This window comes from Nymphaea colorata, chromosome 1 (genome assembly GCF_008831285.2).
Source record: "Nymphaea colorata isolate Beijing-Zhang1983 chromosome 1, ASM883128v2, whole genome shotgun sequence".
In the NCBI taxonomy this organism is placed as follows: domain Eukaryota; kingdom Viridiplantae; phylum Streptophyta; class Magnoliopsida; order Nymphaeales; family Nymphaeaceae; genus Nymphaea; species Nymphaea colorata.
Window position 1 is genome coordinate 8189953 of NC_045138.2, and position 71811 is coordinate 8261763.

The 71811-nt window shown below is 38.7% G+C and overlaps 5 protein-coding genes across 7 annotated transcripts; 2 read left to right on the top strand and 3 right to left on the bottom strand.

Annotated features, from left to right (window-relative positions):
- The first annotated feature begins 14698 nt into the window (after positions 1-14698).
- LOC116265924 (methyl-CpG-binding domain-containing protein 11-like) lies at positions 14699-20207 on the top strand. 2 transcript variants are annotated; one of them, XM_031646938.2, is made up of 4 exons: positions 14699-14844; positions 14988-15315; positions 18549-18699; positions 18842-20207. In XM_031646938.2, the coding sequence occupies exons 2-4, from the start codon at positions 15199-15201 to the stop codon at positions 19810-19812; spliced, it is 1239 nt and encodes a 412-aa protein (XP_031502798.1). In that variant the 5' UTR covers positions 14699-14844; positions 14988-15198; the 3' UTR covers positions 19813-20207. The 2 variants fall into 2 exon arrangements, with proteins under 2 accessions (XP_031502798.1, XP_031502789.1); XM_031646929.2 differs by having other exon boundaries at positions 14733-15315.
- Positions 20208-20932: 725 nt separating this feature from the next.
- On the bottom strand, positions 20933-22570 carry LOC116265890 (uncharacterized protein At3g28850-like). The gene has a single exon (XM_031646873.2). It carries the CDS (start codon positions 22254-22256, stop codon positions 21111-21113), a length of 1146 nt encoding a protein of 381 aa, XP_031502733.1. The 5' UTR covers positions 22257-22570; the 3' UTR covers positions 20933-21110.
- A 1428-nt stretch (positions 22571-23998) lies between these two features.
- Positions 23999-27845, bottom strand: LOC116265893 (uncharacterized). The gene is made up of 4 exons (XM_031646888.2): positions 27573-27845; positions 27156-27257; positions 24432-24589; positions 23999-24318 (listed from the first exon to the last, which is right to left on the bottom strand). Exons 1-4 carry the CDS (start codon positions 27673-27675, stop codon positions 24211-24213), a joined length of 471 nt encoding a protein of 156 aa, XP_031502748.1. The 5' UTR covers positions 27676-27845; the 3' UTR covers positions 23999-24210.
- A 2403-nt stretch (positions 27846-30248) lies between these two features.
- On the bottom strand, positions 30249-40780 carry LOC116258976 (copper-transporting ATPase HMA4-like). 2 transcript variants are annotated; one of them, XM_031636547.2, is made up of 9 exons: positions 40467-40780; positions 36763-37047; positions 35885-36630; positions 34594-35065; positions 34340-34507; positions 33761-34015; positions 33462-33584; positions 32182-32667; positions 30249-30784 (listed from the first exon to the last, which is right to left on the bottom strand). In XM_031636547.2, the coding sequence occupies exons 2-9, from the start codon at positions 37015-37017 to the stop codon at positions 30362-30364; spliced, it is 2928 nt and encodes a 975-aa protein (XP_031492407.1). In that variant the 5' UTR covers positions 37018-37047; positions 40467-40780; the 3' UTR covers positions 30249-30361. The 2 variants fall into 2 exon arrangements, with proteins under 2 accessions (XP_031492407.1, XP_031492398.1); XM_031636538.2 differs by having other exon boundaries at positions 36763-37044; positions 40467-40779.
- Positions 40781-67757: 26977 nt separating this feature from the next.
- LOC116245665 (cucumber peeling cupredoxin-like) lies at positions 67758-68864 on the top strand. Its single transcript, XM_050075312.1, has 2 exons — positions 67758-68186; positions 68289-68864. Exons 1-2 carry the CDS (start codon positions 68015-68017, stop codon positions 68666-68668), a joined length of 552 nt encoding a protein of 183 aa, XP_049931269.1. The 5' UTR covers positions 67758-68014; the 3' UTR covers positions 68669-68864.
- Positions 68865-71811: the final 2947 nt, after the last annotated feature.

Genomic DNA, 71811 nt, shown 5'->3' on the forward strand with positions numbered 1-71811 from the left:
TTATATTTGCATCAAATAATTGGGAATGCACTTCTAAAAACTAGGTATGGAGGTATTATATATCTTCCTTTTTTTTTTATCTTGGTTCAAGGTCATTGACTCAGCTACTACATCCAGTAACTCATGAGATGCCTCATAATTTTATGAAAAATTAGAAACCAAAATCCACTTATAGGCATTGGAGGCATACCTAAACGTAACGATATAAATGACCTAAATATGAAATGCTAAAGATAAATAAAATCAAATAGAAGTTGTAGAATATCTTGATGTGCATGTGGGAAAATTACTTCAATAGTGATAGCAAGTAAAAGGGATAACAACAATCAATAATTAAAGAATAATTTTGTTGGAAGGTAGCAGTTTCTCTGTCCTACACTTTATGTTGTCATATATATATATATTTTTTCCTTAAGAGAAGATATTTTAATGTCCTACAAATTGGACATAAAATGGTTTTTTTTTTTGTATTCTCCTACTCTAGAGTGCATGCTTGTTATTTTCTTGTCCATGTCAAGTAAGATTGAATATATACAAGTTGCTTAGGAATTAAATTAAGATTTCTAATTTCAATTTCCTGCCAATTGAACTCTGAAGTTTCCAACATCAGTCTAGCATAAAAAAAAAAGATGAAGAAATGTTAGCATTCACTATTTCTGCCTTCATAAGGCATCTTACATTTCTATGATCTATAGGATACTTTTAAAGCATAGATAGGTCAGGACCTAGCTAGGTCTGTATACCAGGTCTGCATAAAAGAACATAATAGGGATCTATGCAAATAAAACTGCAACACAAATAAAGACTTCACATACTATTGAAGAATCAACACATATAATAAGCATAATTTTACATATAAAATGGAAACTATTTATGAGAAATCCCATAAACTATTTTTGACAATGATTAATAACCTGGTAAGAGCCATTTAATTTCTATACTCACTTCATTATAACTTTCATCTAACAACCAAACCTATTATAATAAACAAATGACACTAAAAGTGATTGATGCTCATTAACATAAAAATGTAAGACTATCATTTAAATTATATGTTTTCTCAACCAATTGTGACTTGAAGCTCATACATAGGAAAAGGTCATACCATATTGTTCTCTTAATCTATTATGGTGAAGCCAACAACTAAAATGACTTGTACATGTTAAAATAGTTGTAAATTTGTAAGATGTTGAAGTGATTTCCTTAGCTATAAAACAAAGCAATTGATTTAGAACTAATATCATACATTAGTCATATATGATGTTCTCAATTATGTAGTTGCCTAGTCATTTATTTTTATGCTAACATAATTATTTCTATGTAGATTATTCAAGTTTGTTTTCATACTATCTAAGTATAAAAAATGAAATGATTGTACATATGAGCAAAGAAGCCCTCAATAATAGAACTTTTTGTAGGATTTTTAGTTCACATGTAAGATGTGAGATTTTAATCTAAAAGGATATGTATCAACAAAAAAAATGACTACAAATAGTACCAGCAATAATATTAATTAATAACAAATATTATAAAATCCTAATAACCTCCAATAAAATACACTCATAAATAATGTACAAAATCTACTAATATTGCTTCTCTTCCAAGTGAATAGGTAAATATACTATAATGTGAAGGTCAATTGAATTTTTTTTATGGCACAATATAATAATGATTTGTTGTTCTAGTTTAATTAAATCATTTTCATGAAAAACTCTTGTATACAACTATTTGAAGAAACTACGTGACTATAATTAAAGAAATTAATGTATTAACCTATGACAATCATGACGTTTAAGAAGTTTATATTTTTTATGAACATATATAAAAAATTATTCACAGTTTGACTATATAAACTTTCATATTTTTGAGTACTCGACAAAAGATATCATTATTTAATAAAAATTTTAAAAACATGCTAAAGACAAATGAACTCTGTCGAAGCATTCAATCGGTATTAGGTGGAGTGAATGTCTTACAAACATATCATGCAAACCAAGTGGAACAATACTATATCTTTCAATTTTCCTGTTATATTCAAGAACATCTTAATTAGGTTGTCAAACTCATTTTTTTCTAAGTGCTTAACATTCAAGGTCTTGTGTAATATGTTATTTCATCAATAAGGTAATTGATGGAATACACTTTTTTCTCCAATCTTACGATAAGTATTGAGTAAGAATTTGCTCAAATTTAATATTGATATTTTGAACTTCAGATAATGTTAAACAAATATAGGGTAAACTTAATTCAATAGTTCTATGAACACAACATGCACATCATTGATATCTATGGTTTAGTGATGACCACATATAGTGTGCCTAACACTATTTATTAGAACCAGACAAGATATAATGGCATCTATCCTTGTGGAATGGATAAACCAATCGATCTTTATTGTTTGACCATGACAAATTTGTACATTTAAAAAAAAACCATTAATTATCCACAATCTCAGTACATGTAGTTGAAATTTTATATGTTATGATATATCTTATACCTTCAATTCAGCCTTTTGTAATTTTTTCTCTTTTATAAGTATATGCATGGACAAATCAACATCTTATCCTTTATACTAGAAGCAAGCAGTAAAAATATGAAGTAAAATTGTTTCATATATATCCGATAAGACAATTTGCGTCGAAATTAGCACAAATGATAATCTTCCATAAATTTTACATGTTTCTGTACAGGGATAAAAAACATTGCTTGCTAAATATATCATGAACATTAGAGGCAAAACAAACATTTGGTTCATTAAAAGTTTTTCATGCTAATGTTATTGTTTATGCATATTTTATCGTGTCATTTCATGTAAGATGGTGGGCAAAATAAAACAAAAAGCCCCTAGAGTCTTGATATTAAAGGAAAATGACACAACACATTAGTAGGAAGATTGTCAACTTTCATTTTTGTTTGTGACTTGACTAACTAATCCATTTATTACTTTCTATGTTGATGCACTTCAAAAATAATGTGCTCCTTTAACTTCATATATTCTCAATACAATATACAATGTCTTAACATGCATTAATTTTCACGTAAATAAGGCCCATGTCTCTAGCAACTTTTTTGTCTCAAACTATTTGTAGTTTTCTTTTGAAAATATTACTTTTAGTAGGAATCCTGTCGACTTTCTTTTTTGTTTATGACTTGACTAACTAATTCCTTTATTACTTTATATGTTGATGCACTTCAAAAAATAACATGATCCTTTAACTTCATATATTTTCAATACAATATACAATGTCTTAACATGCATCAATTTTTACATAAACAAGGCCCAAGTCGCTAGTAACTTTTTTGTTTCAAAATATTTGAAGTTTTCTTTTGAAAATATTACTTTTAGTAATTTAAGTATATAAAAATAATTTATTTCTCCATTCACCTAAGCCTTTTATGCAAAATAATCAATTCAGGAAGACAGTCTAGTAAACTATATAAAATCTAGGTATAATTGATCTTACGTTACATCATCTAACATTTTATTAAATGACGTAAATTCCACAATAGAAATATTCACATAATCATGTTATTGTTCCTAACTGAATATTCGAGCACGATTGTTTAAATGTATCATGCAACACTTTGTACACTTATATTCATTTGATTTACGAGTTATAATATCAATATTAGTTGTCGATAAAGTGAAAGGTTCTGTAAGATAATACATCTATTATAGCCTAACAAATTTTATCACATACTATATGATCAAAGATCATACGTGGAGATCAATACAAAATCTGTTGCATATTAGGCAGATATAATGTATCTATTAATTCTTAGACTATTTACCAACACAAGTTTCATGAATTCTTTTGTTCTAATCACGCATCTGTTTGATCAAATACAGTAAACATTCCTTACATTATGAAGGCATTTACATATCAAATATTAGATGTTTATGGTCATTATGAAGTCTTCAATAATACTAGACAACAATTACATAACACCTCCCTTTGTTAATCCAACTTTTATTTCCTATTAAATTCAAAAGCTTAAAGAAGTTATCTCCTTTCTCCTTAGCAAAATATTTCAAACTAAATGATTGATAGACACATGCTTCTTACATCTAGATCATCATAATGTTCAACAATAATTAGGTGGTGGGACCTTGTTGTTAATAACTTACCTTAATTATACGTACACTTATTAAAAGGTTGATGAATGAAAAAAGTTCATTTGTTTAGTAGTTACATATGAACATTATTTTAGTTTTACAACTAGACTAGTTAAATGAATTGAACAAAGAGAGTAATTTGCAGTCATAATGGGCTTTAGTATACGACAATCTACATACATTAGATAGATCCTCATACCTTAAAAACCATACCTTATTATGTCATTTAATATGCACAAATCCATCAACAGAAAATTAACCTAATTCCACCAAATATGTGTAGTGCAAACCCTCTATTTGATACAACAATTACCATTGATGTTTATCTTTACCTCTAGATAATAAAGAATGATTTGAACCTCCAAATACATCCATCTTTGCACAAGAAACCTATCTACAGAGCATTAGCTTGGCAACCTCCTTAATTGTCACGAAATTTGGATGGACCATATGATAAACATGCATGTTCTCAAACAACATTCTTACATATATAGGACAAAACAGACCAAACTATTACTTGGCATACCATACACCACAAATAGACCTTTTTATTAAGGAATTTATAAGTGACCTAATGAGACAAACAAGTTTTTTTATATCAACCTCTCCATTGTTTTGGAAACATGCATAAAAATATTAGTTAATTCCTCCCAAAAGTGTAACACTCTTTTACAACCAAGTGAATAACCATAGGACTTTATGGCCAAGAATCATAAAATAGGGAGCCAAAATATTTTTTAGTGTGCAACCATGTGATCAATATCTTGAGTATGATAACATAAGGGCTATATGAATCATTATTTAGATGCGATAAACTTGAATTGGTAGTTTATAATGTATAAAGTCATCTTTCAAAGTCAAAAAATAATTGTATTTCAATTTTGTGATTCTTGAACTATGAGAGAGTACCCATAATGCAGAGCATACAAAAAGCAAAGGCACTAGGGAATTGGAGCTTATGCCTTTTGTACAGTGTAATTTATTCTGTTATTCCAAATAAATTTTAATAAAAATTGGGGCCCTCTCTGGTAAGGCTGCATCAAAATAATAATAATAATAATATTAACAACAACAACAATAATGGTGCATCCATTTTATAATAATTATTATTATTTTGGGGTTGAACAAGATTAGCTAAGAAACTATTCTGACACCATAATTTTTAATATTTGTGACATCTATTTGGGCTTCTTGTATAAGCATCAAACTAAGCAACCAGAGATGAAATATAAGCAAATAGAGGTAAGATATGATTAGGTAGTGATTTGACATTTTGAATGCAACATAAGAAATTGGTAATCCATATGAAGTATTAAACCTTTGTCAGCCACATGTTTTGTACCCATGGCAAGTGTGTAGATAGGAGACTTAGCATTTTGAAAATATTCACGAATAGTGCTAGACCATTTCTTCATGGATTATAATTATTCCTTTAACTATAGAACTTGAGATCGAGATTGGACTGCCTAAGTTTATTTCAAATTGTTGCTGTAACGTTATTCTTTTTTAGCAGGATGGATTTGGATCGGGATCCAGGTGTCGGCTCGGGTCTGAATCCACTCCAACTCAGTCTGAGTCCACTGGGCGTGAGTGGCTAGGTCCGTCAACTGGGCTCGGTCTGGGTTTGACTGGACCTAGCTCGGTCAATTCCGTGGGTGGACCCACCTCGGTCCGGGTCGGTTGGCTGTGTCTGGTGGCTGAGCTCGAATACTCTTCTTCGCATCAACGCTGGTAAGGTCTGGGCTGGGCTCGGTCAACTCTGACTCACTGCATCGGATAACCTCCCTAAGAAAAATAACGACTACGCTGGAAAGGCCTCCTCGCGCGTTAGCCTGATGCTTATGTGATTAATTTTGTTTAAAAATTTCTATGCAATTGCATGTACATGCTAGATTGATAACTGCTTAGGACAGATGAGGTGGGGTATCGAGTCGAGTGTCTCTTCGACCCCAATTGTGCATTAGAAAACATCTTAGAATGATAACTGCCTAGGACAACTACGAGCCAATCACGGATCGAGACTACTTTCCAGGATTTGGTTCAGTTTTGAAAGATGTGTTTGATAAGATGTGAGTTTTTATGAATGTGAATGTTGTGATTTGTTGCATATGTATTGCTGTGGGCAATGATGCAAATGAATGAATTAGAGGGTAGTTGTTCCCGTATTGTATGAGGGCTAGCTAAGAATGTTAATGATATGTGTGGCCCTCGTGTGGAGGCAATTGGAGGTGTGGGCGTACTCGTGAAGTGAACCAACCTTATGAGCTAGCCAGTCTTTTTGCCAATGTACTTTCATAATGATAATAATGAAAGAATAAGAGATGAGAGGCCAGTGGGATGTGGCTATGTGTTTGGGAGTTGTCCCGCCTTCGCCACTGGTCTCGCCTGTTCGGAGCGCAGGTGGTGCAAGACTCCAAGGTACTGTTGTGTGATGTGCTTGGAGTGTTGGGCTCCCACCTTCCCAACCTGGGTGTCCTAGGGAAGGCTGAATATCTTTTCTTGGAATTCACACACCCATGGATGAGTGCTCTACCGCTGCAGCGGGAATGAATCTATACTATTATGGGCCACCACGGGGGTTGTCTCTCGGTTGTAGGCCGCCCGTGGTGTGCACGTGTCTGTGTTTGCACCCACAGGAACTGTCAATTCACTAAAGCTAATGAAAATGAAAGTATGTGAATGAAATGAATGAGAATGATATGTTTATGCATGTCTTGCATGTGAATTGAAATTGTGTTATCGTGGCCATTGAGTGGCCTTTACATGTCGTGGTCTATGTGAGGGGCCTTCTTGGCAAATGATGTGATTATGCCCCACCACGACATGATGATGATTTGCTTTTATTATTGTGATTATCTCATATTTGAGCCCTACCTAAGAGGGTTAGAAGTTTTCCTTCCTTGTTGCCATACTACGAAGGCTAAGCCTTCAGTTGTTTCCTTTTTGAGGTTTTGGAGGACCAAAGGCAGCAGGTTGACCAGATGGCTTCACTCACATCCTACTGGGAAGGTTTTGAGTCCTTTGTAGTGCCAGTGCTTCTTTTTCTTTTATTTTATTGATGTCTTGTTTTTGTTATGCATCCATTATGTGGTTTGGGGCTTTTTTGTCATACACAAATGTGATTTTGCATGAATTGAAATTGTTATATAAATGAAAGTTGCCCCATTGTTTCGACATAACTCCCTCATTTTTGAATTGTTCTGTAGTCGCACCTCAATGCTTTATGTTTAGAAAAAAAAATTTGTTTGAGGGTCAAAAGGTTGGGGTGTGACAGTTGCAGACTTCATAGCAATTTGGGAGTGCAAGGGGTTGAATAAGAAAACTAATGATTCGGCCCAACAACAGTGGTCATGCCATATACACAAGCATGCTTTCTTAAGATTTACCATCACCTGATTTCTTAAAGCTGGATATGACATTGAGCCATCCATTAGCCTATATACATTGTATGCCATGAGAATGGGATTAAATTGAGATTCCCACAATGAACAGTAATTGGACGATGGCTTTACATTGAGAAAATGTTGAAGGCTGAATAAAAAATATCATATATTTTGAGAACTTATCTGTTGCAAGGAAGATCCTTCCGACAGCATGAAGTTGAAGTCTTCACTCCTAGGAATAGAAGTAAACTTAACGATGAGAGATAACAAATAATGACTCTTATATCATATTAAAATGAAAGCAAACAAAAAATAAGAGAGGAGACCACAAGATTAATATGGTTCAACAGACTTATGCCTATGCAGCGAAAGGATTTTATATTTACATTCAACCATAGTCACAAGGGAAGGATTTTACTCTTTTTTATTATATGTTGTTAGATACAAGTTGACCCTTTCTTTATCAAAATAGGGTGGATAAGATTGCTTTGCAAAACTATTGCTTGACTTGCTTGAGATATTTTCTTCTTAGAGTGGCATGAGATTATAGAATGTTGATTTATCTTGATCTTTTTGGTAGGTTCAAACCTATCATTGACAATTTGAAAGCTTTTCCTATGGTCACTAGATCCATATTCCTTACAAAGCTTAGAATTAGATCCAACTTTGGATATAATAGCATTATATATTATAAAGTCCCTTCTCAAATGTAGGGGTCGAGGAAGAACCCGAAACTTGGTTCGAAAATGTTCAAATCTATCAATAGGAAATAGTACCACTAGCTGTGATGAGGAGATATGTCAAACTTGACATTGGCAATTCTATCATGAGTGAAATGGACATCAATCCCAACATGTTTGGTGCATTGGTAAAAGATTGGATCAGCAAATGAGAAAACTGCATTGCTATTTTCACATAACAATGTAGGAGATGTCTTGAACGGAATGTGCAACTCATGAATAAAATATTGTGACCAAATAAGTTCAGAAGGAGAATTGGCAATGGCTCGATATTCAGCTTTGAAACTTGATCTTGAAATCATATTTTCTTTCTTAGGCTTGATAAATATAGCATAGCCACCTATAAATATCCTATCATTCAAATTTCCATCCTAATCAGTATCACTGCAGGCTTGCAACAAAGATTGAAGGATGACCAAATAAGGAGCCCATAGTAGAAAGTATGTCTTCTTAAGATATTGGAAAATGCATTTGATAGCAATCTTCCATGGTAGGCTTTTGCATGAGTTGATTGCAATTGGGAACAATGAATAAATCATGTCAAGTAATTCTTGCATACAGCAACGATCCAACAATTTGTCTATATAGAGTGGCATCATGGAAAGAGTTGCCCATGGATGCCCAAAGAGAAATAGAGCCCAACATTGGTGTTGCAATAGGTTTGTCCCTAGTCATTCTTTCTTTGTTATGAATGTCCTCAAGTATTTATGTTGTGGCAGTAGAATTCTATCTAAGGTGATAGATACTCTTAGAAAATAATGAAGATTGCCAAGGCCCTTAAGAGCAAACTTGAGATGGAGCCTTTAATCACTTGTTTCACTACAATAGAAGAGCCGATTTTAATACTATGATCAAGATAAACTAAATGTATCCATGATGTAGAATAATTAGTAGTAGAACCCTTGAAGTTGAGCTTATGAAAGATGCTCAATTTCTTATACCAAGATTGTAATAGCCCATATAGGGCCTTATGCAAGTGAGACATAATCAAGATATTTTTTGCTCTCATGTCTTTAATCCAGAGTCATGCACACAGTCTCTTGAAGATTGCCATGTGAGAAGGCATTGGTAGCATCTTGTTTCTAGAGCTCTCAATCATGGGTGGCCCTTGATGCAAACCTAAGAACAATTTTTCCTTACCCTTCCCTTGCATTTGTTTTTCTCCACTTTCCCTTTGCTTTCTCTCTTGAAAACATGTTGATAGTCTTATCTCCAAAATTATACCGAGGCTCTCTATCATGCCATGAGGATCGACATCCATTTACCTTTGCCACATTTTTTGTGACGCTCCAATGTCATACACAACTAAACACAAAAAGGAAATAAAAACAAAGATTTTTTTATAAGGTCATTATGACTAAGTAGAAGCGGGACAAATCACACACCTACATAGTTAGTGTTGGCCCATTATTTTTATTGTGTACAGATAACTTGCCTGTGTAATTAGCACACGACATGATCTGTCATAGTAGGTAGTGTTTTTAATAAAAAACACTTATTTATGAAATAATGCTTCATAAATATGTCGAAGAGTTATGCTCTCAAGTGGTAGTTTGAAGCAACTGAAGAGGGTATACCAACAAACCCTCGCATACACAAAGTTTAAAGTTCAAGGGATTGTATATGACATTAGATAAGCTTTTATTAGCAATCCCCCATCCTTTCAGCCATCTAATCATCAAGCATCATCTGGTGGTGATAACCTAAGGAAAGATAGAAATTCATGACATCAGCACAACTGTTGAGTACAATGAAAATCATGATAAGATTTCCAATGTTTCATTACATGAGTGTAAAGCATGTGCATTTTACGGACTGTCAACAATGGTAGTGAGAGAGTATCATCACTAGATGCAAGTTTACTCCAACACCGGTGATAATACATGTATCATAATTCAAAAATTCTATGAAGTTCAGACTGGTCGTTTGTTCGGCATTCCAATGAACCAAACTCACTCTGAGTCACACAAGTAACCGATCAGATCAGTAATAGCAGTAAATGCAAGTAAACAAATGAATAAATAAATAAACAGATAGGATTCATGGTTGCATGAATTCTAATGATGCATATGCATGCACCCGCCTGAGTAAAATCATATGATGTCACCCAACTCGCTGGTGTATTTAGGACAAACTGTTGCGCTGCTTACGGTCCTAAACAATGAGTCATCGGGAACATTGGCATAGTTTGGGGTAACCACTGCCATGACTCATATTTCATTGAGCTCAACAATGTTACTGTAGTAACTGCATCCCACACTTGCTACCTCATGCCGGGGATGGATCCTCTAAGTAGTGTGGAGAAGAAGCACTTTATACATGAATCCCTACATTTAGGGAAGGACCCAACCATATGGGTCTCCAAACCCCTACGCCACCCAACCTGGCTGGCTGTTTTTAAGTTTTATAGTTGGGTTTGACTCTTTGTAGTCATCACATGCGCAGATCTCAGACTTTTTATTTCCAGTTATACTAGGCCTTACTTGGACTTTCTTTATACCATCAACCCATATACCGATCTCAGACTTTTTCATATTCGGTATGTTGAGCTGTATTCGGATTTTCCCTTATATCTATACCGTCAACTCGAAAATATGAAACTGTCCCCAGGCCGTTGCCCACATCAAAATGTTCATTTAGGCCATGAACAAACACCGTGTGAAATAAATAAACAATCATCATGCTCAATCAATCCAATGCATGAGCATACTTTTATATCTATAAGCATTACCCGGGTTTCTTTATCAACTATGCTCATCTTAGAGCTTAAGCTTGGGTTTATTATAAAACAGCACCACTCTTAGAACATAATTACAAGCTTGTATCCTCAACATAGCTCAAGCTCCCTATCTCATTGTTGCATAATTTTTCAAAATCAAATACAACTAAATAACATGCATGTATGCATGAACATGTACTCAAAGAACTTAATTAGCTTAAGTCATTTGCTTAAACTTGTGACTTTGTTCAAACCACTAAACATCAATTATATTGATTTAAGCAATAAGTAGATCACAAGAATAATCCAATTATGGATTATGAACCACAATTCTTCAATAATACTCTATGCAATCAATCGCCTGTAGGGCTTAAGATCGACCATAAGTGTGACCAAGGTTGTCTAATCAAAGCTAGATCATACCCAACCAAGATCTAATAATAGTCATGTCTGACTAAGGCTAACTGGGTCCCATGGCCTAGCTTGGCCTATTGTCAAGGTTCGCGATGCAGGGAATTGGTGTGTGATTTGATGTGGTTTTGACACAGCCTAGACGATTAAGCTACGCAAACACTATTAGTGCAATCCATTGGTTGCTCACATGCACTATGGGTCTTTTAAAATTCTAAATACAAATCTGATAGAATCTCATGTTCCAGTCCATTTTTCATGATTCTAATCCATAGGAATTGTAGAAAATAGCTGCAGAGCACAGCCTATGAGAAGAAACTAGGATTTCTACGGTCAGAAATCTAAAATTTCACATTTAATTAGAGAAACTCCAATAGCTTCTATGTACCTTAGATTTTTGCAAAATTTCTACTCTATGTAATTACGGCACATGCAAGAAAGGATTTGGCAAGTTGCACCGTCAATGGAATTACCTACTAAAAAGGACAGGAACTCCTATTTATAGTATGTTAATATATTCTATTTTAAGGAAGTTGTGAAAATTAATTAAATAATAAAAAAGGTGAAATTTTGATTTTATATTATGAAGAGGTTAGCATAGTTAATTGCATTTAAATTGATTAATTTCAATTATGAATTAGTTAATGATTAATCCTAGCTTAAGAGCTCTAATTCAATATTAATTGGGTGTTCAAGCTCTTAAATGGTCATTAATTAAACTTAACCATGAATTTAAACTTGATTATTTCAATTACTAGTCTACCCTTAGTCATGGTTGGTAATTACAAATTTACCATTGACTAATGCCTAGAATACCCAAGTCTCACTGGGTTTGGGACTATTTTAGTCTCCCAGCTTGACTGTGAGTTTCATAAACATCGAACATCCATTTTCTGTCTGGTTCCAAATGCGAACGAGGCTAAGTTGTGTACTTTTTATATGTATTATTAGTTTCAAGTTATGATGTAATGTCTTAACAATATTCACATGGAAACACAATAGGTTTCAAGAACTTCTAAAGCTAAAACTGTAATTCATTTTTTGATTTCAATGCTAAAGATCTAGATGTTACATTTTCTTTGGCTTAGTAGTTGTTAATTGAGTTATGATAATTATTGTTCCTTCAAAATCCTGAATTTTTACTATTTTTCCCTTTGCTCCTACTCTTTGTTTGCCTCAAACTCTATTCTTTCACCACTGAATTATTTAATTTGTTTTTTCTTTAATTTTTTTATTCATTAATTTGGCAAGGCCTAAGAGAAATCCTGCTATTCATTGCTCAACAAGACATGATTAACATATACCCTAGAGACCAAAAGGTCGTCAAATATAAAACCTTCTTGATGGTTTTCTGCAGTTTCCTTAAAGGGTAGCATAGCTATTCACGCCAGCCCCAAGTACCTCTATTGTTAATTTGTTCCCTTTTTAGGTGGTGGGATGAAACACTCCTTCCACTCGCCAAATAGTCTCCGTAAATTGAAAAACCATAATTTGGATAGAACAAATGCCACTTTGAGGCAAGCTACATATCAATTGACCAATGTTAATTCCACAACATCTGAACAAGCCTCTACATGCTTGATTCCAATAGTGGCCTTTCTTGTGCAGTTGTCATTTATCTCTAGGCTACTGCTACTTGGCAAGGGACAAGCTCTTACACACAAGTCAACAAGTTAAGATCCAATCTCTATTCAGATTTGAGCCTTTCAATGAATCTTACCTTAGATAAACATTGAAGTACAATAACTAACTTCATTCAATATGGCAAGTGCATGCATTATTTAGCAGCTGTGTACAAACTTACTTGGGTTTGCATTAAATGCAACCTTCTAAAAGTGCCGGTAGTGTTGGCAGAGAGAGAGAAAGAAAATTATTTTCACAAGAAAAAGTGAGTGAACAAAACGAAAGAGGCATCACAGGATCTACCCCTTCGAAAGAAAACCAATATAATGATTAAAAATTCCTTAAAGCACAATTACTTTTCTTCCTGTCTACACAAGACTGCACTGGAAACACTGCGACTTCCAATTTTATCGGATGTGTCCAAACAGACAGGAAACACTGAGACTTAGTCATGCTCTTAAAACATAAAATCTTACTATATATACTCGTCCCGAGGCCTGAACATAAGACTCATAAGAATTATTGCTCATCTGTAAAACCATGCATTATACTGTTTTGTCTTTCAACATGGAAGAAGTTTTCCTACAGTTATAATTGGTGCATCCTGTCATACTAGTTGAACACTTGGAACCGATCAATCGCTTTTGATATTATGGGATGTGTTTCTTCTATAGTACGAAAACCTGCTGCAATCCAAGATACCAAAGCCCTAACTATAGCAAACATATCAATATGATCTGATGCATGACATAGAACAATGAGATATTCAAAGCTTAAATATCTTGGTTTGCCTTTGTTAAAAAAATTAAAAGATCCTTTTTTTCTTTCAGCATTATCACACAGAGTCACGAACGAAAAGTACAATGAAATTCCCATTTTTATGAGGGTAGACCACATGCTTTAGGCTATGAGTCACTATCTCAAGACAATCAACATCAATGCAGAAAGCCTATTCTAATATGTGAACCTCCTTGTGGAAGAAGCATGACATAAAAACATCAGCTTTATAAACTATTATTTGCTTTTTAAGTTGTCTACCCCAGAAAGCCCAACCTGACAATGTGACTACTATTTGATTATTTTCTCATGTGACTTAACTTCACACGGTCTGGAAATTCATCCTTCTTTCAAACATGCCCAGCTAAAAAAACAGCTTCTTCATGCAAATAATCAAAGTTTCACAATCTTTGCTCACATTATGGTGAGGATGTCAACTGCTTTAGGGATGTCAATATATCTGATTTCGATTAACCATCTAACTAAACCGTTTCAAAAAATTGGATGCGAAAAAAAATTTAACATTTGATTAAGAAATTGGATAGGATTCAGATTTAAGAAATGATTTCCTGGCTTCCCATTTGGATTGGAGAAAGAAATGAAAGAGACGAATCGAACTACCTATTCAGATCGGAGTTGGATTTAGACCAGATTTAAAATCTCACTTTAAAACTAGTCTCAACATTGACTAAGAACAATGATGTTTAAACCCTCCAAGTTCCAAAAGTTTAGAAGCATTTAAAGATAGTTAAGGATTCATATTGTTTCAATCAAGTTAGTAATCAGCTCTGCTTTTCTCTGTTTCCTTGACTGCGAATTTATAGGTTCTAGTAAAATGGGTGGCGAAAAGAGGAGAGAAGGTATAACTGCCGGGGCGCCTCGTGGTCTTCGAGAAGCAGTCATGGCAAGTGGGACACTTGTGGCCCTGGGAGTCTAGGACACGCCCTTAACGGAACGAAAAAGGTCCGAATTTTAGGGAGGAACGCCCGACTCCACCGTTATCCAATCTCCACGGGAAGGAGCAGCAGAGGGAAACGACTCTCTTCTATGTGTTCGGTCGGTGGGAGTTGACGGGTAAGCGAGGGACTCTGGCGTCCCAACATCTATCTGTGTCGTCCACAAGGCTGTTCCCCTGGCCTTCACTGGTTTCTGGGTTCCGCTCTTTTTGTCTGTTCGTTCTGTCACGTGTTCGTTCCCGCTCTTCTCCCTTTTCGTAGATTGTTCAGCATTCGTTGGATATCTGGTTCTCTCTGCGGCTTGCTGGCGCTCCTGCCCACCTCTGTGGCCCCTACCCAGAAGCCAGAGGGAGCAAAGGAGAGAGAAGAAGCTAAGAGGAGAGAGTGGGACCGTGAGAGAGAAGGTTTGGAGCACTTGGAAGAGGAAAAGAAGGAGCTTGGTGGAGCTTCTGAGGCTCACGAAAGAGGAAGAATGAGTAGTTCACCGGATAAGGGAGAAGCTATCGAGTCTGTGGAGCAAATTCCGTCCGCTAAGGACGCGGATGTTGTCTCTGTCGAGCTGCCTGCCCCCAATGGATGGTTCAAAAAGGTCCGTTTTTTGAACAAAAACTGTTTGAGAAGAACCGGTGCTTCTTCGTCATTCTTTCGCCCAATTCTTCCTCGTCATTCTTTCCCCCAATTCTTCCTCTCCTTTGGTTGTTCCCTTTACTTTGTCCTACTTACGTTGTAAACGCTTTTGTTTTCTTCAATTCCCGCTGATAACTTGTTGGTCGGAACTTTGTTGTTGCTTTCTCGGTCCAGTTGTTTTAATTTAGGGTTCCTTTCTCCTTTGGGAAGGCTAACTCTGTTAATGAGTGTGTGACGAATAGTACCGTAGCAATATGTGTCTGCTCTCTCTCTTCCCTTTTTCTTTCTTTGTTTGGGAACTTAACCATCTCGGTGCTATTAATTTTGTATTCTTTGTTAGAAACGTTTTGGTTAACTATTTTTTTGTTCTTTCCATTTGGAGCTTGTGAACCTTGACAGTGTGCACCATGTTTTTCTGTGTAGACTACGTCAGCTAACTGCAACGGTTCTGGTGTTGGGTGGAAGCAGTTTTTTGAGCTCAGTTTCATAATGATCGTATAATCGCATGAATATTAGCTTTTCTTTGATTGGCAATTTCGGGTTAAGTAGACGCTATTAGATCCTTCCAAGATGTGGATTCTGGGGTGTTGAACATTTGACGTCCTTTGAACTTGAAAGTCTTAGGCGGAGGCTGGATTTATTGACTTTGTGCAGGTTACTTGGAGCTGAATAGTCACAACTTTTCAGGCTTCGTGGTTCTCCTACTTCTAGCTTTTGATCGGTGCATGTGCATCCTCGTCGTTTTTAGATTTTTCTTCTTTTCTCTTCCTTCTATTTCCTCTTTTTCAAATGTCTGCTGCACAAATGTTGAGCTGCACAGTTAGAATAGTAGCTTGGTTTACACTGCTGGGGAGGCCGCATGTATGTTGAACCAGAACTCCTACCTAAGAGTTGGTTTATATGTATTACCACTTTGTATCATTAGAATTGCATCGTGTCATGTACTCGCTGACAAGTGACATGCCCTTCAACTGCTTTGACTTTTGAAACTAATACATCTTGTGATAGGTTTTATTGTCCATCAATCGTACATATCTCCTCCCTGTGCATATTCATTTCACTGAGAGGCCTTATCCAGTACATATCTCCTTCCTGTACTGATTCATACTTGCCTCGCTGTCCCTAATGAGCATATGTGTTCTATGTTCTGGCTTTTCCTGCCGAATCTTCCTCCTTTCTTGTTGTTTATTCTGCAATCTGTACGTTGATTCCTCGTGCAGAAGGAACCAAGAGTAGCTTGGTTGTCATCTTATTTGAAAAAAACACTTATAATACGTGAAAAATAAGTCAGCCGTATAAAACATGAAAAAACGCATCTTTTTTAAAAAAACACCAGAAAATAAAAAACGGAAAAAAAATGTGTATTATACGTGCTTTTTTCGTATTTTTTATGATTTTTATTTTTTTATAATTTTCAGAACTTATTAATTGTTTTAATTTTAAAAAAATTTGCCGAGATTTTCTAAAGATATTCCTGAGATATACAACTTTGCCATATTATACTTGAAAAATTTCTCGCCGTATAATACCCGTACACGATATATGTGACAATGGTCTGGACTCTGGACTAAATTAAGTACAAGGTAGTTGCTAAGCAATCTTCGTTTTAAGTGTTACCTTCTTGTTTTATACTCATTTGATTGAATATGTAGGTCTACCATCATTTTTTAACTCTTTAATGATCGGCATTCAGTACTAAGTTCATCATAATTTCTTTTAAGATATTTTGGTGCATCCAATCAAAAGTGTCATGACATTTTTAGCAATAATATTGGATGAGGACCTCCACCCAGCAAGCTTTGTACCAGTTTTAATTACCAAACAGAAGGAAATATCATTCGGAAATTTATAGCATTTCTTATCCTGCGTTTTTTAAAAATTTTGAGAATTTATACTGGTGGTGCACATTTGTGAACCAACACGCTATTTGAAACTGGTTGGGGCTATGAATCTGCTGCTTATAGGTGAGTGAAACCAAATGAATGGAAGGTACTAAAACTCAATTTATGGATGAGCCCAAACAAGCTTGGGACATGGAGAACCTTTGCTAAATGAGGTCACTTCAAGTTTGTTGTTTTTTCAAAAAATAAATGGTGGTATTGCTGTGCACTACTGTGAGCTGAGTTGTGCTAACAGCCCCTTTATGTAATCCCAAATGCTTGTAGTATGTTCATCAGCTTAGTTCAAAGTTTGATTAAAGTTTTTACAAGCTGAATCAAGCTGAGCTATGTGCATCTAATCTTACTGCCTAGGCTAAGTCCATGTTGCTGCGATTCATTTGTATTTTGTAGTGTTCAGTTCACCAGAAAGCGCAGGTTGGCATCTCCCGTACTGAATACTTCCTCAATTCTACATAAGCCCTTTCCTTTTTGGAAGTTAGCCATCAAACTTACTCTATTATTAACCACTTTATGGTATATAAGTTCAGGGTAACTTGGATTTCTCTTGTCCATGGTGTTAGCTGATATGCGGAAAATCAGCACCTCACTGAAATGAGGCATGTGATTTATGTATATATTTTTTTCTATATCTGTCCTTTTGAGTATAAAAGAAGACAGACCAAATTCAGTGTGCTAAATAAAGGCCAGTTCTTCACTTCTTGTCCCTTGTTGCAAAACATAGTCGACCTCTGTTACCAATAACGACAGCATTTGGTTTGTCAAACTACTACTGTGTGCCAGGTCCACGGAAGGGAACTAAAGCTCATTGATATACCTGTCAGGACGATAGCATAAAATTGAACAGCTCTTGAAGAAGGTGTTCCCAGAAGTAGAATTGTTGTGCATGTGGTCTCTCTCTTTCTCTCTCTCGGTGAATTTAAGAGAACTTCTTGAGAAAGATGGACATAGCAGTAGAAATTTTGTGCATGTGGATGTCCCTGGACCTCAATAATGTTTCTATTTCTTGTTCTTTTTAGAAGCACTCTTGCAAATGATGAGCATAGAAGTAGAAGTCTTGTGCTTGTGGAAAATGTCTGTTTCCTTGTTCTCTTTTACTGTTACACTTATCTGCTGTTTTACGACATCTTAGAAATCCACTTGTACAGAACCTTCTTACCATATTGAACTTTTGCAAAAGCTGATCTGATAACATCAATGAATTTTGGATTTCTATTCTTTTCTATATTGTAAAATGTTATTATGAGGTCTGGTTTATACTGTTTGTTTATTTTTGTTGTTATTCTGCTATCTGTAGTTTATTCCGAAGAAGGGAGGAACACCAAGGAGAAGTGAGATTGTTTTTATCTCACCAACTGGTGAGGAAATCAGGAGCAAGAAGCAGCTGGACAAATACCTCAAAGAACACCCTGGGAGCCCTTCTTCTACAGAATTTGATTGGGGGACTGGTCTCTCTCTCTCTCTCTCTCTCTCTCTGTGTGTGTGTGTGTGTGTGTATGTGTGTGTAACATATTAAATATTTGTTATATGTGGGTTGTGGGTGTATACATTCCTGCTTGTCAATAACCTGTCATTTTATCTGGGAAGCAGGTGATACACCTAGACGGTCTGCTAGAATCAGTGAAAAGCTCAAGGCAGCAGAAACACCTGAACATGAGCCTCCTAAAAAGCGTGCAAGGAGCTCATCAAGCTCAAAGAAGGTTGGCAAGAAGAAAGGCAATGAAGAAGCAGAAGGCCCAAATGAGGAGGAAGATGCAGTTGTTGAAACAGAAAATGGAGCTAGCAAGGATGTGGAAATGTCAGATGCTTTCAAAAGTGATGATGAAGCTGAGAAACATGCTGGAGAAGATGCAACAGATAAGGATGACATTAAGCAGGGTGGCAAGAAGCCACTTGAAGATGGGAAAATAGATTTAAAAGACAAGGAAGAAGATGACACGGAGAAGCCTATCGAAGTTGGTGAGGTAGATCTCAAGAAAGAAGAAGATAAGGACAAGCCAGTTGAGGACGATAAGGTAAACCTTGAAGAGAAGGAAGAAGATAACAATGAGAAACTAGTTGCAGATGGTAAGGTAGATATCGGGGAGAAGGAAGAAGATAACAAACAGCCAGTTGAATACAGTGAGAAAGGTATCGTGCAGAAGGACGAAGATGACGAGGAGAAGTCCATTAAACACAGTGAGGAAGATCTCCAGGATAAGAAAGAAGATGACAAGGAGAAGCCAGTTCAAGGCTGTAATGAAGAACTTAAAGAGAAGTTGCTTCCCCAGCCGGAGAGTCTGACTGATGAAAAGGTAGAGGAAAGGACAGCTAATAGTGAAGTCAGTAAGGAAGTTCAACCGTTAGCAACTGACTTGAATATGGAGCAGTCGTCGGAGAAAGATAATAAGGGTGCTGACCCTTCATTTCCATCAAAGGACGCCTCCACGGAGGCGACAGAAATTGCTCCACTTGAAAATGATGAGAAGACAGATGAGAGCTCGGAGGAGGTCCAAGAAAAACATTCCTTGAGCAATGAAGACGGCCAGCAAGCCCCCACAACATCAACAACCAACTGCTGAAATCATCCAAGGAAACGTTCTTGTTCTTCTTTCTAGTTTCTGTGTCTGTACTGTGTTCTCTTTACAATTGTCCCAGAACTCTAGTCGATAGCATGACCCAGGCACTCACAGCTTTTCCTACCCCTGAACTACGATTCCATTTCTATCAGACGGAAGGCCTATATTGTAGGTTACAACATGTACTGTTATTTAGGAACCTGGAAATTCCTCATCTCTAACCTTCAAATGGATATTTAACATTCAATATTTTTGGTTCTTTTATTGCATAACCTAAAGCCTGTTGGATGGCAGCAATTGCTAATGCTTGTGGCTAACTGAGATCAGTATCATCTGGATTTGTATCCATATTGCCTGGAATACAGTTCTTTGTTGAAATAATCGCATAATTTACTCAACCTGCTGAAACTCCGGAATTCCACTTCATTTTTTACTGTCATGATCAACTAATTGGCTACATCCATTCTTGCCTTATTTTGGTTTAGATGTCAAGTCAACTCAGAGCATTGTTCAGAGTTCTATAATGTCTCAATTGACAGCTGGCAATTTTTTATTTTTTTTATTCCTTCGCTTGACAAAGAGTAAGTTAAGTGACTAAGTTCTGTTCACCACCCTAATATCACACGAGCACATGAGATATTCGGAACATGCATCTTATAGCATATGAGATAAAGAAACAAACGGGATTAAATAGAGTGTCGTATAGCGTTTGAGCTAACGAAAGGGGTAGCACCGAATAACGTGTAAAGGGGTACGAGATAATGAAAGGGATGCTTGAGATAACAAAAGGGTATGAGATAATGAAAGGGATGAGACTAAATAACCAGTGCCATAGCGTTTGAGACAACAGGTCTTATAGTATATGAGATAACGAAACAAGTCCTATAGTGTTTGAGATAATAAAAGGAATTTGAGATAATGATGGGGGTATGAAATAGCAATAGGAGCATGAGCTAACGAAGGGAGCATAACAAAAAAGAAAAAAGAAAAAAGGAAGATGCTTCTTTAGCTGCCGATCTCCATTCCGTTGGCGAATCATAAAACTTCCGATCACCAAAGTGGCAGCATCACAGGCCGTCACCAGGACTTATAAAACCCGTTTCGCACTTGACAAGGGTGACAATTACAATATGAATGATGACTTTTAATGAATCCAACTGCTCGGCATTGATAACAAATATGAACACCACCAATGCCGACCAAATAGTAATACACAGAGGGAGTTGAGATGAACTCTACATACTATCAATTTTGAAAGAAAACGAACAACCAATTACTAAATTAACGAAATAGCCTCAAGTTCAAAGACAAATCGGGCATCGAATTAGTCCATTTTCATTACAGTGTGGGCACCTTTTCTTCATGTCTGGCGTCTCCAAGCTGGCGAGTTTGCAGCTGCCGCTGCATTCAAAGCAGAGAACAAAGCGGACACCAGCACATCCATCACAGATTCTGGCAGGCCTACTAATGACCGCCATGCCTCGCAACAGGCCTACCAGCTTCCCCTGTTCATGCAGTCCCAGCACCTCCTGCGCTCCGCCAATGAACCTGCCCTTGATGAACAGCCTCGGCGGCACAACGGCAGCGGTTGTTCTCATCAGGCTTTTCAGCTCCTCCTTGAATGGAGTATGCATGGAGATATCCCTCTCATCTAACAAGATCCGCAGGCTGCTAAGCACGTGTCTCACTGCACTACATTCCTCAAACGTCTTCCTGATTGCTCTTAGCGTCGTCGTATAGAGCACCACCGAGTCCTGTCCCCCCGGCGGGCATCTCTCTTCGAATTCTGACCATGGGTCGTTGGCATCCCTTCGGTGGTCTTGCTCTGCTGCCGCTGTCTTGGCCCATGCCTCCTTTTCCGCCTCATGACTAAGAATATGATTCATGACTGCCTTCTCAAAAGCCGCAAGAAGATCAGGATCGAATAGGCTGCCGGAACCTGGACGCGTTCGTCGAACCGGCGGAAAGGCATTCAACTCTGAAAGGGCGCCTTCTCCGAGCTTCCTGTCCAACCGGCCATTTTGAGTAGCAGGAGCAGGACAATTCTCCAAGTTCACCATGTTCGAACCATTGAATTCCTTCTCACCGAACAGCCACTGCCTGGTGGGTGCGGGTCTGATGTTTTCTTTATCATCAGACGAATCAAAAGCCATTAACTTCTCGCCAACTTCTGCTTCTACTTCCTCTTCGAGGTCCCTCATGAGCTCGGAAATGTCTATGATCTCTGGCGCCGTTTCAGCTTCCGAGAGTTCGGCGCAGCAGCTGCTGGCTTTCTGAATCCTTTCACCTTCGCCCTCGTAAACCAACGGATTCTTTGCGGCATGAGCGGAATCCGTGGAAAGGTCGAAGGCGTCTTCAGCTTTCACCTGCAACACCCGATCTTGCCTGATAACGAGGGGTCTTATGGTCTTGAGTCTTTTGAGAAACCTTCCCTTCACTCCCCTCATCTGCTTCAGCCCTCTGTTTGTGCCAATCGCGGGTCAGGTGAGAGTGGTCGGATTCCGTCCAAGAACCGTCACCAACAGAGCCTCCCTTTGTTTTTTCTCCCTTTTTTGACAACGTCCACCAGGGCCGCGGCTCCGATTTTGGTGTACTCCAGAGAATCACAACGGCTACATAGCGAAGCGTGTTTTAAATTTTAAATCGCTAGGGACCAAAATTCCTTGGCAGCGGCAGCCGAGCAGAGCTTGCCTGGTCCCGCATCCGGCCGAAAGAACAACGGTCATAATTCATATTTTTTCTTTAATCATAATTCAGATTTTTGGGTGGTAGCAATCATAGGCAATATGCGTCGAGCAGCAGCTTAAGCTTTTTTGTATAGATGCAAATATTTAAAAGTTATGTTCCCAGCCACTGAAACATTTTCCCAACTTAAAGAGGATAAGGGCTAGCTGGTAAAGGCAACGGGGATTTTTCATTTTACTCTTTACTGTGTCAAATCTATGCTATCTAATATCTGACACAGGAAAAAAATTTAATTCATCTGCAACAAGTACATCCAGCTATACTTCTATGATTTCTTTTCTCCTTTTTTTTTGTTCAGAAGTCACAAACTTTCTTTTTGCAGAGTTCCTCCACACTTATAGAGATGATGAACTAATTTGCCGGATTTAAATCACACACACACAGGGAGAGAGAGAGAGAGAGAGAGAGAGAGAGAGAGAGAAGGAGCAGCTTCTAGAATCCAAATTTTACGGCAAAAAGCTCTGGATTTTTCATGTTGGAGCTCTCGCCTGTAAGGAATACTCCACCTTTCCTCGAATATCCCTTCAACTCCGTGCATGTGTAAATAGAAGACGGTAGGTAACCTTTCTTCCAAGTTGTATCTGATGACTTGGATCGTATTTGTCTAAAGACTAGACCATCTGGGTTTCTGCAATTGCTTTCAGGACCACATGTAGTAAAAATCAAATTTTTCGTCCGACCACTTGGTAACATCCAAGATGGTCAACCGGAGGAAAAAAGAAGAAAAATCCAGCATGATCAGGTGTTTCAGGTTGAATCCCGCCAGCATCGATTGCACCATTTTTACCTGGTTGCTGCAACTGGCGCAGACGAAGCACCTGGGAGGTAGATCATGAATCTGAAAAACACAACGACTACAATCTTCATGATTGGAGTCCTTATAAGCAGTAGAATGTGAAGTCAACCAAGACATATATGTGGTCTTCACCATATGTTCAGGTCACCTGCATGGGCGAACTGTCTAACAATTTGAATGTGCATTTAGTAAAGGTACTATAGTTGAATCATTGTTACAGAAAGATGCGAAATGTACGGAAGAACTAATTATGTTTCAAGAAAATGTCAATAAATCAAGTTAAAATTCTTTTTGTAACAAACCTCCAAAAAAATTCATTTGCTTACTGAAGACAGCTCGAACCAGCCAATTCCACTGGAACATAAGCCATTGTAAAAGTGGGACGAGTTCATGCCCTACCGTGTTTCGATGAGGAGCCGATATGATGCATTTTACACTTACTATCGACAACATTCCCAAGCATACTGTAACCCAGTAATCTTTGGAAATATTAATTTGAATGGTTGCTTTGCCACCAACCATTGGCTGGGACTCCGACAGTATGTTAGTTTACCAAGCTTATGCGAATGGAATGGCATTCAAACTAGATCCATTGGATTTGATGTTCCAAACAAAAGCTCTTCAAAGTTACAGATTCGTGACCTCGAATACTAAGGAACATAGACTAGAATAAACATTATTTAAGGTAAGATTATAACATAACATCGTATTCATGTAAAGGTGGTCCATGAGCCATATGCCAGGCCCTTTCGCTTCCTTCAAAAGAAACGGCAGTATGTCAAGCATCTAAAAGACAGTCTGTATACAAATATGAACAGAGGGAGAACAGCTTCACGGATGGGACTGTAGGTTCCATGCAATCAATCAGCAGCAACCGATGATGCAAAACCGATGCTAAAACCAAAGTTGATACAGGTCAGCTGTTTGCCCTGGGGGCTGATCATCTTCATGGTCAGCCAGTAATTTCCCTGCAAATAAAGCACACATGAAAATTAGATTTACTTAATGCAGAAAGTAAACCAAATTGGAACTAGTGAATATAATTCTTTGGCCAACGAAAATAAGTTTATGTAAAACTTACAGGAGGAGTGAACCCCGGCAAACTCTGGGAATGCTCAAGCACAAAGTCACCCGATGCTGGGCAGGTTGTCTCGGTGCAGAGATCATGGGTTTCAGAATGAATATGTATACCAAAGTAGGAGACTTCAATAAGCAGCTTACCACCGGTGATGGGTTCCTCTGGTTAGGAAGGAAGTGGATAAATTAAACTCAGTAAAAGCAAGAGTTTGCAATATTTAGCATGCATGAACCATATTTGCAAACTGAAAAATGCACTGATGGCAGATAACTTTTAGGATAATCCCAGTGAGGCAATGAGAGTCTATTAGAGACAAATCCAGTAAGAAAGAGGACGATAAGCAAAACAGACACTACCAAACAAATGATATACTGAGAGTTCACATATCTCCCACCATCACATGCATGCTAGTAGCACTTGTACATGGCAACGTGATTGTTGAAAGGATTAAGATGAAAAATACACATGGGACTGTAAGACATAAATCAACATGACAATCAAGTAAAACAGGTGATATCAAAATTGATCACATGCATGGATCTAGAGCCTAGGCAGAAAAACATAGGTGCCATGGCTAACAGCATCAAATTACTTGGTGTTTCTTGGGACATGATTCTCCTGGCAGGCTTGTCAGTGTAAACACGATGGTAGAGCGAGTGACATGATGGTAGACTGAGTGACCAAACCTGTAATCTCACTAACAATGGCACACCAGCATCTCAAAGTGCATCCATGCTATAGCTACTATTAAATAACAAATGCAAGACAACCAACTTATGGGGATCGTGTATAACCTGCAGTAATATCACTACATATAGCCAGACAAGATCCTATTCTACCAAGGAATGGATCTGATTATATCAAAGAACTAGAGCTAAAATATGATATATTTGACACCAGCATTGTAAGTATAGTACCATAACATACTATATGCTACAAACTCCAACTGTTGTGCACAGTTGGCCAACGCAGGAATCTACCTTGCGAATCACTCTAGTCAAAACGGACGGGGGGGGGGGGGGGGGGGGGGTGGGGGTTGTGTGGTTACCAAAACCCTTCTCTCTTTCTCTGTCTCTCTCGCTTGTCCATGAGTTTACCATTGAGTACCATCGGGGACCAAGGTTTCCCCTCTCTCCCCCTTTTGGGGTCGACAAAAATCTCTCTCTCTCTCCACTCCACCCCACCCCAGCAGTCCCAAGTCCCTGACAGCTGTTGTCAAGGACCAGGGTTTTCCCCTCTCAGAAGATCCCGAAGCCCCTCTTTTGGCGCTCGGTGGAACTCTCTCTCTCCCTCAATAGTAAATTAAATTCATTTTTAATGGAGGATGATCCTTTAGTCCATCAGTCATTAATATGTTTTTTAATCTTTTCATGTTGGAAACTTCCGATTTTCTCTGGTTAGAAATATCACATTACTTTTATCTGACGCAGCCAAGTGCTGAGTCAACTGGCAGACCTGGCAACCCAATTGTTAGCTGATCTGAGCCTGATTCACAGGTTTGCTAATGATGCACTTAGAACTGAATTGTCACACCTTTGAAGCTAGTTCCAAGGGTGAAATTATGCTGTGTCATGCATATGTTATGTTATGGTACAATACAAGAGTGTACTTCACCTTACACCTTCGAAACAGGAAAAAAAAAGCAACCAAATTTCCATTTTTTTAGTTTGACATTACACAAGTTCCTAAGAGTGTACTTCACCTTACACCTTCGAAACAGGAAAAAAAAAAAAAGCAACCAAATGTCCATTTTTTTAGTTTGACATTACACAAGTTCCTTAAGACTGAACATCAATTGTATCAACTATCAAGACAGGCATTTTTACACATTTAAAATGGAAAAATAAAATTTAGGGCTGATTTCATACACCAAGATTAGGGGTTTGTGCTTTCCTTGCATGGAAGTATGTAGATACGTTTCTCTATGGCTGATAGTGTTTATATATATATATATATATATACCCAAGCCCTAATACTTGCCCTCGTGCATGTATAATACAACGATATCTGTATCAACATCATGTGCTTCTATACTCATCCCCACGTTAGTACTTTTCGTAAACTTGTAACACATGTTACCCAAGACCAAGAGCATAGAACTCCAAAAGGAAGACAGAGTATGACTATAAGTGCTTTCGCATAGAAAAGGCTGTGCAGGTTATGAAATTAACAGTAAATAAGAGAAAAAGAATTGACCATGAGGGAGGGGAAAAAAATTATTCTAACCTAACGAATCGATTTTAATACGGGTCACGGGAGCATCACAAATGCGCCAATCGCAGCATAAGAAGAAACAGAGTATAGGATAATTTCAAACAGGTGCATGTTAGGAGGAGTGGTGACACTTTCTGGATGCACTAGCACTGCCAAAATACTAACAAAGACCGTCTCAAATCTCAAGATAAAAGGGCAAGCAAGAAGACCAAACACCCATAGACATAGAAAAAGATGCACTTGACCTAAACAACCCATATCGGAAGATTGAGAAGGTAATTGGAACTTGGGAGTCCGTAGGAACACAAGAACATTTTCGTCTGTCGATGTTCTGTATCAGAAATGGCTCGTGTAATCGGATCCCAAAAAAAGATAAAAAGGTCCGCGATAACCTTAAACGAAGAAGCATCAGCTCCAACGGGAAACCATTTAGAAAGAAGACAACGAGTAATCCAGAAAATATTCACAGAGAAAATTAACCTAAAGAAAAGGCCTAGGGAGAGAACTCAATACCTGTGGTGGCCGAGATGCTGAAAGTGGCAGGTTTCCCCCTCTCGACTGGATCTGGGTTGATGTCCAGTCCCTTCACCTTAACCGCATAATTATCTCTACCACCTGCAACCACCATCCCGAAAACGAATCACCCAAATAAGAAAAGGAGGAAACAAGCCATTAGCCATCGTCCCAACTACCCCCGAGAAATTTCTTGGATCTTTTTGCATTTACAGAAGAAGATAATCTAACCGAAATCCAGTCAAAGGCTTTATCAAGCCCTGTAAAATCTCATATTACAAAAGAAGTGATGCAACAACAAGAAGATCACGATTTACTACGACGGAAAGGAAATCGTGAGGATTAAAAAGGGACGTAACCCATGAATTGATATTTTTCTTCTCCTTTTCTTATGATTCAGAACAAACAGGTACTCACTGCAATAGGCGACATCTTTTGCGAAGATGGGGCTTGCCAGCAGGAGGACAACTGCTGCCGCGATTAAGAGTCTGGGAAGAGATTTGATGAGAATGGAATCCATGACTGTGCCCAGAGGAAGAAGATGAAGACGATTATATGGAATCGAATAAAAGAAGGGAAGGAAGGGTCGGTAAGAAACTTGCAGAAGGGAGGGGAGATGTTAGGTGGGGAGAGGGAGAGAGCGCGAGAAGTAAGACGTGTGCTTTTAATACTTTGCGTGATGGAAGGGTGCAGACTCCAGAGAGAAACAAAAAGATCTTCGGAATTTTCTCGTAGTTATCCACCAAGACCATCACTTCTTGTTAATGCTCGTATCGGTATTTTGCCCGCTTGACGAGACAACGTCGGGCTGGTACGGGCTTCCAGAAGATTAGTTCTTTGTTTTAAATTATTGTAAAATAATTTTTCAGTTGCTTTTTAAATAAAAATGAGAAATAAGCCAAAATATGTTCGTGGCCACCAACAGAAACCCGAGACAATGAGTGCTGCTGATACTGACGATGTTTGACTCGCGATCAGCTTTAAGACGACCATGTTGATTGGTTTGCATTGGAAACATAACCTCAAGAGTTGAAGAACAAAAACATAAGCGATGAGATAATGCCATACAAATTAAGTTGCATGTCTCTTGTGCGATGATTTTTGTTCTTGGGGGATCGTCGGTTGGTTATTTTTCTGTTAAGCTTGTCCCATTAGCAGTTTAATTAATATAACAGATTGGATTTAAACTCAAACGAAACCTCAATTTTTGCCAGATTGTTTATGTGATTTCACGATTATAAGATCATCTAATGAGCGCTATTATTTTAAGTTTATAGGGCACATTTGTCTAATGATTTGTGATAAAAATTATTAAGGAACGGGGTTGTTTCGGTAGACAAAGCGTGCGTCAGTCGGCAACATATAATAATGTATGGCCTGAAAATATATATATATATATATATATAGATATATAAACTAAACCGTGCTCTGGACAGCTGACTTCAACCATTCAATCCTGTCCATCGAACGGCTGAGATCAGCTCATTGTAAAGTCGCGGGCGGTGGTGGGGAAGGGGTGAAGCCAAGGTGCAGGGCGTCAGAGGTTGTCGACGGGGTGTGAAGCCTTCACCGTGAAGATGGGCGACGAACACCGCAGATCACGATGAGCGAGACCTGGAGAGGGAAAGAGAGAGGCTGCGGTGCAGGTCGTCAGAGATCGGTACGGCATCACCAGAGTGAAGATGGGTGGCGAACAGGGAAAGGCGAGGGAGAGCTTCGCACCTGTGTTAAAACAAGGATGTTGCCGGTTAGCATCCCTCGATGCGGGTGGACCCACCTAAGGGCGAAGCCAGAGTAGTAGAGTACGGTTAGAATGGGTTATGGTTTACTTCAATTTAAAAAAAAAAAAAAAAATTTACATGTAAATTTTAAAAAGTTCAACTTGTTTTATATAAAACATTTTAAAAATAATTCAATGGTAATCAAATTTTAGAAACTTTGACGGCATCCATCGTTTAACACAGGTGGGAGAGAGGAAGGAGCCGCTGCTTCCGCCGGTGCTCCTCTGGCAGATTTAGGGAAGAGGGGGAGGCAGCCGGCGTGAGGAAAGGCACCGGCAGCTGCCAGTGCTCGTGGATGAAAAAGGAAAGGCATAGGAGAGAGAGAGAGAGGATTGTTGAGATCACCTGTCATATTTAAATATATGATTCAGTTTATATATATATATATATATGAAAAGGACTGATCTCCTTGGTTTTTAATCCTTAATTTTTTCCAAATTAACACTTAACAGTTGGTAAAAAAACAAGGAATAATATGAGATGATTCGTACTTTTTTTCTTTTCGAATATCAGCTTGTATTGGCACCCATGCCAGACCTTGAAAGAGCCATTCAGATAATCTCAATTTTCTTACTTTCTTATCATTTAAAATAAGTCAACTCCGCAAGATTCACATAGGCAGACAGTCAAGTGTTTCCACATCGTTCGACAAATTCTTACAAATTTCTGTTGAGGATCTCTTTCCGAGCTCATATATTATCCATGCATCTTAAACTAAATAATCGTTAGCAGGTTGTAGGACCTTTACCTCTGTTTTCAATAGAAGACGAACATAACCCCGACTTCCAGTTGCAGCAGAAGATGGTCACACAGTTCCTGCAGCTCAACCGGGACGAGGACTTCACAATGGAGAGAGCTTTACAACCGCGGTTCTATTTGCTATGAGAAACACCGTGCAGGTATTACTTCTCTTTTTCTAAATCTGAATGCCTTGGAGATCTTTTTCTAAACCATCCTTCCAGCCGAATCAACCCCTACTTACAGGTTCATGCTCATATGAGGACGGGAACTCCGCCTCGATCATTTTAATGTCATTCAGATCCTGCCCCTCATGGTCGGATGCTGACCTAAAACCAACAACGTCACATACGGATATTGATATCATTGAGTCTACCAATTCAACTTCGTGGTTTTCACAGATGCAGTTATAAGATAAACTTGCGCACAGATTAACAATTGTGAATGCGATATTGAATTCTATCACTAAAAATCAATCATTTCCATTCATGCACAACAGGGCAGTTGCCAAATAATTGGCATTCTAAAAGGAAAAAAAACTGAATGGCGAATAAATAGGCAATCAAAGAAGGGGTAAACATGGGATGTTCCTTTCCACCATCACTTATTTGAAGCGACAACTTGAAGTCATTACCAGGTCATGTTGATGGTGCCGAAGCAGTTTCACAATTAAGAATCTGTTACATTTCATACAGAATTTGAATAATGTACATCGTCCTGATTGTCTTGGACGTGTAAAGGCTTCCTATAAGATTGAAGGAGTAGAGAAGAGCAAACTACACTAAGCGATGAAGCAGCCATGCAAGCACCAGCAAGCCAAGGTGGTAGCCTGATTCCAGTGAATGGAAAAAGAATTCCAGCAGCTATTGGCAATCCCAGAACATTGTAACCCAGAGCCCACACATAGTTCAGCCGGATTCTTGATAACGTTTTTCTTGATAGATCAATTGCAGTGACAACATCTTCAAGATTGCTCTTTATCAAAACAATGTCAGCTGCTTCTATAGCAACATCAGTCCCAGCACCAATTGCCATACCAACATCAGCAGCGGCCAGAGCAGGTGAGTCGTTTATACCATCACCAACCATTGCTACTGTCACCCCTTTCATCTGAAAATGATATAGAAATTAAGCAGTTCATACTTCAAGGATTTAAATAACTTTGCTGGAGCTCCTAGAAGACAAAAATAACCGTGGAAGAAGTAGAACAAAATTGTTTCATGGCATACAGAAGCAAAGCAGGATTTCTTCACGCATTATTGAAACCCTTGAAGTACATATATTCTAAATCCTCAAAAATACAGGAGAGTCTTATAAGCTTACACGTTAATAAAATCACTCTGTTAAGAAGAACAGAATTGTCAATTCCAAGGTTCACATCAGGCACAAAAATGTGAGAAAGATCACCAATACATATTTAACAACTAAACTAACTAGCAAGAACATAAATGTTTCCATGAACACTTGCAAGCACCACCTAAATTTTAAAGCAGACAAAACGGTTTACCAAACAATGTTTCAGCAAAACATAACATCAGTGCTCAAATACGTACATCGAAAGATTGGGATATGAGATCCATAGAGCAATCATTTCTCAGATCAAGGAACACAATCATTTTTAAGAAACAATTACAGAAAATACTAGTGGGAACTTCATAGCATGGAAAACAGCTTAGTGACACAAAATCCAAATAATCCCAGGTTTAAAGCACAGATCAAAATAAAGCAAGCAGTCAAGGGCTAGACCATATGAGTGTTTCAAATCCTATATGAGGGTTTCGATCTAGGTCACATGGACTCTTCATTTAAGGTGCCACATCAGCATCGATGCAACATGAGTGTGGGTGCGGATGCAGGTGTGGCTCTAAAACACACCCGGGCACAGTCAACGCACGTCCGATGCTGCTGACTGCACCCACCTGTTTTTTCTCTCTCTCGTCGTTCAAAAAGGACAACACCACCTGATTGTCGACGACCAGTCTGTCGCCCTTTCTAAAGGACAAGAGTCTGTCGTCCTTTTTAAAGGATGACTAGTTTGTCCTCCTTTACAAAGGATGACCAGACAGCCAAAATTTTAAAAGAACTTTATTTTATTGAATGTAAATTTTTAAAAATAAACTAAAATGACCTTTAAATAAAATTTAATTTTCAGCAAAAAATGTAAACGTACTCTCTCGCCGCAACCCCTCTGAGATGTGCTACACCCGCACTGCACCCCACACCCATGTGACATAGGTTTGGACTTTGCATGCACTCGCAGTAATCCCATGAAGTAATCCCATGAATGCTATCCGACCATGCCTACCAATATAGTGTTTGCCAACTTCACCAAACCAAAGAAAGGGACTAAGCTTCTCACACATTTAAGCTGCCCGAATTACTAGTATCTATTGAGTCCATATTTTTTCCAGAAACTACCATCAGTATATCAGCCTGCACCTGTCAAGATGATGCACATGCATGAGAAACCAATCATTGATGGAAATGTGAAACAGAAAGTTGGTAACCTGAAGCTCCTTAATTTTTTCAGCTTTGCCTAAGGGATCTGTCTCAGCAAAAACACTGTGTATGCCAACCTCCTTAGCAACTGCTGCAGCTGTAGCCCAGTTATCTCCAGTTACCATGATGCTAGATATATGCATAGAACGGAGAAATGAGACAACCCGCTCAGCTTCTGGTTTTACAGGATCAGTAACTGCAAAAGCTCCAACGACTTTTCCTTCTATGGCAACTAGTATGCATGTTCGTGCAAGTTGCTCAGCACCAGTAATATAATATTCAACTTCATGAGACAATTCAATATTGGCATCAAGCATTAGCCTTTTGTTTCCGACCAGAACCTTCCTATTGCCAATGGTAACACTTACTCCAGTGCCAGGATGGGCCTGAAAGTCTTTTGTGTCAAGTGATGGAGCAATTGTTGAACCATACTGGTGCCTTAGGTTCTTGGCATGCTCCACCACTGCCTTTGCAAGAGGATGTTCACTGTATGCCTGCACGTGCAACATCCAGTCATAGATGTACCACGATATGCTTCTGTATTGAAAAGAACTTAAATAGCAAATTCAATCCAACAGCAAATAGAATCTGCAGTAGCAAAAAAAACAAACAGCTGAAAGCCTATAAACTAGCTACACTAGCTAACTCATGGCCCAATATATATTTAAATAATTTAAAATGATTAGACATAAAGACCAGACCAGGTTAATGGAGTTTAGTTCTTTGTGCTACAGAAATTTCTGCTGATTTATAAAAGTTTATTCGGCAAGGTGATAAGCATATTTTAAAGTTCAGGAAAGAAATTCGTCCCAGTTTCATGAGTCCAATGAAGATCAAAAGTAAGGTTGTAAGGCTGAAGTACAAATTTTTCAAAGGAAAAACGGGATTACCTTAGCTTAAACATGTAGTACCGTCACTGGACCAGCCTGAAGACTCACTATAAGGTCAGAATGGTATTTGAGTTCAAGGCATTTCCTAGATGAGCATCTGCCGAAAGGCTAATTCATGCCTAGAAGCTTCAGAAGCTCCAGTCTTCAAAAAATTATAAAGAATACATAATTAAAGCCATGCAAGGACACATAGCCTGCCTACAAGAGTGAAGTGCTTCAACTTTCGTCATTTGAGTCCTCAGACCAGGTTTCTCCCTATTGATAAATCTTACATATTCTCCTGAGATATTTAGGAACAAAGTCACCTTCCCTAATCCATGTATAACTACAAAGGATAATTATTTAAAGCATTATTTTGCAATTTAAACTGTATCTTGACTTGCATGAAGAATTATTACCTCAGCAGCTGCAGCCATGTCACAAAGTTCCTGGACCGGTACATTAGAGAACCGCATTGTGCTAACGACAAATGGCTTCCCAACAGTAAGTGTTCCAGTTTTATCAAACACGACAGCCTTCACCTGAAATTCAAACAGTAAGAATGTAGGTAATTCATTTTTTCCAACAAGCACACTTCTCTCTTTCATTGTTCTCTTGCCTAGGTGCTCTCATAATTGGCATTGGTCACTAAACATGCAATCCTCAAGTTCTTTTTCAAGAAACAATTTGAGATTTTAAGTAGCTCTGAATTACTTGCCTTATGTGCATTTTCAAGTGCATTTCCACCTTTGATTAAAACACCCTGAGAAGCTCCTTTCCCAGTGGCAACCATAACAGCAGTTGGAGTTGCAAGCCCAAGAGCACATGGGCAAGCAACAACCAGTACAGAAATTCCAAATTGTAATGCTAACTCAAACGTATCCATTGCCTTTGGAATCCATCTCTTTGGGTAAACCCCAGCTTCACCAGGTATGAACCATCCAAGCCAAGTAATTAGTGCTGCCACTACAACCTGGAAAAGGGAAATCGAGAAAGGAAAAACAGATCTTAGTCATGCTTATGTTATAGTCTAAAAAAAACCACGGTTATCAGTGGAAAATGACTGTCGGTCATGTTATTCACAATGCCATCTCTTGCTGTTGTATCACCAGTTATAACGACAAAGCAAGAACTTTGCACTTTTTCTGAAATGATGTAAATCAAATATGGCTTACTTTCCATCCACGAGTAAAGAATTCTACTTAAATCAACTGTAGCCAAGCAAATGGAAGACTGCCTATATATTCTCCACTTTCTTAACTTTAGCACAAGACTTGGGAACATCCTTGATTCTTACCATGGGAACAAAGAACCTGGAGATACGGTCTGCCAACTTTTGAACTGGTGCTCTAGCCATCTGAGCTGCCTCTACAAGCTGAACAATCTTGGACAATGCAGTCTCAGATCCAACATGAGTAGCTTTAACCAGTAAACACCCGTTCTCATTCATTGTTCCCCCAATAACCTGTTCACAAAACTCTCCGTTCCTGTTAGCACAAGGAAAAAAAAATGATAAAAAATCAGCTAGGGCGGAGCAACGTAATAAACGACCTTATCTCCAGGCCTCTTAGCAACAGGAGTTGCTTCCCCTGTAATCATGCTCTCATTCACATGGCTCTGGCCCCTTATTACAACACCATCAACAGGAACTTTTGCACCAGGAAGGATCTTAATTACATCATTTCTCTGTATCAGCTGGGTACTAATCTCCATTTCAGATATCACACTCCCAACTGAATCCAAGTCTAGCAGAAAGGCAGTGTCAGGAGCAAGACCCACAAGCTTGGCTAGAGCATCTGATGTCTTCCCTTTTGCCACAACCTCCAAATATTTACCCAAAAGAATAAATGATATTAACATGACACTTGTCTCAAAGAAATCCTGCCCTTGAAATGCATCAGAAGTAGCAGCTTTCATGACTGTATAGACAGAATAAAAGTATGCAGCATTTGTGCCCAACGCTACCAGCACATCCATATTTGCAGAGCCACGTTTCAGTGCATGATAGGATCCAATATAAAACCTAAAAGGATAACAGGACAACATAAGACAAAAGAATAGCAGCTACGGACAGAAATTGACCTGATTGGGTGCAAATAATATATCATTTGCAAGATTACGTACCATAATGTGTTTCAAAACTACTCCACATTTACAGGCATGATAAAAAAATAAGGATCTCAAACAAAATCGGTGAAAATATGGAACATTGAGAACCATTGAGCAGAATACCTAGTCATGTTAAAGAGGTCCTATACTTTTATATATATGGAACAGCAAACTAGAATTATACAGTCATAGCAACATGTGGGCACCATCTCAGAAAGAAAGTAACTGACGTAATGCAAATCTTCTTTCTCCAATTTCCAAAAGTATCAATAGTTCACCATTGTTTATATCAAGATAAACTATATATTTAATTGATGGGGTTCCAACAAAAATATAACCATACATTACACTAAGTATATAGAGTTTAGCAAAGTGCTATTTCCCTCAAAACAGGATGATGCCAACAAAGTGAACGCATTCAAATAAAAGTTTGAAAAAGTGAAAACTCAGTCAACCTAGACGTCGTAGCAGTTCATGATTCTATATGGAGAAGAAGCAGTCTCTGAAGGAAACTACACCCATCTGACGAAAAGATAAACATACTGTGAGCAGGAGATACTATTTATTGCGAGGATCATTAAAGTCCTTTTTACCAAGAAAATAGAAATCAGAAAAAGTAAACTTCATCCTTCATTAAAAGCATGGCAGGTAATACCAACAGAAACTTGAAAGTCAAACCCAGTAACTGCATGAGAGAGAAAGAGAGAGAAAGAGAGAGAGAGAGCAAGAGTACCGTCTACCAATAATGAACTGAACTGGGGTACAGAGGATCCACCTCAGTACCATTCCAAGGGTAAGCATGTTATAAATCCTGGAGTTCAACCAGTCTCCAAAAGGATGAAGCATTGGAAAAACCATGGAGAACATAACAACTGGAATAGAAAACATCCAGCTCCAAAGAAACTGGTTCCTGTAAATTCGTGTCTCATCCAGACGTGCATTTTCTCTGTGTCTTGGAGGAGCACACAAGCTTGCTTTATAGAAGTGTGATCCGTGGCCAGCTCCTTGAATGCACTCAATTAGTGACCTAGGGCCAGTCAGATCCGGATCATATATAATGGTGACTCTGCTTCCTGGCAAGTCCAATTCCACATGGCTTACGCCCGATGTCGACTCAAGTGCAGCCTGAATATATCTGCCTTCTGTCTCAGAACTGAGTCCTTCAATTTTAAGATGCACTTTGTTCATCTCATCCCCAGAGCTTATGATATCCGCTTCAAAACCTGCGGAGTCAACAGCTTGCATTAGCTGTTCAGGATTGGTCACACTGGGATCAAAATGGATTCTTGCTTCCTCAATAGCTAGGCCAACAACAGCTTTTTTTACTCCATCAACCATCATAAGGGATCGCTCTATAGACTCAGAGCAGCTGGTACAAGCCATCCCTATGATTCTGAGTCGACATACTGCTATATCTTGTAAATCCAACATCTCCACCTGGAATCCTGAATCTTCTATAGCTTCTTTTATTTCTTTGACCTGTTAGATATTAAAAAGTTGTCATTACTTGGAGTGCATCCCATGAAGTCTAACAATTCATGGCTTCAATCTTAATGGAGAAGCAAGAAAATGTAATCATTAGTGAAATTAAAGCTAACAAAACTGACTCACATTAATAATCTCAGGTGTGTATCTGACAAGAACCTGGCCTTGAAGGATCGACACTGCAACATTAATAATACCTGGAAGATTTCTCACTGAAGACTCAATGGATGAAGCACAAGTGGCACATTCAATGCCTCGAATTTTAAACACGGCATTTTTTATAATACCACTTTTCTTTGGTGATGCCTCAGGCAAGGGAACTACCACAGTGTCAGAAGAAGGTAGAAGAGGTTTGTGGAGATTTTTGTCTTCTAGGTCCATCCCCTTTCTCCAGAGCTGCAAATCAATCTGCTTTAAAACATTTTAAGTTTGAATCAGTAAATGCAAATCTAAGACCTAATCGTCACATATTTCACAATGACTTTTTGATAAAATATCCCTTTCTTCAAATCATATATGTAATTTACAAACAACATAGAAACAAGAGCCACAAAATTTAGTAGAGAAGAGAACATTATGCAAAACTCATGCCAAATGCTTTCAACTATGTGACATGGACACTTCTGAAAGGTTGACGCACCCATGTCAACAGGCCTGAACATGGGCGCAGACATGGATGCAGGTCAGCACAAGGCCTAGAGAAGGATTTTCAGCATATCAGAGGCTGTATCCAACCATTTTCAGACTCCTGTACATCCGAGAGGTGTCTGCATCTCCAAAGAACCTGTTTCCTTCAACAGCATATATTTTCTTTTCTCCTGAAAACCCTCCTATCTCCAGTGGTTCTTTTCTGCCCTTCAGCAACAGATACTCCATTACTCTATCCGTCCATCCTGCTCTTTGCTGTCTCCCTCTGTTCTCAGCCTATATAAATTTTTTTTTTTGGCATGCAATGGTATGATTGTGTTATCAATTTAATTATATGATATGCATGCATGATCAAGTTTTGCTCAGAAATGTAATGCTATGGTACACATTCTTAATTTACTTTTCATATGAACTTATCAGTCTAAGTCTCTGATTGTGAATTTTCTAACGTTCTTACTGTCTGCTAATTCTTTTTTTATGATACAAAAAAGTTTGATTTCTGCAGCCTTTAATGTGTTTCTTTTTTTTTTTTGTGTATTCTCTTTAATATGTCTTTTCAGCTTCATTTACATGCTAAATAAATTGGACGCATGTCAATGCCAGTAACTGATCTGTTTTGGACCTTTTGTTTGTTTCTGGATATCGCAATATATATGTAATATGTGTATATTTTTGCCGCCATGCTACCTTCATGTTCTTGCTTCTAAATATTGAAATCTTCTTGTATTTCTCACTGGACCTTTAAAATTTCTCTGAATAAGCTATAGCAAGGTTTAGCATATGTGACTGGTAGTGCAGTTTTACTACCTAACTTGTTTTATGAAACTTCGTCTGTTTCTTACTTTTCCTAGAAATTTCATTCCTTTGAACCTATATCAAGATATTTCATTAATTTTTTTGGTTTTATTATATTCAGTATGTAAGGTTTCTCATAACTTATATCAACTTCGTTGTCTTCTCCTTTTATATATGCAACTATAGGAGAACTGCAATATTTTAGTAATTTTGTTTCATTTTTTATGTACTTTCTTTATTATTTCTTTCTTTATGTAGCTTCTTTGAGCCTTCCATGCAATTGTAAGTTTTTACTTTTCACTTTTCAAATATAATGGCTGATCAATGGAAGGCAGTTGCAAGCTCTCATATAGCATAATAGCAAGCTCCAGTGGCAATGTCAATACTATTGCTGCAACTGAAATAGGTTCTTCTCAGCCACTTTGGAGTATGTCACATAAGGAGAAAAAGCTAATAATGATGTCAACAGTTTGTTTTCCTTTGCAATTTATGTCATTGATAGTTTACTGGTTCCTGCACGTCTTATATAACATCTCTTGCAAATACATGGCTATGGAATTAGGGGATGCAAAGCAGTTGATAAAGACATGTTGATTTGAAAAAAGAACAAGGGGCTGCTGATTTGAAAAACCGTTCTGTAAAATCAATTGAACTATCTTTTTTTTTTTAATATTTCCTGAGAAAGTAGAGGTACTACGAAAAAAAAAAGATGAATTGCAAATAAAACAATAAAATGAGCATTCAAAAGTATGGGGACAGCAAAGATGGAAGAAGGATTGACAGGTTCCCTTTTGCACGTTTACTTTCTTTCAATGTGCCAGAGGTCCTTGTTGGGAAAATGTAGTTACAGTTTGGCTAAGAGCAATTTAGCTGGTTATATGCCCCTAGCTTAGAGAAATTGAAAACTTTAATCCTTGCAAAAGAGAAAGCAAACATCAAATTTACTAGAGAAAAAAATTCCTTGAAACAATCTGGAGTATCTTTCATTTTTTATGGCAGGCCCTCAGGTCCTTCTTTATCAAATTCTGTAAGGCTATCACTACTGAATGAGAATGATGATGTGATGACATTGAGGATGAGAATGATCTTAATATATGAAGGCATTAACGTAGCTAAGATTATCAATGGAGACAATGATGATGAAGCTGTTATGGAAAGTGAAGGCACTATTAGATGTAATGATGGAGCTGTTACAGAAAAAAAAGTTGTAATTATCTACTCCTAAAATGAAGGAGTAGATTTAGCTTCCTCCTCGATTAAATAAGGATGTTATTTATATTTTATACTATGGATTCAAGGTCCATAAAGGCCTTTCCGTGGGTAAAGAAATATCTCCACGTTAAACTCTTCGTGTTCTTTGATATATGTTCTTCTATGCTACCGCATAGCATCTCCAACCAACTGAGGAGGACAGGGGAACATGAGCAAGGCCTAAAATGATCATAAGATGTATAGATCATTCAACTTTCTTATCGACATCATTTGCATGGATATGAAGGATCTAGACAACAAGACGTGCAGAAGTGTTCTTATTCTCGAGAAAATCTCGAGTTGAAAAAAATACCTTCTCTTAAAGACGCACGCATGTAAACGAATTCTTATCGTGATAAAAAAACATAGTATTTTCAAAGTAATCAAAATTTTAGTAAATGACGCCCTTCTTGCATTATGTCACATGTTGAAAAAAGCGATAGCAATCAAACATGTGACCTCATAACCCTGTTTCTAATATCCGAAAAACAGTAAAGATAACAAACAGGCACATACCCAACATCTCAAGTTCCCTTGGAGATAAAAAGAAACATCAAAAGTAGAACATACCAAAAAGAGAAACCCCAAAAACATGCACAACCAAATACCACGACTTCTGTTACCGAATTCAATTACGAAGTTTCTCAGACATTTCAAGAAGTCCATCGTGAGTCAATGATATTCACACACTCTGATTTCTCGTCTTTATTTTTTGGGTCAGACTCGAGGCAAGTCGTAACATGAATTAACCAAAAACAAACCCTTCGATTGCACAGCATCCCCAAACGGATTACAATAACAAACAGAAATAATCTTTAACCCGCCGCTCGCGTGAAAAACGTTAGCCTGGAAAAAGTTTTAGGCCATCAGACGTCCACATGGACTCTGGAATTCAAGGTAGAAACCGAGATTCCTCATTTCTCACGCAGAACAATCCTTCCACCCCGAAGGAAGTCGAAATCGACCAAAAGTCGCAACGGATAAAGAATAACAAAAAGGAAAAGGAAAAAAAGAAACGACAGATGAAGTCCAATAGCAAAAGAAATCAAACTGAACGTAGCAAAAGAAAGAAAGAATGGCTCCAGGAAGGAGAGCTCCGAAACAAGAAGAGTGGACGAAGGGCCCAAGAACGCTACCTGGCTCGAGCGACTTGACACGTGACGGCCGAGATGGTCTATGCGCTTTCTGTGGCGAAGAGAGAGAGAGGGCGGGTGGGAAGACAAGTCGGGGCACCGAAGAAAAGCTGCAGGAATCCGTCAGAAAGATAATCTTCCCGACTCAACGAACGGATTAGAAAGAGAAGGAGAAAGAGAAATAAGGCGCGTAAGGTGTCGTTTTGATTTTTCCGGGAAAGGCAATCCCTTGGCGTGGAAGTTTTCAATCTTTTTTGAATTTTCAAATTTGCTAACGTACCACTTTTGGTTTTTCCCGGCGGCGTGGTGGAAGGGGAGTAAGCAAACACAGCTTCACCGTCTTCTGGTCCAGAAAGCTCCACCACCACCCAGGGAGAGGGACCCAGTGCTGTCCCCCACTTGCAGACTTTTCTACTGCTGTACCGCCTGTATCCCACTTAATGATGCCTTTGGTTTAGGTCTAATTTCAGATCAGATTCAAAGTTCTTTCAATCACACATTTGAAAAACAACATGGTTGATGAGCCTAGGGTCCTTTTTTGTTTCTTCGCTGGCCTTTGGCAACAGTAACGGTTTGTTATTGTTCAGTTCATGAAACATTATGTTTCATGAATTTGCCCTAATTTATGAAATAACAGCAAACTGTTCTCATTGTCAAACAACCTTTAAAGCATAATATCATAATGTACTAAGACTTTTAGAGGAAAACTGAACATGTAATCGTGGTCTATGTTATAATCTCTTCCACCATATAAACTTCTATAGAACCAACGCTATGTGCCTTAATAACCAACTAAAACCACAATATGTCTTCATCACATTTGCAGCAAAAGAGACAAAACATAAAGTTAACAATCATAATGCAAAGAAAAGGAAGAAGTGGAGTGTCAAAAAAAGTGAAAAAGGATGACATGGACTTTTGGAGCTCTCACAAAGTTGTGCCATATTATCTATACAAATATGTGATCTTCTTGGTTATTTGAAGGCTACCCAACCAAGAGGCAACTGCAGACCACTTAGCAAAGCATCAGGTTATTCCCCCCTGGCCTGCTGCAATAGCTCGTGCCACTACCACGTGCCAGTGCTAAAGCAGACAAAGACAGGAAGCAAAAGGTGCTTCATTTCAGATATGCATTCCTTTTATCCTCTTTTTCCCTGCCCCAGCACAAGATGATGTCAATTCAAGCATTGGGTACACCAGCATAAATTGTGGGGACAGTCAAGCCTACCTAACATTGGTGGTAACTTTCATTTATATTTTTCCTATTATCTTAGGCTTTCATTCATTTGTTTTTTACTTTTCTAAATCAGGTTTTGAAGTAAAATATTAGTAATTTTAATTGATTTGAAGACATGACAAAGTAGCTTCTAACTTTGTAGTATATGAGCATCCGCTCCTTTCTTTTTTTATAGAATTTCCAATTACAGTACACACATCGATGGCATAGCAAAAGGAACTTATGAAAGGCTGACACATAATGGATGTATAAAAATGATCTTCACGCATGATGCGTATCAGGCCCTTATCCTCAAAGTTCCTTTGAACTCTTCTAATTTAAGATAAAGCTTCTTCATGCCATGCCCTCCTCATTCTCATGTCTACCAATTATAGCAAGCTGTTTAGGTGAATGACTATGGCAAGGGGAACAAATTATAAATCATAATTTGAAAGAGCTTGAGTCTTAGAGTGCTTTTCATGACAAATTCCAGTGTAGATCCATATATTTTGAATCATTCTTGTTCACATTGTGCCTTCAATGCATCATTTGCCATCTATGCATGCAAAACTGAAAGCTTGTCAAAAGTTTATAAGACATATGTCATGATAAACCATCATAAAGGAGTTTGAAAAACTGTTGCCTAGTATCATTCCTTTTGTTATGAACTTAGAACATATTTCAAAATTGTTGCCTTAGTAGCTTAGAAGGATAAGGCATGAGAAAGGGCAGTTAAATTATACTCGTGCGAGATGACAATTGGTGCTTTGCTATCAACATGCCCCATAGTTGTTCATTTTCTATATTATCATGTGTCCCTTTCTATCACTTATCTTAATTTATTGATATTTCCTTGTGTCATCATTTGAGAGTAAAAACTGCATCTTCAAGGAGAGAGTTGAATCCAAAGTGTTCATTACCTTTATTGGAAAATCCCCTTTCACCTTAGCTGCCAAGGAACCCACCCGCATAGTGCTCTTGCGACCAGATGGTCATTGACTCCCCACCACAGTCCATTGATGAGAAAAGGTTACAGACTGAAATCTGTTTTATTGGGAGAACACCATGGATTATCGTTCTAGAGGAGACTTTGATTGGACAAGCCTTATCATCAGATAGTTATATGTTGTTTTATCCATGATTCGCATAGAAGAATCATGCAGTATTCTTACATAATGAATGGCCTGAAAAAGCTATGGACAGTGGTTTTTTTTAAAAAAAAAACTTAGATTCTCATTTTTAGGCACAGTTTATTTCCTTATGTGAGTTGATAGCGAGGAAAAGCTGAAATGTGTAACTTGGTGAGGTGAATGGAGGCTAGGTGACAACCTCCTTGCTGGCTGGCTCTGGTTGGAGGCTTGGAGATTGCCTACTCAAAGAAGACAACCATTGGGTTTCTATTTGGTTACATTTACCTTGCCTCTCTATAATCACCCCAAATTTTTTCAAAAAGAATCTTCTTTTTTATTAAAAACACAAAACCCAATTTTTGGATCTAAATTGGTCCAAAGCCACAATTCAAATCCAAATTAGGTCCAAAAACCCAAGTTCAAATCCAAATCAAGCATTTGAGACCCATTTGCCATTCCTTTTAACAAAAATGACTCCTTTTAGAGGGTGATTTTTGTCTTTTTGGTAAACAAGACCCATTTGTCCCCTCCTTTTTTACAACGAACCTCCTTTTATAGGGTAATTTTAGTCTTTTTTGGTAAACAAGACCCATTCGCCCCTCTTTTTTTACAAAGAACCTCATTTTAGAAGGTAATTTTGGTCTTTTTGATAAAAAGTCTCATTTACCCCTTCTTTTTTACAAAGAACCTTCTTTTACAAGGTAATTTTGGTCTTTTTGGTAAACAAGACTCATTTGCCCCTCTTTTTTTTATGAAGAACCTCCTTTTAGAGGGTAATTTTGGTTTTTTTGGTAAACAAGACCCATTTGTTCATTCTTTTTGACAAAGAACCTCCTTTTAAAGGGCGATTTTGGTCTTTTACAAAAAAAATTCAAATTTTGGGTTATGGCTCCAAAACCCTTTATAAATACCCCCACTTCCCCCTCTTGAGTAAGATTGGTCTTTGGGAGAAACTCTAGTGTATTCTCACTTGAAAACTTAGAGTTTCTCTTGAGCTCTCTATCTCTCCTTCCTTCTCTTTCCATTTCTCTCAAACTTGGAGCAAGCCATAACCCTCTTGGAGGCATCATCTTGGAGATTCACTCAAGGGGATCTTTAAGCTAAGGTGTTCATTTTCTCTAAGTCTTTCTCATTTAGAGGTATGTACACTCTATTCTTTATTTTTTTTCTTCACTTCTTCATCTTCCCATGGTCATATGAGATAGCTCTCACTCTCTATTTTATAGTCAAGAGGCTATACTCGAGAGCACCAGGAGCATGAGAAGATAAGATAATCTTTCATTCTATAATTAAATCATGTTATTCATTTTCTCAAATATAATCTTCTTGTTGTTGCTCTTTCCTTTCTTGAATATAGACTTCTTTTGTTTCCTCATTTTCTTCTCATCTTCCTCTCCCCATGGCCAAAGGAGATAGCACTCAATCTCTTTTTTTTAGAGAAGTGGCTATACTCAAGTGCACCGGGAGCATGAAAAGATGAGATGATCTTTCATTTCATAGTTACTTCATGCCCTCCCTCCTAGTTGAATCTTTCTTTTTCCATCTCTCTCTCTCTATCTCTCTCTCTCTCTCTCTTTCCTTCCTTGAATATTGTCTATATATTATCCATGTATAGTTGTTTGGTTTTTCATTTATATGTAAATGTATGGTGGAAATGAGAGTGTGGTTTGGGGATTCTTTATCTTCATATTGATTTTTGAGGTTGGGACTTGTCCAACCTGGAGAAACCCTCACAAATATGTACATGTTAATATGCATTTGCATGGCATTTCGCGTTAGTTTCCTTTTAATCATCCCATTAGAAACCCTAATGAGTATCTTATTGTATGATTTGTTTTCTTCTATACCCAACGGTGGAAGAAATATATCCCTTGTGGCAAACTAAATCATAACATTCTATGTTTTTATATAAATCATATTTTCCAAAACATTTTCAAAAGAAATCTCTCTAATGCAGCCTTGGATACTTACCTTAGGCTCTTGCATGAGTCCAAGCTCCCTTCCGGCCTATATCAAAATTTGAAATCGGCCATTTTCAAATCATTCCTTTATTTTCATATTCATGAAAACGTATGCGTATATACACGTCATATACGTATACATGCACATGAATATCTTTCTTTGTTGTTTCTCTTTCTATGATTTAACATACTTTTATAAACTCTCGTATACATATATATAAATATATACATATGTACGTGTATTCCATTTTAAAATTTCTCTTCTTCTTTTTAAAATGATCTTCTCTTCTCTACTTGATATAAATATCATTTTCATAAGCTTTCATATATGTATACAAATACATATCTTTCTTTTTCAAAACATGTGACTTTATGATTTTGAAGATCTTTTTCTTTTCCTATATCCCTCTTTTGGGATGTAGTCCTTTATCTTTTCTATTCTTTCAATATCTTACCATTTAAGATTTTAATTTTTCATTTGCCGACTTCATCAAGACCACAAACCACCCAATATTGGATTCATGTTTGATGGTCTACAATCACAATTCATTTTCAAAAACTTTTTCTTCATATATATGATATTTACAAAAACAAAAATCTTACATGTATGTTATGGTAGAAATGCATCTAGATGAATGTTATGGTATGAATGAATGATTTTCTCTTACAATCATATAAGATCAATGCATCCATTCATTTTCACTCACTCAATATCACAAATGAGCACAAACACATCTCTAAAAGAATTTAAGCAAGATGAGATGGAGCTCTAACTAGGTGGTAACCGAATTAGAGCAAAATCTCAAGCCTATTTAAAGTCTTAAGAGAACACTAAAATTACTTCAAAATGATTCCCCAAGCTTTTCAAATGATATTTAAAAGATTTCCCAACTCTAGTTTTCATTAAAATGTTTCACATTCTCAAGCAACTCTTCAAGAACCTTTTCAAAAGTTTGAAACATCAAACTTTCAATATTTTTCTACACCGCATATAAAATCAAAGAGATATTCAAGTTAAAACGAAATGCATCAATAATAAACATATCCCTTGGGTTGATTACCCTTGGTAAAGGCGCCGGGAACGGTCGACCCTCATACCGACGGGCGAATCCCTTTCTTTCCTATTTCAAAACAAAAACTCATTTTTCTGGAGCACTCCAAAAGCAAACCAAAAATTTTGGGGATGCAAACACTCCCACTACCCCTGTCAAACAGAAACATATACAAGGATATTATAGAGGCATTATGAGGTGTTTTCCTTCAAGCACTCCAAAAGCAAAACAAAAATTTTGGGGATGCAAACACTCCCACTACCCCTGTCAAACAGAAACATATACAAGGATATTATAGAGGCATTATGAGGTGTTTTCCTTCACGAAAATAAGCTAACCTATATGAAATTTTGAACAAGTTTTGCAATGATCAATATCAAAGTTCCCTTAGTTTTGACCCAAAACCTAACTCTCCTTGTTGCTATGTGTAATGATGTCGTTTTTGCAAGATATTGTTTTTGAATCTTCAATCAAATATTGCATAAAATGTAAAGTCAGCATATACTTGATAGAAAATTGCATGGTAGGTGTGGAGTTGTTTTCATTGTAGAAAAGTGCAAGACTGATTGATAGAGTATGGTCTTCAGTGAAAAACTCAAGGAGATTCAATAATTCTATGCAAGGAAGTAAGCAAGGAGAGGTCCTAAAAAAATGCTAGCAGCAAAGGGCAGACTAGAAAAGTATGAAGATAATGTTAGAAGTAACTGATTTAATGTTTTAGCATAAGTAGACGATGAAAAGAATGAATGAGAAGTCACATCGGCAATGTTTTCCTGAGGAGGCCTTAACTCCTTCTCACTAGGCAAATATTCAAGATGAAGGTGATAGCAATTTTAGCGGGAGTCTGCTCAAGGCAAATAATGAAAACCTCAACTTGCTCATTGAGGTGTCGATTGAGGAGAAATCCCTTTCAGGTGCTCCATTAATTCAGTCTCCTTTATTAAATGCAATCCCATTTCTAATGTCTTTGGTAAAATACTACTATAATCAATACATAAGGAAACATTAGAAGACATTCCATTTGGTTTCTCTATCTCTCTTCTCCAATCCAGTAATCCGTCCACTATGATTTACACAAATAAGGGAAAGGGAGAGTTGATGCATCAAACAAGTAGCGCATTGGTACTCAGTCATCATTTGGTAAAAGCTTTAGGAAAAAAAAACTTGAGCATCTTAATGGTTCCATCTCCAAAAGGAGAATAAAACCAATGCCCCTGTATACTTCATTTCAATTCATTACTCTTAAATTTACTGCTAATATGCAGAAGAAACAAATCAGTTTTGATGAAGATGAGAGGTTGTCACTTTCACAGTGCATGAAGAAGGGAGATTAACTACATACATGTCCTTTGTATATGCCAAGTGTACACTGGCTGAAAGGAGGGAGCTGTGGAGGTTCCTAGTTCTAGTGTTAGAAGGGATGATCTTGAAGATGAAGGTCGTGTCTTCTCTACCCAGACTCAAGAAATGCAGAGAGTCCAACTCCAACTTAAAAAAAAATATGGATTCTGGAGATCCTAGTGGTCATATAGATTAACTAATTTTCATCATGAAAATATTTTCGTAGACCTCATTCGTAGGTATGCTATCATTGAGTTGAAAAGATGTTTGTAGGAATTTGATATTGAGTTATTGTTCATCTATGATTCTATGACAGATCAAAGAAGCTTTTACTTGTGGATAGAAGCTGTGACTTGTCGGTCGCTAATCTTGATCATTATGCAATGGCAACTAACTTGTCTACTATAGGAGATACTGCTTGTTTAATTGTGGGTTGGAACCCATCTTCATTCACGGTTACAATCACAAAAGTACGTCCTTATTGGATTCAAGTTTCTTGTAAGCCAATGAATTCATTATTTTTATTCTTTGTGTATGGAGTTTATCTTTCTTCGTATTTGCTCATGAGACTCAAAGGCTTTAAATTACTCACTAACTCGATTAAGTCCTTCAAGCTCCCTTGTGTGCTGGTGGGCGACTTTAGTGCAATGATGGGTCCACATGACAATACTGACCATGAACCAAATAGGGAAAGTCTAGGAATTTAAATGACTTTTTGTCATCTTACAACCTTACTATTATTCATGACCCTGTGGACAAATATTCCTAGTCTAATAACAAAAGAGAGGAAGAGAAGGTTCTTTACTAAGAATCGGCCATGGCTACTCACAACTAGTGGGAAAATTGAGCCGTGAACTATTGCCAATCATGCTTCTACATATTAAAAGCAATAACCAATTGGATGGGGTGGGAGAATTTTTAGATTCAATATAAAACAGCATTTTCCTAATTTCCTCAACATCATCCTTTTTGCCTTTATTTTTGAAAAAATCATGAAAGACAGTATTACACTCTTCAAGTATAAGCTTAGGAACTTCTAAAATATGACCATTAAGATGGAGAGCTGTAATTATTCACTTACCCTGCCCGTTCTTCACATAAACTTGAAAGAAACTTGAATTTCTATCACATTCTCTGAGCCAAGTAGATTTTTGCTTTCAAAGTTTTTCTTCCTTCTTAAGAGTATTAGTTACCCCTTATCTAACCAACCACTCATATATTTGTGTTGAATCTACCATCACTATCCACATTACGTTGATTTCTACTCAATTCATCCTTAACCAAATGACATTTGGGTAATGGTAAGAGTGAAAATTTGGTATGAATATTAGGGTTAGGGTATTCTAGAATGGCTACTCAAGCCAAATGATCTCATGAAAATTGCATAGTCACATGCAAGCTATGGTGGAGGCAGTTCTTACCTACAAGGAAGAATTTCTTACTAGTGACATTTCTTCTATGTCAGTCTACTCTCTTATTAGTTTTTCTTCTCTTACTGCTTGATGAGATTCTGACATGTGGTACACATAATTTCATCAACTTGAAGATGAATTAGATATATAATGAAATTAAAAATAGAAGATCTCTATATCCTTACTATAAGATTATTTGACAAAAACACTCCATTCCTAGAGCGACCTGGTGTTTTAACTTTATTTTGAAAGGTAAGCTTTTGACTCATGAAAGACTCCATGGGTCTGGAATCAGCCTTCCAATGCCTATCTAAGGAATAAAATAATTTTTTTTTTACATGCCATAAGGGTATATGGAGATTTGTCGCAAAACATGTAATACCAAACTAAGAGGGCATCCAAGAAGTTGTCTCATGGTGGTTAAAACAGTCTTTCAGATCTGAATGGGTTACAATTTGTTGGCATTTATGCTTACTTGTACTCTTTTGGAACATATGGAAACAAAAAAACCTATTGTCGCTGATGCCAACTTAAATCTCAGTGATCTCCAGTGAAGGATCTGAAATGATTTAACGAATATAACAGCTGGTATAAAGTGGAAACATCAAGAAGCAACAATTATTTTATCTTGGTGGGCTACAAGGATTAGGTCAGATCTCTGGCCATCCTTTCCTCCCAACTCTAGGGTCACTCGATATGTGTTTAGTGATATGGTGTGTAAAAAATGGCTTACAAGGTTAGAAATGGAAACAATTTTGTTTGTTTAAGATCAGACGTTATCATCACTCTTTTATTTGGTCTGCTAAAGAACTTGTACATGATTTTTTTTTTGCTGAATTTGGATCATATCCAAGGTATATATTTTTTGTTGCTGCTCCCAACAAATGGAAATGGAAGGTTTTCACTGTTTCTGAACTTTACAACATATGCAATTTTGTTTTTTTGGGCTTTTACATGTCCAAAGGGATTTTGGAAGACTCTCTCAAGAGTTCCCTCTTGGGAGATGATGTATTTGTTGTCTAACCCCATTTCACTTAACTCTAAATAGGAATGGGGCTATTTTCTTTTTCTTTTTCTTTTTTTTTTGTATAGTGAGGGTTTATGTTTCTCTTCCTTTTGGTTTGTTATAGCTCGTGTGACTTGCGTTTTGTTCTCTATTCTATTTTGTTCTCTATTCTATTGTTAATAAAAGAAAGTTTGGGAGGCCTAACCTCCAAACAATGTTGTATCACACAAGACTACATCTTTGATGGGCATTCCTACACTTATTTGGTTTCTTTCACTCTTAATTCACTTTTGAACTTAGAAAGTTTAGGAGGACTTGTCTTTAATGATTTTAAAATATGCTAATATAAGAATTAAAGAATTGATGTCTCCCTTTAGCCCTCTAACCATTGACATAAGGGATCAAATTAAAGTTCCCTTATCCTTCACTTTCTATATGATCACATATCTTAATTTGTAATTGATGTCTCTTATGAAGGATAAGGGAACTTTACATTGACATACTCATATAGAAAGTGATCATTACAAATTGAGCATGTTATCAACCATTTTATTCACATATCTCCATTTATTTTATTTTTATATGTAACCACACATACCACTTTGAATAATTGTTCCCAAGTTAAGTTGTTTAATTAGAATTCAAAATTAGCCTGTAGATTTATTTTTAAAAACATTTTTTTTTCATTTTAAAAGGAAAAATCAATTGCAATATGAAGCTAATATTGCAAATTGATTGTTCCCATCCAATATCATCCATGTTTATTCCACCCTTTGTAGCCAATAAGCTAGATAAAACTCCATATAAATTTGTTGAGTAACATTCTGTTTTTGTTGGAAACTGATGGCAAAGTACATTTATTCTTTGTTATCTGTTGGACATTGTTTACAGCAAGTATCTAAATTCTTGTTGCTTGTTACTTTTCAGCTTGAACATATAGTAACTATTTGTTTGTTTCCCCTCGAAAGTGGGTTGTGAGGAATCCCAAGCTTGGAAACTAATAAATAATAGATAACCTATCTCACATAGGTAATCAAATAAATAGGTGGTTGTGTTGTCTAATCAATTTTGTTGTACATACTTCATACTATTTTTTTGTTTTTTTTAATAAATAGGATAAGGTGCATTATTCCTTAAAGGTGAGGTATTTTTGTTATACTTTCTATATTACCACTTGAGCATATATTCTTTTAAGTTTGGCCTTGTCAAATTTTTTAATACAACAACAACTTTAACCTTGGTGAACAACAACATGTCATATTATTACCTTTTAATTTTAAGTAAACGTTAGTTGAAAATAAAGAAAAAATAATATTTTTGTGGAGAACATGTCTGCTAAATAATCTCCATAATCCAAGAATGAAACTGCATCTAAATGAGGATCCAGTTTATTTTCTAAAGTTGTTTTATTGTGTAGGCTCTGTTAATAAGGTACAACATGTCGCCAATGTTGATCTTGTTATTGGTTGCTAAATTGTAATGATACTTTGTATCAAGAACATGTATAAAAGGTGAATGGTAATGAGGCAAGAGTATTCTTTCCTACTTAAATTCTTCTACTTTGCTTGCTTCAATGTTTTTCTTCAGAGATCACTACTTCAGTCGATCCATCAGATTATAGAGAATTCTATACTTCAACATATCTGATATGGTTATAGAGGATCCTGATCTTGGTTTAAGTAATTATGAACATCAAGTGTTCTCAGTACCATCGTTTATATCATAGTATGATATTGATTTATCTTTTTATAGAGGAAGTTCTGTTTCCTTTTTTCAAATGTTTTACCCAAAATTCTCTTGATGTGGTTGGTTGGCACACACATCCTTTAGGGGGGAGATAGAGATTGTCAAGGTAAGATATTTTCACTTTTGTGTTGTGCTTCATTTGTATTGAACTATTAAAACAAGTTGATGGAAAAGTATATGATTTCATTAAATTAAACATCTTGCAAAGCAAATACATTTTGGAACAAAGATCATAGCTTATGTACCCTTTGCTTCATGAGTCATATCCTACCAAGATGCATTTGGTAGATCTAGGACTCAGTTTTTCCTTTCTTTGACTGATGATATCATACATAAGCAACACATCCAAACACTTGAAGATGATGTAGCTGAGGTTGAGAAGTAGTGATCTTACCAATGGGGCTTTTGTAATCAAGTCATCTTCTAGAAGTTCTATTGATAACATAACATGCAGTTGAAATGACAATTTTTCAATAGTTCTTAGGAACATTCTTTTGAAATAAGTCTTAACTACTTCACGTAGATGTTTATCACTTCCTTTAGATACACCATTTTGTTGTGGTCATGTATCAATACGAGTATTGACTAAAGAGCCCTCACCAATCATCTTTTGTATTGTTTGCTCCTAAAAGTTCACATAAGAAGCAAAAGAAACTGCAACACAATATAATTCTCTGGTTATTTTTGCTACAAACAGCAGGTTAGAAGTAAGGTCTCAGAAGAACATTATTAGCATAGTGTTTATTGAAAAAAATTATTTTACACGACCCTACTGACTTTTGTTATGGTGCCTATATCCTTGTCATGTTGGGATTATGTTAGGAGAATAAACTCATTTGCCATATGATTCGTGGCACCCGAATCTATTATCCATTGACTACTAGTATCACCTGTGCATGGTAAAAAAAAGTCATGCCTGAATTGGTTGTGGAGTCGTCCATTGCACTTGGAACTCTTTGATCACATCAGTAAGCTTATCTAATGTGGTTGAGCCATTGGAAGAGGATGTTTGATTGGTGTGACCATCAGAATTTTTTTCTTTTTTTATCTAGTCCTTTACTAGTGCCTTTGGAAAACTGATTTGCCTATATCCTTATGAAATTCTCACTATTGACTGCATTAGCTTGGTTTGTAGTGAATGTCACCATGTTGTCATTGTTGGATGTGGCATTGTCATCATTGAGTGTGCCCATCACCTTACATTTAGACTCTTCCCTCATAAAAAGAGCACACATTGACTTGAGAGAAAGGGAGCTTGTGAGACATTGGAGTTGTTTGGTAAATGAAGCACTTCGTGAATGTTTGATGGATCTGGCCAATGATTGACGCAGATTCGTGGACACTTAGTTTTAGTATTCCATGAATCTGCCCCAAACTTTAGGTAGATTTACATAACACTCACATAATGTTCTAACTACCAAACAACCCATAAGGTTTTAACTAAAAATTTTTCATAGTCATTTACCAAGCCTGGTCTGTAAATATTTCAAATATCCATGTTTGTTTTTAAGCTTCTTGGCTTTGGCAAGGTTGGTGGTTAAAAGGGAATAGGTATGCATCTCATCCCATATACCTTTGAAGGTTCCGAGATACTCGTTGATAGGAGAGTTCCCTTTCTTAAGATTACTTTTTTTCTTGGGATAATTGATCATACATATGAGCAATAATATTTTGTTCATTATAAAGGTCCTTGGCTGCATTCTACATTGTTCAGCAAAACCTACAAACATAAAGCTGATAGAAATTTTTGGCTCCAAAGAATTAATAATCCATGAGGTGGCAATGTCATTGGTGAATCGTCATTCACCATATTTATGGTTGTTGACTGGTGGCTTATGCTTGTGGCCATCAATGCACCCTAACTTGGTTCTCAAAAAACATGTAACCACCTTGGACAAGGCAAATAATTGAGGCCATCAAGCAACAAATTGATAATCTTAAATTATGACTACTTTGTTCATGAACAACAATTTTGTGCATGTGTCCATGATACGAGCCTCCCTAGTACAACACCCAGGGTGGCCAGAGACGTGGCCGAGTGCAGTCGAGCACGACAAGCTAGGTCCGGGAGGCTAGAGGCTTGTGCCGTAGATAGGGATGAAACACTGAGGGAGGCTAGTGGAGTCCATGCAGTGACAGTGGATGGGCAGCATTTGTGTAAGATTGCAGCTGGGCCGAGCCAAGGAGATAGACTTAGACCCGGTTTAGACCAAGCCCACCCGAGTGTCGAGACTAGAACCGAGCAGTGCAAAGCAGCCTAGAGCAAACCTAGGTGAGTTATCCTGGCTGTACTCAGTCGCTTCATCAAGTTGGGTCCAGTCGGGCATCATTTGACTTTTGAAAGAGGCTGGGTGTAACCCAGACGAGTTGCCCCTCGGACCCACAAAGTCCAAGACCTTGGAAGAACAGTGAGACGACACGTCTCACTTTTGCTTTTATGCAATTTTGCTTTTGTTATGTGTGTTGCGTCTTGGTTCAGGACTGTTATGAACCGGGACGGCCTTGAGACTATTTAACTATTTAAACTTTTGTTCAAGAGTTAAACCCTAAGTTTGATTATGCTAATGAAGTGATTTGAGTTTCCGCCTCTTCTTTCTCTCTCTTCTCCTTCGTTCTCCACCAGCAGCACCGAATTCCACCTCTCAAACTGACGGCTTGTTCCTCTTTCCTTCCCCTGAATCATCTTCTCTTCTACTCTCTTCCAATCGGCCAAAGGACTTATGCTTGAAAACGACGAAGAGCTGCCATTGCCGATCGACGGACAGTTTCAACCACGTCTACCCCAACGAGCGTGAAAACGAGGATCATGGTGCATTCTTCCTCATTCACAAGGAAGTTTAGAGGCTGGATCTTCTACTGGGAAGACTGTTGCAGACCAAGTCACCCGTGGTTCTGACGTCCTAATCCGAAGTAGCACATCGACTACCTACCCCAGATTTGGGCAAGTACTCGAACTCTTTTTGGTGCTTTCCTTGTCTTGGGTAGCAATTTCACTGATTTACAATGACCGAAAAGTTAGGGATATCTGGCTCTAGCATCACTGCCAGACAGGCGGAGTAGATCTTCCTCCCTCGCCCGCGGTTTCCCATCCTACCTTGCTTGATTTGGTCCGTGATCTGGAGGAGAAGCCCGTGTCTAAGGAGGCGACCACCCGCGACCTCCCATGTGAGGATCCATCCACGGCCCACAAGATCTTGGTCACCTCAAATCGGCCAGCGAGCAGCCTGCTACCAACTCGATTACCGGGGGTTTGGAGGTTACACCAGGCCGAGATCACCATCCTGTCATCGTCCTTATTGGATGCACGTCTTGGCCTCGTTTGGAGAAGACCCGACCAGACGCAAAGGAGTTGCACACGGCAGCCGGAAGGGATCCTCTTCCGGCGATTCTAGGGCCTATTGCACCGGCGTGGCCAACGGTGAAAGCTACACCCAATTTCGGACAAATCTTGGTTTTTTGGTGATTCGGTGAAGTCTCCAAAATACTCCTGCATTTAATTAATATTTGTTTAATTTGGGTTTAATCGAATTTGCCCTTTCGGTCATGTTGCATTGAGGATGCGTGGGAAGGAGTTCCAAACCCTAGCTATAGATGCGAGGTTCTTGGGTGCATTTGATTTTGAATTTGCTTTGAAACCTGGCTACGGCCTTTGCCTCTTGTTGGGGTACCTCTAAGAGTCAAGGACACGACCGCGAGGGCACTAGACCACATATTGGGATTTAGGTATGGTTTGGCGGTTTATCAGGCATGGTTGACAGGGTGTATGTGATGGTTTGTTGTGGTTTGTTGAGTGAGATAGTGCTTTGATGTATCGTGCGTGCTTGTAAGACCTTTAACCTCTCATTTTTGTAGTAGGAAGCAGACCGTGGGCTGGAGAAAATCCATACTTGTACTATTGTTCTACGGGTTGATTTGCACCGGGTAGCTGTTTGGCTGAGTAGTGTAACTGGTTCTAGGTTTTGTCTGTAGCTGTTCCAAATGATCTTGAGGATAGAACCAGCAATTGAACAAGGTTTGGGTTTTGGTTGACATTGGGCTAGGTTCTATCAGTCCATTGCTGGTGGTAATGACAGTCTCCTCTTGGTTGTCACTTTCACTGTTTACGTCAGTAGCGGAGGTACGTGTGGTATTGCGTGGGCCACTTCCACGCCAGCCCATTAAAGCTCCAATTGGAAAGGAGCTCCACCCAAGTTCAACACCATGTATTGCCCCTGCTAGACTTGGGTCGGGCCCCACAACAAAAAGCAGCTCAAGTCCGAAACCAAAAGGCAAAAGGAAAGCGGCTTAAACGTTCCCCGCCCAACCATTCACCAAATGTGAAAGGGGAAGGGTCAGGGCCATTAGGGTAGTTACCAAGAAGTACTAAGTAGGGAGGAGGCAGGTGGGATCTCCGTGGGACTCTTTGAAAGGTTAATTTACTATTTGGGTGAACTTGGGTCCAATTGTATGGGGTAGCTCCACGAGATCCGAGTCACTGTCCCATGGTTAATTGAAAATTTGTTAACCATTTATTTAGTGCCCCATGCAAAAAAAAAAAAAAAATTGGCTCCACTCCTGATGGGAAGATGGTTGCCTTAATCTATAGTATGGAGATACATGATCTGACGTTGCCTTTATATGAAGGTGATACTCCTGATAGGCAAGGTCGCAGGTTTACAAAATTAATATGCATTGTTGCCAACGTTCACTTCAAACATTCAAGTGAAGCCTTCCTATATTGTCCACGATATGAATAAGTCGACCAATCTTCACCAAGAAAGGACGTTGCAGTTTTAACACTACAGATCGCTACACCTTGCTTTTTTCTTAGTAAAATACTTTACGCATATGTAAGAGTTCAGGAGACGGAGAATAACACTAAAGGATTCACTTTCACTTACACAAGAACATATCCATCAGAGATGTTTTGTTTTTCTCCGCCGCAGACCAGCTACGTGTCAATGACACATCCATGCTCTTGGCTTTCACTGACGCTATTTAGCTGCACCATAAATAGTCTCAACATTTTTTTTCTGAAAGGCATCAAGATAGTCTTAAGAATAGTTGGTTTATGTTTGCCAGAAGCATCACAGACGGTCTCAACAATGTCTGGGCTTTAATCGATGCTTTCTGAGCATGGCTGTAGATAGTTTTCCCTAGTATTTGAATTCATTGACATTTTTTTTAGAAAGCGCCACAAATTGTCCCAATAGTGCTGTAGCTTCACTGATACTATTGTGAGCTGCATTGCATATAGTCTCAATTAGTATTGAGTTTCACTGATGTTCTTCCATAAAGCATCACAGACGATCCCAATTGTATTAGCTCTCACTGATGCTATTGTAAGCCGTGTCCCAAAAGTCACAACAGTGTTGGATTTTCATCAGTCTCAACCATAGCTACCATTAGCACTCCAGTGCTTGTTTGCGCTCAAATGAGGATAGTAATGACGGCTTGAAAGTTACTAGAGTTTTGCATGTGCTTATGAAAACCTTGAGGAACCTACCCGAAAGAGGATGTTATTGTAGTCTCTTCCGCTAACAAGTTTCTTATATTATCACTGTGACTTGTATCAAATTCCTCCTTACTTCTTAGATCAGCTTTCATAATGAAGCTGCTCTTATACAGTTTAAGATGTCTGTTATTATGTCCTTTTTGACGTGTAAATGTAGGATGTAAGTATAAGAGGCTGGCTTTTTTCCTGATCTGGTTTGGGGAGTATGTAATTATGACGTAGCTTTTGTGTCGTTAATATTCAAATCAAAGAAACGTTACTAAGAAGACTATTCAACCTTCATTGCACAGGCAGTTGAGTAGAGTTTGCATCATTGGTGACAAGTGTGCTATTTATTTATTTTTTATTGTAGGGTTTTCAAGTGAAAATGAGGAAACCCACCACCCAGTTGAAGGCTAAAGCCGCCACTCAACCCTTCACATGGTATGCTTTTAATGTCACAAAGTGTTACCTTACCACGCTTCAACTTGCATGTTTCATCTTGCATGTCAATGGCCTCTCTTTCGTAGCATAGAGAGTTGATTGCATAGAGTGACCACCTACCAGCTCATGTCCAGTCCATTGTGCCAACCACTTTGGGGACTATTGTAAAGTTACATTATTATGTTGTCAGGTGCACGCTTGCCCCAGCAATTCTATCTCAACAATAAGGATGAAACGGCCTCTCAAGAAAAGGATTAATCTAGATTAATTAAATGTCTATTTCATTGTAGAAAATTAATGGGTTTTTTGTTATAATATCCCAACATTTTTTGTTTATATTTAAATATTTGCCGTAGATAAAGTCCAAAGGAATATGGATCTAGAAGGACGAATCTAGCTAATAGGATGAGGATGATATGAAACACCCCTTTCAAAAATGCAGCGGGATCAAATTGCTAACCGACTTCCACTATGGAGATCGTCAACTCCATGCTAATTAAAAAAAAAAAAAATAGAAAGAGGATAGAAAATAACGTGACCATGCTTATTTAGAATGACGATCCAATTACATAGACTCAATAAGAGCATGCTTATCCTAGGAGTCAATTATATGAAGAAAGTCACAGAAAAAGTAGAAATCACGCAATCAACTCTACTTTCCAAATCACGATCACGAACGGAGAAGATGGGAGAATGAAGAAGATGATGCTAGAAAAGCTTAAAGTATTTAGGCCGTAATCTCCATCTAACCACTCACAGATAAAGCCATGGTTTCCGCTAGAGCTGGGCATTGCCCCCCCTGAGCCAGGCTGCCAGCCCATACCCATAATTCAGGTCACATCGAACATCTCACAGCACGGGTTCGAGCCCAATACAGCCTGATTTTATATATATATATATATATATATATATATAGATATATATATATATATATATATATGTTGTTAAATAAAATCATTGAAATAAGATATCGGCCAAGTGAGTACCTGGCCCCGTGAGTTGCCGTTTCCAACCACTATTTTTTTTCATAGATCTAAGTTCTACGCATGAAATCCGGTCCTCCTATAAATTCAAAAATGTGATTTTAAAATCGGAAATTGTAAAACCCTGGATCTCTCAGCAGATCCAACCATTAGATTTGAAATCCAGGTCTATCAAATGTAGCCTAAAGGCATGTGTGATAGCTTCATGTCTTACTTCTGAGGCTGCTTGGCAATGTACAATTCATGTAACTCACTGTTTAATTAAACAAACAGTACGTTTCCTAATTGTCTATTTAATATCGACGTTATATACGTGAGGTCTGATGAGAGAGATCGGACCTTATATCTTTGTATTTCACTTGGGATCTCAGATATGATGTAAACAAAGTACATCCTATGGCCGACCTGATTCCAAATCAAATCCACTCAGGAGAGAGAAGCTGAAATCCGCTGTTTGTTTAAACAGGGCATTTCAGAGTTGACAGTTGAGTTCCCCTTGGGATAAGCAAATTTGTAGGATGTCATTATATGAGTTTTGGATCAAATATTTGATGAACCATTTCGAAAAAAAAAAAGATATAAAAAAAAATATCTGATTAAAAATATAATCAGATTTGGAGTTCATTTGATCAGATTCCATTAAAATTCAGATATACATAAATAACCAATCTTATTAGGGTTCAGTTTTGGATTGGATGTAGGCTTGGGCATCGGGCCAACCGGCCCGATACTCAAAACCCAAGCCTGGGTTCAGTCTGATTATAATAAAAAATCTTTTTTTAGATGTAAAATAAATTTTTTGAATATAAAATACATTTTTAATAATAAAATATATATTATTAATAAAATAAAAATAATATTTAAAATTTATCAGGCTGAATCTGGCCCCGTCAGGTCGACCCGGGGTGACCCGCTAGATTATCGGGCTTGGTACCCGTGGGTACCCAGTCGGATAACCACCTCTAATTGGATGTAGTTTAAATAAATATTTTATATCCAATACTTGTATATTTTGAACATCGGCCAGATTCAGTTCAAAATTCAGATTGGATATGAATGTGAAAATAGTATCCGAATTGTGAAATCAGATTCCAGGATCGGATATGACTTTTTCATATGTATTCAAATCCAAATGTATGAATATCCGAACAGGTAGATACGGTTAAGAGTTAAGAGTACATCCAATTTCAATCCTATCTGTTGACATCCCTACTAACCTAACCTAAAGACATAGATCATGGCTCACGTTTTGAGTAGATTTAAGGTTCGATGAACCCCCACTCCTTCCTTAAAAACGATAAAAAATTCCATGCCTTTTAACAAGCAGCCTGAACAATGGATGGATTTCAGCCGTCCTGAATTTGAATTTTTCTTGGATCAACGTAGTTAAAAAACTTAAATTAGCTTCTAAATGTATGAAACTAAAAAAAGGCAATTTGAGCCGATATATAGCAATAAGTATCAGCCAACGCAGTATACCGGTGATCAAAACGATCCCACGCTGATGCCCTTTTTTTACAACATTATTTGGTTAAAATTGATGTCCTTTAGTGGCAAAGTAATGTTAAAAAAAAGTTTGCAGTTAATGTTGAATGCAGACGTTCTAGCAGTACCATCGACTGCTAGACCTTTCTTTTGATTTCTTTTAATCCTTAAGATTAATTTTCTTATCAACAATTTTGCAATATAAAAGCATATATTAAAAGAGAAATAAACTATTTGAATAGAATGGCGCACGCGTACGATTCAAGTAAAAAATAAAAATAAAAAATATATAAAACTGATTAAAAATTATGAAAATATATTAAGAAAAGTTAGTATATTTGGACTTGGTGTTCTTGAAGCGGCCGATTTGGGCAGATTCTCATAAAGCTAGTGTGGAAAAGTCCTTTCCCACATAAACTATTTCTTGATTTCTTGACCCATATAAAGGGCCTTCGCTTTCATGATGTGGAAAACAGGGTTTATGGATTCTGCATTCTTCATCTGTTCATACCACATCTGATCATTAAAACTTGGAATTGAAGACTATTTCAAAGTTCGAGCTCTCAAGAGCCGGCTACAAATATGATAAGTTAAGCCAGCACACCTAAGTACTGTTGAAGCAGTGGTCAAGCCATTTGAAAATAATATTCTGAGGGTCGTTCGATAGTTGAAACATTTTATGTAAGTATTTTATGAATCTATTTCAAAGTACCCACCAATCTCTAACAATGTTTTATGAATTCACCTTACTTTTTAAGATAGATTCCTGAAATAGTAACAACCTTTTATTACTGCCAAACAACTTGTTCTAGAAAAAAAAAAACAAGAACAAAAAGAAAACAGGAAGATGCAAGTTTGAATATGGTTCAGCTAAAGCCAGCCAACGTAGGAGAATATTAATCTTTCTTCACTCATGTTTTATCTTGCTTTCGAGAATTTCCGTTCCACGGAGAGGAGCCAATAACGAGAAAAGACACTTCAAATTAGATTGTGTCACAGACACTCAATCACGTGTTTGAAAGGAGCGTTCTAGCAGGAGACTGTGTTCCTCTCTCTCTCCAAAGTTGCACTTTGAGACAGTCCATCCAACCTTTCACACGTGCCACCGTTTGAAGAAATTTGATATACAGGTGTGAAAACTTTTTCAGTTGGACTTGGGTGGAAAGAAATTTATTAATTTTCACCATACATCTTAAAAATAAAGATTGATTTTTTTTTTTCAAGAACCTTTGTCCTTGATTTGACAAAGAGAATGTACAGTTTCTCTCATTTTCGTCCTCCGACAGTTTGACTTGGAAATTTTTTCACTGTACCTGCCGTGCATGACGCGTATAAAAAGTTGCTTGGGTTGGGTCCTAGGAGCACTCCTATCCCGAGGAAGGTGAGGGCTCTCGTTATATTTGGACTTGGCACTCCTTCATTTGCATGCTAAAAATATGCAATCCCACACTAATTGAAAAATAGGAGTTGACCTCTATGATGGATTGGAGAACCGTCCATCCCCTCCAAGGGTATGTCTTCGCCTCTGCGTCGGGCCGGCCCGGGCTTGGGCCAGGGAAAACCTGGCCAGGGCCGGGCCCGGGCCCGATAACCCAACCGGGCCGAGCCCGGGCCCGATAGGGCGGCCCGGCGGCGACCCGGCCCGGCCCGACTCCCGCCCTCGGTCGGTCAGGCGGCCGGGCGGCCTCCGCCCTTCGCCCTCGCTCCCTCTGCCTCTCTGCTCCCTCACCCTTTTCCCTCTCCCTCTCCACCTGACCCGCTCGCTCTCCTCCCTCTCTGCTCCCCCTCTCCCTCTCTTCTCCCGTCTCCCTCTCCCTCTCTGCTCCCTCTCCCTTTTCCCTCTCCCTCGTTTCATATTACGCCCTTTCTCTCTCCTCACGGCCGTTCCTTCCTCTTGTTCGACCGACGGTGGCTTCCACCGTTCTTCCTCAATCAAAAACAAAGAGAGGGGAAGCTCTCGGTCTCGGGCGAAGACTCCTTCCTCGCCTGGTTCGCCCGGCGGTGAGGCTTTCGTTGTTTTCAAAAGAGAAACGAAGCAAAGAGGAGGAGATTGTCTTCCTCCCACGCTCGGACACTAGGGTTCTTCCGACACGGCTCCAATCGACCGTCCGACCCTCTTAGCCGCCGCCTCCACCTCTGCTGCTCCTTTTTTCAGCCTCGCCTCGCTGCGACAGGGATGAATCGACAGGGCGTCTCCCTCTCCGCTCTCCCTCCTCCTCTGAGTCCCCCTCTCCCCTTCCCGTCTCCTTGATACGAGCCTTCCTAGAACTCGAGCTACCCATGTTGGCACCTCTGTAGAAGGCGCTCGTATTGGTAGGGAGGCTAACTTTTCTTGTCTTGAGTTTGGTGGAAAACAGGTGGAGCCAAGCCGGCTGCACATGGAAGACCTAGGTGGGTTCGACCTAGGAGACCTAGACCCGCCCGGTCTAGGTGTGGAAGGCCCAGGCGCACCTAGCCTGGATGAAGAAGACCCGGACCCACTTAGTCCGGAAGAGGATGACCTAGGAACGTCTGGCCTAGATGATGGTGGGCTCAGCTTGGAGAGGAGCATGCATGATCCGGGCATGGATAAAGAGCAGTGGGCTCGGGCCCACTTGGAGAATCAAGTTGACGAAGCTCGGGCGGACCTGGGTGAGGTGGGGCCTTTGGCCCAATTCAGATTTGAACTTTTTATTTGAGTTAATTTGCTTATGTATCGTTTTCTTTATTAGACTCGATTTGCTTTTCGTCTCATCTTGAGACACAACTTGAAACCGGTTCGGGCACTTGTATTCAAGCCCAAAACCGAGACACTTATTCATTATCGTTTAATCAAATTGAAGTTTTTTCTCTCCGTGTGAGGAGTCTCGTGGACCTTAGGTCGTGGCTTCCATGGAAGCACTACATTGCAATGCTCACCAAGCCGTGAGATTAGTGGAGATTCAAGCTCCGTTAATGGCCGCCGGCAGCCATTGACAACTTGGATTTACATCGTTCCGAACCAAGAGATCCTTGGATAGGCAGCCGTGCCTTCTCCTTGATCACGAAGGAGTTGAGAGGTGGCTGCACTAGAGGAAGTTGAAGGAGGCGCCGCCCGTGGTTCTGGCTCGTCTTCTTCAACATCGACATCCGGCGAGTTTCTCATCGTGAGCTAAGTATTCCGATCTTCCTAGTACTTGGTAGATGGGATCTCGGTTCTCCCTTAACCACAACATCAACGCAGACCCAAGCCTTGCATTCGGGGGATAAACTCCTCGTCTAAGTAGGTCTGGACCAGCGGCATCGCGTGGAGAAGAAGACCTACCTTGGAGACGACTTGAGGACGATCGGGAGCATCCGACTGGAGTTCTTCCAGCAGCATAAATCTTGGTAATATTCTGTTGAATCTGAGATAGGTGAGGCGTCCCTAACCTCTATACGAATTCTGGACCAAAAAGAGAAGGCTAGGGTGAGGAAGGAGAAAGTCCGCGGAAGGAAAGAGCGCCATCGCGGAGGGAAAGAAGGAGAAGCACGGAAGAGGCGACTCTCGGATTTCTGAAGGGCGCGTCAGAAACCACTTCTGCTAAAACAGCTGTATCTGGAGATTTACTGGGAGTTTTGAGGCGATCTATAGCTTGTTGGAAAGCTCTCATCTTCAGGTACAACATACTAAAATTTCAGCCTGATCGGACCAGGGCGCACTGGTCACATCCGCCGCTGACGTTCACTGTTTCCGCCACCGCCGCTCAGGCGCAGTCCGCCGCAGAACCGCCACTTGCAGAGGCTGTTTCCGGCGATTTCGGTGGAGTTTTCAGGCGATCCATATACTGTTGGATTCGTAATTAAAAGTTCTACAACATATCCAAAAATCAAGATATTTGGACTTCATTTGGCTGGTGAATCATCTACTGCAAGTTCTGGACGTTGAAGGACTGCTTGCCGGTTTTCATGGAGTAGGTTCGAATTCCGGATAATTTTCCGGCCAGATCCGACCATTGGGTAATTAGTTCCAAGTCTGCCCTTGCTATATCTTGATTTTACTTGAATTAATTCACATTTAGCATGAGCAATTTGGTCATGAGATGCGAGCTCAACCCTAGCGCATAAGTACATCAAAAAGGCAACATTTGGGCGCCGTCCAGCCTTTCCTTATCCTCTTGCGACGCTTTTGGCAAGAGATCCACAGTTGATTGATGAGGAGGACAGGTGGCAGCTCGGGAAGGAAGGCGCCATCCATCTGGCCCACCAAATCAGCGACGAAAAAAGGGAAGGCGATCTCCTTCTAGATCCGTCCCTATAACTTTGGAAAGGAGATTCCCACGCCTTAGGTACGTTGAATCTGGACCCTTCTCAAATAAGGCAGGTGCTAGGTGGCGCCACAAGGTGAGGACACGTGGCAAGAGGCAGCTCGCGTCATCCCCGTAAGATCCTCCTTCCCGATTTGATCTCCAACAATCAAGGAAAGAGATCGGTCAGCCGATTAGGTGCATTGCACCTGGTCATTATCCAAATAAGACAAGATCTTGGCGCCATCCTTGGAGATTCTCAACGCACGATTGGAGGAGATTCTTCCACGATCCTAGGAGGGAGCCTCACGTCAATCTTGGGGGAGGTCTCTTAGCCCTAGCTCGTGTGAGGGAAAGAACGACCACTCTTTGAGAACTCGAGGAGCCGTGGAGAGCAAGGAGGGAGACACCGCGCCGGAGTCCGACCAGCATTCATCGCCAGAGCTCTCCACTTCACCGGAGAAGAAGGAAGTCACGCGTGTGTTGGCGCTTCCAACACTTGTTTCCCCTATCTACGACACTTCCTAGGGGTTATTCGATTATCCGGTGAAGTGCATCCACGAACCCTCTTTCATTTTTTTTATCATTTGGATCGTGATTACTTGTGTTCGTGTGGTTCATTTGGGAGTCTTGCCCGTGAGTTCGTGGGAGATAGTAGGGGTCGGAAACGAAGGAGTAGGAGCGTAACTTGAGGATTGCCTCAACGTCCGCCGGCGCACCGGCGATTGCTTCCCCTCTAATTACAAAGGACCGGGGTTAAATTGGTCTTACGGGTGAAGGCTCTCCTCATCTAGAAGTTGATTTCTCTTTCACTTCTATACTTGATACTTGCTGGTGTTGTTTCTCAAATCCTCATTCCATCAAAGAAACATGTGGCTCAACCTCTTCCCGTGGGAGATTGGAACCCGAGAGGGAGAAGGAACCGCATCCGTCGGGCGAAATCGACGATAGCATCCCCAAATCGACATTCTGTTCACTCTTGGGGTTGATTGGGAATCCGGTGACGATACTCCCCCTCTCTCTATCGTTTCTTCCTAGATAGAACTTGATTTCCTTCTCATTATTGTGATTCTATCTAAGGACTATTGCTGCCCGGAGTTGAAGGGGAGCTGAATACCGAAGGGCAATCTTGCGTTGTTGGCCTTTACCTTCGGTGAGCAAGAGGAGTCCCTAAGCGAGGCCTTGGGAGGTAACATCGGATCATCTTATAGATCCGGGGAAAGGGTGTATTTGCTTTCCAAACCGCTTACGACATTGACAACCGGCTGGAATCCCTCCAAAGCACCTTGCCAAGGACACGATTTCTGGGTTGTGGACCACCTAGGGATAAGGGTGTGGTTTGTCCCGACTAGGGATTGAATGACAGGATGGTTTGCATGGTTTAGTGGATGTTGAGTGAGATGAGTGCTTGATGTATCGCTACGCTTTGTATTAAGCCTTACACCTATTCTAGACCATTGTAGTAGGCTCAAGCCGGGATTGGGGAAGCCCTTCTTGTACTATCTTGACCTATTATTAAGCCGAGGTGACTGTCTGGCGGGAACCATTAATTGTATTGAAATTTTAAACCCTAAATCGGTGACATCCTCTTAGATCTTGGAGAGGGTCTCGACGGCCCCTTGGTGACTTTCTTATCCGCATTCGGGCAGACCCTACCACTCGCTCTCCCTTTTCCCTCTCTGCTCGTCTCCCTCTTCGCGACGGGCCAGGCCCGACCGCTCGTCTCCCTCTTCGCAGCGGGCTGGGCCGGGCCTGACTTTTGGTGGCCAGGCTCGGTACCCGGCCTGGCCCGGCAAGTTCATCGGGGGCCTGGCCCAGCAAGTTCATCGGGCCGGGCCCGGGGCTTCAGGCCTATTGGGCCACCCGGGCCGGGTCTTAGGGGGCCGGGCCGAGGCAGCCCGGCCTGATGCCCAGGCCTATTCGCCATTGTTGAAAAATAGAGACCGGACAAGGGATTGTCTCTTTCTTTGTTCTCCTTCTTTCAAGTCTTTGCACCATTTAAAACTGCAAGCTTTGCGAAAATCCAAAAAGTGGTAGAAGTCTTGGCCACTTCCCTAAGAACACATTTGGCAACAACTACAATTGTTTCGGTCTCATGAATCTATCCTAAAGATTGGGATGAATTAATAAACTATGGTAACATAATGACTTGTAAATCTACCTCAATCTTTTCAATCTTTGGAACAAATTCATAGGACAATAACAACGTGTTACTATTACCAAACTGACCCTACATGTCAACCTTTCATGTTTCAATGAAACGTGCCTTTGAGTTTGAAAATTTTACATTCTTATATAGTTTAATGCATATGGAAAATGATTCATGTGTTTCATGCATTTGAGTGTTAATCCTGTATATTTTAGGAGTTAAATATGAACACATCTGCACTAAGTTAACATTCTATACCTGGTTTTAAGTTAGAAAGAATGTAAATTTAATAAATATCTTATATTCAATACCCATGCGTTTTGAAAATAAGTTTTTAATATAGAAAAATTGTGTATTTAAAAGTCAAACTTTTGCATCCAGTTCTAAATTTTAAAGTTGGATTTAGATGGGATTGGGATTTTGAATTTAGAATTCAGACAACTCCATATGACATGGACTTTTTTTTTATTGGCATTTGAATCTGAATCCAAACCCAATCATCTGAACATTCAATAAATCAAATATGGTGAAGGGTGCACCTCAGTCGAGTATGATCTCATTAGCTACTACGCATCACATCAACTCTCTTTTGCTGTGTTGAGAGAAATTTTCAAAAAATCACCACAAGAGCTATTGAGGCCATTTAAGTCAATAAAAATAATTTTAAGAAACATTTAAAAAAAGGTGGCCAACTTAAGTCATTCAAGGTGTATAATGGTGTGTAGTGAATAAATTGCTTTTCATTTGAAAGGCGTAATATAACTGGTTGGATAGGTGGGTGTATAAAAAAACACATTGTCTTTGGATCATAAATAACCGTTAAAAGTCCCTCATGTAGCTCAAAATTTTAAACGCAAAGAGAATTGGAGGTCTTTGGGTTTATTTCGAATGGTGCGGTGCCCATCGAAAAATAAACTGCTTTTGACCGAGAAGAGAGAAGCCTATATTTTCATTTACAGCATCTGTTTTAAAAAGGACAAAATGGGAAACTAAATGAGTTTGTGGGTGGCACCAAACTGACCCCAAGGTCACATGGGGGAGAGCAGACTTCACAGTCTCCCTTTTCATGTTCACACTCGGGCCCTCCACAAGTCCTCCACCATTTAAGAAACAAAGTTTGTAGACTGCACACAATCAAAGCAACACAGAATCGTGTTTAAAAGTTCTTGCAAAAAAAAAAAAAGCAAGCTTAAGCTCTAAACACTTTTCATTTAGCTATTGCTTTTACTTATTTCCGGCGTCTAAATATAAAGAATATATACTTAAATGAGTTTTCTGTGATTCATTTAAGAGCTAAGCACGTAAGTTAGTAAAACGATCCACAACAAGGATCAAAGATCTTTAAATTGAAAAAAGCAAATTGAAGTAGAGAATGGTTCTGCCTGTAAGTAGGCTTAAAATCACTGTAAAAAAGTCGGCCGTTCAATGCCTTTCAATGGAGACGCGAGAGCAGAGAGAGGCAGGCGGCAGGCACGCGGAGAAGTGGTAGGTAGCCGAGAGGGAGCTCCTCCTTCCCCCTTAGTCTCTACACTTACTTACCTTCAAAGAACAACGGAAATCTCTCTCTCTCTCTCTCCAGATCTTTCTCTCTCCCTCTGTCAACTCCCCAAGTCGCTCACCCCGTCAAGAGGAAAGAGACGAAGTGACCTGCGTCCCCCATCTTCCTTTTGTTTCGGCGACGCGTTTTCTTGGCCGCGGTAAAACAAAGTCTCCTTTGAAATTTCTTTTGCTGTTTCCTTTGACAGAAAGGAAAAGACAGTACCTTATTTTCCCACCGTGATCAAGTCCTATATATGGGGACAGTACATGCAACACCATTGAAGCGCAGAGGGAAAGGAACAGAGAGCGAGAAGCAGCGCAACGGGGGTGGCCTGCAAGCAGGAACACGAATTTTCCTTTTTTTTGGAAGATGGCATCTTCGAAAACCATCGTCACCATTCTGTTGGCGATGGCCATGGCCGCCGCTGCGTCTGCTGCCACATACACAGTCGGTGACAGCGCCGGTTGGATGATTCCGGGCACACCCACCTTCTACGACAAATGGGCCGCTTCCAAAACTTTTCGCGTTAACGACAAGCTGGGTGCGCAGCTCGATTCCTTCCCCCCCTCCCACCATTTCTTCTTCTTCTTCATGAAATTGAGATTGATGTTTCTTCTTTTTTCTCCATTTGGTTTTTCTTCAGTTTTCAACTTCCCGGCGGGAGCGCACACAGCGGTCAGGGTATCCGAGAATGAGTACAAAGCTTGCACCTTCGCCAACCCCATGGAGAGGTATACAACAAGCCCAGCGACCGTCACGCTCAACGACACTGGAGCTCACTACTACCTCTGCGACGTCACCGGGCATTGCAGCGCCGGGCAGAAGGTCTCCATCAATGTCGTCTCTGCCGCTGCCTCTCCTTTACCATCGCAGCCAACTCCTGCTCCTCCTGTTGCCGGATCAGCACCAAGCACGTTGCCTACTCCATCCAGCCAACCGACTCCCTCTGCAGCTTCCTTCAGCAGAGGATTCAAATGCACCACCTTTCTGGCATTGGTGCTTGCCTTTACCTTTATGTGGTAGATGGAACTACACTTATAACTTTTGTTAGGCTCTTGTAGCGTTCCTTTTCACCATTCTCTTTAGTGATCGGAGGAGTTGAGTCCATTGCGTGATTTCTACCTTTTCTGTTGTTTTGTTTTGTAATAATGGAGTCTTTTATGACTTGTCAGAGAAGGGAGACCCCATTTTTTATCAATACAAACATATTCTTGTTTCAGTAGTTTCCTGCCTTCGTTGTGTTAGTTGTTCACTTAGGATAAATTGTATTGGGCTTAAAACTACTTATACCATAATACATCCAACGTTTTGGTTTGCTTCAGGTGGACTTGTAGTTATAGTATAACCTTTTAATAGTGTCATACTTAAATTGTTTACCTCTTAAGAGAATAGCACACCAAAACGTGATAGCGACCATGGGATTCATTTTGCAGCCCCGTTGTGTTGTTTCCGTTGAGGCGTCCTACTTTCTTTTAAGTTACTTTTTTTTTCCCCCAAAATTATTAGTTTCAAGCTTTTAAGGGTGGGCTTTCACGATCTTCATAGTGGAGCTAGCCGATCAGCACTTGGATCCCGTGGAAGTAAAGGGATACTCATAATCATCCTCACTGGTTAGATTCATCCTTCGACATCCATATTCTTTATCATTAATCTAAGGGCAACATTCAATATAAATAAAATTGAAAATGATTGGGATATGACAAAAAAAAAATCACCTGCTATATGACATATGTAATAAATAAGTGTTAAAATATATTTTTTTTCTATTAACTAGTCCAAATTAATCTTTTTCTTTAGTGTCTGACGTTTGACTTGTGTTTTCAAGAATGGTGGGAATAACCTTGTAGAGTTCCTCTGCTTAGATCGCTTTTGGTACTTTGTCCCTAACATGCGAAGGCACGTTTCCACATTTTACAAGAAGGGTGTTTTTTGTATTTTTTAAGGATAAAATTTTACTTGTTCCACTTTTGCCCTTATAGAAAAGGGTTTGCAGTTTAACTAATGGTAGTATTTTGGTCATTTTATCTTATAACACATTGTCCCTTCCGATGCTAACTTGCTAGAGAGAAGCGGCTCCCCAAACCTTTTTATTAAAAAAGAATAAAAAAATAAACTACAAAATACAATAGGTACAATATATACAGAAGGAGGACGCCAGTCCTCACTGTATTAAAATCAAGCCCACTTCAGAATTTAAGGGTATCGGTCTCCCAAGGAGATCGCAGACATCCCAAGATGAGTTAAAATTCAACAACAACAAAAACTTTCCCTAGTCTATCCCTCCCAAAAAAGGCAGAAACCTATTACTAAACTGTAGTAGCAGCAACAGGTAAAAAAGTTATATCTACATAAAACAGGACATAAGAAAGATTTTTTAGGAATTGTTGTGCCGGCCATGCCCATATGATGCCTGCAAAAACTCTTGAACGAGCCATAATATATAACTTGCTATGCTGCATCTTGCATCCCAAAAATGGTTCTAAAATCGCAAGCTTCATGTGATGCATGGAGTCTTTTGTTTGCCATGTGAGGATTCACCGAATTTATTAAAATACGATGCAAACAATTTTAGTAAATGTGTGGAATAAATATTACAGTTTTTGTTTTAATGTTAGAGAGTCATGACATAGTGAATTAAGGGTTTAATGTCAAGAGTTATGGCATAATAAATCAAAGTGGTAATGAGGAGCTTTTTTATTTTTAATGTCTTCTAATATTAGGTTTGTAATGGTCATTAGTGTGAAGGTTTATGAGTCATAAGTTGAGTGTCTTGTGGTAACCTATAAATAGTTTTCTTGGTTTGTGTCATTTGTATCAAGTGTAAGGTCTGCTAAGATGACCTTGTAGGAGTTGTGAGTTGTATCTCTAATTCAGAAGTTGTTTTACAAAGTTCATTGTGTCCAACATAAGGTATAGTGTTTATTGCCAACATTTGGGTATCAGAGTCCAGGTTTGATCAAACTAGGTGCATTCATCGAGGTAAATTAGTACATAAAGAAGATTGTTTTGAGGCTGAGGTTGTTCGTAAACGCCTGATTGAAAAATGTCACCGAATGATATCAATTTGAATACTATTCACAACCTCACACACACTTTGGTTCCTATTTTTAATTGGAAAAATTATGAATTTTGGAGCACTAAAATGAAGACATTTTTTACTTCACAAGATCTTTAGGATCTAGTTGAAAATGATGTGGCAATGTCTTCAAATGAAGCAAAAGAGACATGCAAGAAGGATGCAAAGGTTCTTCTTGTTTTGCAGCAAGTTGTGATTGAAAATATTTTTCCTTGCATTGCAGCAGCGACCAAGTCAAGTGAATCTTGGAATATTTTGAAGAAAGCTTATCATAGAGATAACAAGGTAGCGATAGTAAAACTTCAAACTCTACATAGAGAATTTGAGACCTTGCAAATGAAAGAAAATGGATGCATCCAAAATTTTTTCTTTAGAATATCTACTACCTTAAATCAAATGAAAACCTTTAGAGGAATAATGAAAGACAAAAAGGTAGTAGAAAAGATTTTACAAAGTTTTCCATTCAAATTTGATCATGTCGTAATTGCTATAAAAGAATTTATACACATGAGTAATTATTCTATTAACGAATTGGTGGGTTTACTTTTAGCACATGAAGTGAGATTGAAAAGGTCAATAGAAAAATGTATTGACATGCATTTTGAGCTAAGATAGAAATTTCTAACAAGCAAAAGGATGGCAAAGGTATGTCAAATAGTAAAATATGCAGGTAGAGGAGTGGCGGAAGTAGCTATCGTGGTCATGGCTATGGTCATGGCTATGGCCATGGGAGATTTGGTGTGGGTCGTTAGAACGCTGACTATGGTAGTAATCAAAGACCAAATTACAGAGACAAGCAATCCTATTTTTGTGTAAAATATGGCACCTTGAGACAAGGTGTTGGGAGAAGGCAAGAAAGCAGGCCATTCGAAAGAAAGTAATCAAGGTAACCTTTTCATTGCCCATTCGAAATCTAAGGTCGATCATGTGTGGTTTTTAGATAGTGGCCGCAGTAACCATATGACAGGTGGAAAGAATTTTTTCCACCATATTGATGAGTTTGTGAAGGTATGTGTACGACTCGGAAATAACAAGCAAGTACAAAGTGAAGGCAAATGAACTATTGAAGTTAAAAGTAAATCAAATAGTA

Coding starts and splice junctions, on each gene's coding strand:
- LOC116265924 (XM_031646938.2), top strand. CDS start 15,199: ATGAGTAGTTCACCGGATAAGGGAGAAGCTATCGAGTCTGTGGAGCAA. Junction 15,316..18,548: donor CCAATGGATGGTTCAAAAAG/GTCCGTTTTTTG, acceptor TGCTATCTGTAG/TTTATTCCGAAGAAGGGAGG. Junction 18,700..18,841: donor AGAATTTGATTGGGGGACTG/GTCTCTCTCTCT, acceptor TCTGGGAAGCAG/GTGATACACCTAGACGGTCT.
- LOC116265890 (XM_031646873.2), bottom strand. CDS start 22,256: ATGAGGGGAGTGAAGGGAAGGTTTCTCAAAAGACTCAAGACCATAAGA.
- LOC116265893 (XM_031646888.2), bottom strand. CDS start 27,675: ATGGATTCCATTCTCATCAAATCTCTTCCCAGACTCTTAATCGCGGCA. Junction 27,258..27,572: donor AAAAGATGTCGCCTATTGCA/GTGAGTACCTGT, acceptor TGGTGGTTGCAG/GTGGTAGAGATAATTATGCG. Junction 24,319..24,431: donor TGCCGGGGTTCACTCCTCCT/GTAAGTTTTACA, acceptor CTTTATTTGCAG/GGAAATTACTGGCTGACCAT.
- LOC116258976 (XM_031636547.2), bottom strand. CDS start 37,017: ATGGACCTAGAAGACAAAAATCTCCACAAACCTCTTCTACCTTCTTCT. Junction 36,631..36,762: donor ACACACCTGAGATTATTAAT/GTGAGTCAGTTT, acceptor AATATCTAACAG/GTCAAAGAAATAAAAGAAGC. Junction 32,668..33,461: donor ACATGGCTGCAGCTGCTGAG/GTAATAATTCTT, acceptor TTGCACGTGCAG/GCATACAGTGAACATCCTCT.
- LOC116245665 (XM_050075312.1), top strand. CDS start 68,015: ATGGCATCTTCGAAAACCATCGTCACCATTCTGTTGGCGATGGCCATG. Junction 68,187..68,288: donor TCGCGTTAACGACAAGCTGG/GTGCGCAGCTCG, acceptor GTTTTTCTTCAG/TTTTCAACTTCCCGGCGGGA.